This window comes from Prunus avium, chromosome 7 (assembly GCF_965620075.1).
Source record: "Prunus avium chromosome 7, drPruAviu1.hap1.1, whole genome shotgun sequence".
NCBI lineage: Eukaryota > Viridiplantae > Streptophyta > Magnoliopsida > Rosales > Rosaceae > Prunus > Prunus avium.
In genome coordinates, this window is record NC_142290.1 from 5,322,997 (window position 1) to 5,395,085 (window position 72,089).

The following is a 72,089-nucleotide window of genomic DNA, read 5'->3' on the forward strand; positions in this document are numbered from 1 at the left end:
GATTGATAGACAGCAGAGGTCTTTGTAGCTAAAGCCGCGTCTTTGAACACCGATTTCTAAAATTCGCCTCCATAGCTCCTCAGGGAGAGCTGACATTGAGATTAATGGTTTCAAAGACTCCAACTATCAATTGTAAAAGTCTCTGGTTAAGCAGTTAAACAAGCTGTTGCCGACGATTTTGTTTATTTTCTGTCCTCCGCCGACTGTAATGAAGACGATCCCAACTCCGTCGGTGGGATAAAACTTTGCGGGGTACAGTGAAACTTTTGGAGTCGAGGGAGTGGATCCGCTGCCCCCAAATTTTGTGTCTCCTCCCTGTACCTCTTCTAAATTTTCGACATCTGTCACTCAACTTAACAGAGTTAACTTTTTTTAATTATTATTATCTTGAATTTAAAAAATTAAAAAGCCTTCAATACCAGGACTACGAAAGCGCCTTTCCGTATCTGGACATTCTCTTGCCTTTTCGTATCTTTAATTCATTCAGTAACAGAATTTTGGAGGAAGATTTCATAGCCATGTTAGATTGGAAGTTGATTTCATAACCTAATGAGACGATATGATTAGAGTTAAATAAGTCTGGAGGCCAAGAAAATTTTAAAAACAACAAGAAGAAAAAAGGGTTGGGATCTGGGTATTGAAATTGTCTCTTTTTTTCTTTTTCTTTTTATCAAAGGGTGTAAACCGCATATCCTTCTCGTATAAGTAACAAGTACCTAGATTGGGGCCTAAGCTTGTATCTGATCTCGTGGTAGGGTCACCTCCTGGAGATGATCTGCACACTTAGAACAATATCAGAATAAGAGCGAACTGGGGAGATCCCAGTTGAGCCCTCTCTAATGGTTAAGTCAGAAATTGGCTTGAGCTAAGGAGAATGGATGTAGGGTTTTCACAATGAGAGTCTTTATTACCTTTGTCCAGAGATTGGTGAAGGGTATTTATAGGGGGAAGATAGTGATCAGGATATTTAATGAAAGAGATCTTCTACCCCTAGATTGTGTTACATTCAATGTTCTGCTTCTGACCAACCTACTTCCTTGACAGAGAACAAGTGGTGAGGTGACAGGCAAACAGGGATGGGAGATGCATTGAATGTTCTCTCTCCATCACTAGCTTGTCCACCTGGAGATCAAAGGGCAAGGTGACATCTGGCTAAGGATAGGATGTGCATCAACCGACCTTTCTTCCCTGCCAGGCTGTTTCATTAATGCCCAACTGGTTTGGGATAGAGAGCCACAGTGGTTGGGTCGGTGGCTACACTTCTGATTACTGGTCCAGCCCCTGCTCCGCCATAAAATGCAGGTTGGTATATAAGTGACCTAGCATGCCTTCAATCACATGGCGAGTCATAATAGGCTCGGCTTGTAGTGATAGTATGAGCTATCAACAGTAGCCCCCCAAACTCTCAACTTAAAGAGTCGATCTTGGGTGGGGAGTTTGTTCAAATAAGTGAGCCGAGCCTATTTTGAATGATATTTGGTGCAGGTCTGGTCGAGTCATGCAGGTCTGGTCATGCAGCCCCCAAATTCCCAGCCGAGGAGGTCTCTGTTGAGCCCTTTGGCGCCAGATTTTGAAATGGGTGCACTCGAATAGGCGTGATGTGGCAAGAAGCGGTTGGCTGAGTAGGTGGCGCATTAATGGTAGCTGACGTTAGGGTCTGCGAGAGGTTGTGTCGGTTTGCGTCGCGTTGCTTTGACTGATGGTGGCTGGCGTGTCTCCACGTGTGCGCATCCTAGGGGAGGAGCCGAAGCGTCAACGGTGGAGATGGCGCGTCAACGGTTGTGCCGTGACTTCCCAGGTGCGCCGATGTGTTTTTGCATAAAGGAGTCTGAGCTTTTGTACTGAAAGTTGTGGTAAGTTCCTTTTCTTCTTGTTTTTCTTTCCTTCCTCATCGTTCTTTTTACTTTGTGAGAGAGAGTTTTATAAAATTCCGATAGTTTCTCGTGCCTTCTGGGTTTCCAAAGTTCGTCAAACATTCTTAATTTGGTACAATTTGATCCTCAGATTCCCTTCCTTGTATTAGTTGGTTGTGTTTGAAGTGGTGTCGGTAGTAGAACAGATGTCAAGCTGATCAAGAATGTTGGACTCGCAAGAAACGCCGAGCAGCAGGTCGGCTTTTAGGGATGATAGAGAAGATGAGGATTTGGTAGAGCAAATGTATGACGCAGCTGATCAAATGAGTGAAGGTATGCCCCTCGGTCTCGATGGGAGTTTTGAGTACCGAGGAGGTTGGAGAAGGGTCGATCGCGAGAGGGTGGAGCACACTGACCAAAGTGGTGAGGACGATGAGCCTGGAGATGGAGTGACAATGGCCGCAGCTGAGCCAGGTGGTGAATGAGGAGAGGGCATGGCAGATGCTTATCAAAGCGCAAGTGCAGATAGAGTGGAGGCCAGTACTGTTGGCACAAGGGTGGCCACATGCTCGGGTGAGGTTGCTAAGGCGAATACAGGAGCTGAGTTGACAGAAGATGGGTGGTCAGCTGATGAACACCTGAGCAGTATGAGGCAGCAGAGGTTAGATCGGTTGTGAACGCAGTATGCTATACCGAGTAGTGTGAGACTTAGGGCGGCCACGGGGGATGAGAATCCGAGCACGCCTCCCTTGGGATGGGTGACCTTGTATGCAGACATGTTAAAGCAGGGGGTCCGTCTGCCCTTATCTTCGTTTTTGCAAGAGTGGATGAGTCGGCTTGGTGTAGCGCCACACCAGATGAACCTGTGAAACCACATATTTGTATATACATATATTGGTGAATATTTAGTTCATAACATAGATATTTAAATATATATATATATATATATATATATATATATATATATAAATTTATACGAGTTAAATTTTTAGATTTTCATATTAGTTATTAAAAATAGTAGTAATATTATAAATAAGTGTATGTATAGCTTTTGACAGCTTTATCTCTTCATTTCTTGTTGACCAAGTTCAATAGCCTAGATTTTTTTTTACAAACACACTTTAAGACTCCAAGTGCCATTCTACCTAGGTGACTAAGCTTTATTTAGCATGAGGTGTTGGCAATTAGATGATAGCTATTCTAGTCTTGGAGCCCAAGTTCCCACGTAGTCATCACCTCCCCACCAATGACAACATATTGATTCCTCCTTGAGTGTTACTATAAATAGGACATTTCCTTTGTTTTTGAAAGTACTGAACCTTGCATGAAAGTTCCAGCAAGGAGAGAAAAACGTAGAGGGAGAGAGAATAGTGAGGAAATTCTTGGAAGAGACATAAGGGATTAGCTTGTGTTTTCTTAAACTTGGAGCTAGCTTTGGAAACGAGATAGGGGTTTTCTTGGGGCCCTTTTTCAGAAATTGTTTTAATTAAATTTCGTGAGCATTATATTATGTATGGTACAGTTTGGTTGACATTCCTTGTATTGGATGTGTTTACGTACACTTAACTATTTGAACAATGTTGACATAATTATATATGCATTGGTGAAATTTTAAATAGCTACATTGTTGTGGGATATATGGATATGTGAAATGAATAATTATATCTTGTCATGAAAATTAGTTGAAGATGTTGGGTGGAGAAAATAATGATGGAAAAGAAGGTAATGGAAATAGTCTTTTGTGTAGTTGAGTCTAACTCTTGGCAGGTACCAGGTCTTAGGGATCCCACAGTGCACATGGTTTTTATTGGGTGATTCGGGACTGGCGAAAGGGAGTTAGACAAGATGACTAACAAAAGAGGAATTATGGGATGATTGAAATGGGCGTTAGTTCATATAAATGGGCATCCGGGACCAAGTGGTATAAGCATGGTATGGGACGTGCATGTCTGCTTGTCTAGTTATATGAATTAGCGGGATTAGATGAAGAGCATTCATGCATTATTATTAATAATGTGATGATTTTGGCATATCTATAGAGTGTAGTGTGTACATAGCTTGTGGATGAATAATGAGCTACCGTTTTTGTGGATTTTCGAGTAGTTCTAATTTGTAAAATAATGTAAAAATTTTAAAATTTCAGATGTTGTCGTTTTTGCTGAATATTCTATGTGAAATATTTATTTTATTTATTTAAATGTTTCTTCACATTTTAGTTATAGTTTTTATTAAATTCTATAATTAAGATGTGGATCACGTCTTAACCCAAGGTTACTTAAATCCGTGGGTTGGGGTGTGACAAGTTGGTATCAGAGCATAAGTTTACAATTTCATTAAATTGTTTTGTTATTCACTGACCTGTTAAATTAATGTTTAGGATGCAACCCGATCAAAGTAATGATACAGGGGGAGGGTTCCAGATGGGACCTGACGGCCTTATCCCTGTAGATGAAGAAGTATTCCACAGCCGTCTACGCCACTAAGCTTATGTGGACGTAGTTAATGAAGTCATATATACAGGAAATAGAAGGATGTTTTATACACCAAAAATGCAGAGACTGGTTGTTAAACGTCGATTGCAGGCGAACAATATTAGGAGTCAATATCAATTAAATATTGAAGCACACTCTTACAACCAGGTGTTAGAAGATGCTACGATTATAGCTGCTGATATGCGGCCACCACCAGCGATAGACTTACCTTATGTTCCAAAACCATATGAGTTAAACTTTGATGTTCTATCTGCTAAGTCTGTGGCGTCAGCTACTTCAGTGGTTATCACTGAACCACAAAATCCTGATCCAACTATCATCAATCTAACTAATAAGGAAAATGAATATCTCGAGCCCGTTATCCCTTCCGTTGAAATTATAGATTTTAGTTCTGATGATGAATAGAAAGTTTGACTAATAAAATAGATAGTGTGAATCTAACATGCTGATTTTGGTATGCATAGTTTTTGTGAGCAGCCTTATGGAGGTTTTGAAGTGGGGAGTTCTTTGTAACATAGGTTTGTGACTGTTTTGTTAAATTTTGTGAAATAGGTTTGTAACAACTTATAAATGTTTAATATGCATGTTTGATTTTCTATAATGTTTCTTTTTCGTATTATAAATGTTATATATATATGTTTTTCTGATTTTTATTGGCATGATTAATTACGTATAAAAAATAAAATAAAAAATAAAAAAAAATAAAAAAATTGCTATGGATTAATTAATTGTCAGTTTCATTTTTCATAATCTATATTACTTCAGACAATTATTTTTGTGTCATGCCAATATTTATGATCTTGATTATGGTATATTGTGTGCACTAATTTTTGCACCTCATCAGCTTACACACTAGCAATTCTTTTTACTGTATCATATAGGTTTACATTTGACTTACGAAGACTAGTGGCAGTTTTTAGTTTTGTTAGATTCTATTAAAATCTTGTGAGCGTTTCAGCATAGTTTGGAGTTTTCATAATTATAGCATGCAACATTCTCATACTTCATATTGTGAATGTGTTAAGGTGCTTGTTATTATTTTACTTAATACAGTCTAATCATTTTATACTTGACTGCTAACATGTATAACATTCAGTCATTTTATTTACTTTAAAATAATGTAAAATTTTTAAGATTTCAGATGTTGTCGTTTTTGCTGAATATTCTATGTGAAATACTTATTTTATTTATTTAAATGTTTCTTCACATTTTAGTTATAGTTTTTATTAAATTCTATAATTAAGGTGTGGATCACGTCTTAACCCATGGTTACTTAAATCCGTGGGTTGGGGTGTGACAGAACCCCAATGTGTATAGGACAATGGTAAGTGTCCAAGCGTTGTGGCGGCAAGTACATAATTCCTGTTTGTGCCTGATAAATCACGGCCATGAGCTGGCCGAAGGAGCCATTTCTCTCGGCCCTGGCACTTGTTCGCAGAAGCTGAAACGCAGCGTTTCGCCAGGGCATTTCGCCTTCCTAAAAAATAAAAGAAAGAAATGCTAAGGCATGATCATCTCGGCCTCAAGCGTAGGCCGTGGCCGAGGCCGAACAAAATTGCGGCCAAAGCATTAAAGGCAAATCATCACGTGACAGCAGGGTCCCAGGCTTCATTTAATGAAGTAGTGCCTGTTTAATACAGCAAACCCATTGGCCACAAAGAAGCATTTAATGCATGAGGGAAGGTGGGAAGTGACTGAAGTCAGGATTTGGTGATGAGGATCAGAGTGATTAGACGTGGACATTCTCACAAGAATTCTGACAGCCTGAGATATTGGTTCACCAGCTATCCAGGCCATAAATGCGTCTCCACGGCCAGAGGCTCAGAACCCCACGATCAAGAACGGCGGCCGAGATTCATCGGGATTTCTGGGGTCTCACCACCATACTTCACGATCCCAAATGTCGATTGGACTGCCCACTTGCGCTAATCAGACTCCACTATGCGTAAATTCAGCCTCGATTACTCATCCAGGGACTCTTCCTATAAATACAAGACTCGAGCTACATTCAAAGGGTTCAACACCAAAACAAAGCCTCCCACGGAGCAACTTATTTTTTCCTGTAATGCACTTTCAATATCTTTACTTGCTTTCCTAGGAGTAGTGGTAGATTGTAAGGAAAATCCATTCATCAAATATATCATACGACCCTTGATTTTCAAGGCGCCGGAGCACCATCCTTGTTATTCGTTCACTCACCCCATATATCACACGACCGTCGCTCCCTGAGCAGTGCGCCGGAGCACCGCCCAAAACCCACCACCAACACCATCACTCGACGGCCTTGTAGTTCAGGCCGTGAACCTAACAGCCGAGACCAGTTCCTCTCTCGGCTACAATCCTTTGACTAGGAAGACAGATCAAACAGGCGCACCACTTATCCATCCAACACTCATCAACACATCAACGCACGGTAGACCGTGCTGGCACGCCCGCGCACAATCGCACCGCACCCAAAAGTAGGAAACCCCGTGTTAACGCACATCCCCTCGGCCCGGAACTCCAGGCCATGAGATTTGCGCGGCAGACAATTCCGAGCCGACCATTAACCAAAAGCTGCACTGCTTTCTGTTAAAAAGGAGTCCGCATCAGGTCGGGTTCTGCAATCTCCAGAGCGCGGTGGGAAAGATAATTGAGAGCAACCCTTCCTCCCAGAAGATGTGGAAACCACACTGGTTCTATGCCTCGGGGTCATGGGAATTCACAGAATGGGTCTAGCCGAGGTGTCCTAGGATACATAGGAGCTTTAGAATGCCAGGTCGGGCTGATATGAGGGATCCGTCAATTGAGCCTGTTTTGCTTTCCCACATACACACAATGTACATGTGCATAGGCATTTCTGTTCTTCTTTTGGTGTCCTTGCTGATTGACATAAGTTGTACACCTTTGTAGTTGAATTGGAACGAGCCGAGCTGTCCGCAGTCGAGCAGGAGCAGGTGGACCAGATACTTGCGTTGCTTAGTACCGAGAGGGCTGCAGATAAACTTCTTGCAAGCGAAGGCCTAATCAGCACCGCAGGTGAGTTTTTGCAATTTTATGATAAGTGTAGTTAGTGTGGTCGGACTTAGACTCAGTTGTTTCATGTTTTATGTGTTAAATAGTGATGAGGCTGAGCCAAAGTGACCCTGCCATGCAAGCTAAGCTGATGAAGATGGCCAAGGGTTCGTTTGGTGGATTGGCTAGAGGTTCCCAGTCGACCCGGGATGGGGCGTCTCCCCATCTGTCCGTGGCTCAGAGCCAAGCACCCGTTACAATCGCCAGCCCTGCTCGGGGAGGTAAGAAGAGGCGAGCAGATGAGCAATTACCCCGAGATATGGGAAAGATGCGGGCGGAGGAAGAGCCGAGAAGGGACACTGGGAAGAGACCGATGGGATCTGCTACTGCAGAAGGACTGAGAAGGGCGAGTGTGGACCCCATAAGCGGTCCATTAGAGCCATGGATGGACGGGGAGGTCTCGCTCAGTGCGTATCAGGAGGCGGTAAGGCGCATTTTGAAGGTGAACGTGGTCGAGGGGCTGTTCACCGAGGAGATGGATTACAGTGAGATGACCATGTCTGCTTTGGAGGACCAACTGAAGGTAGGGTAATCCGTCACCCCTCCCTTTGTCTTTCTCTCCTTAATGAGCTTTTGTGTTTCTTACCAATTCCTTGGTGTAGGCAAGCATGAAGTTGTTTATCGCTACTCAGAATGTGGCTGCTCATTGCGAATTTGACCAAGGCAAGCGGGACGAGTAGGCCGTGACAGTTGCCAAGCTGAAGCAGATGATAAGGGAGAAGGCAAAGGTGGAAGAGGAACTTGAGCAAGTGCGGAGTCACTTAGAGGAAGAGGAAAAGAGGAATGCCGAGTTGTCCTCTTCGTTGGGAAGACTTCGGGATAAGAAGAGCGGGCTCAGCCGAGAGCTATCAGTGATGAAAAAGAACATGGATGAGGCAAAGCAGAAGATTGATGCCTTTACCTCCGAGCTGTGCACATGTCATGACGATGCCATTAAGGACTTCATGGACTCCACTGAGTATCAGGAGAAGCTAGACGCCCAGAGGGTCGAGGGATATTTTGACCTGATTGACAAGGTTGGGGAGAAGTATCCCTCCTTAGACTTGAGCTTTGTTGGAGATGAAGCTGAGGGAGCTGAGGCAGAGCAAGGTGTAATTGGCCAGAGTACCGAGGTGGCTGTTGAAAGCATCGGCCCCACTTCAGGTCTTGGTGTGGGTACCGACCCAGTTGGGCAAGAAGCCGAGGCAGCTATTGCCGGTGCCGACCCTGCTGTGCACGAGGCCGAGCCGACCCTGTTGTGCACGAGGCCGAGCCGACTGTTGCCGGTGCCGACCTTGTTGGCGAAAGTGGAGATGCAGCTGTTGAAGAAGTTGGAGTTGAGAATGCCTGATCTCTCCCCTTTTGACTTAACTTTTGTAACTTTGGTAATTTTGGACTAGGGGGTGTAACCTATGAACAACTTCTCAAATTGCCCTCTGTTTGTGCCTAATAAATCACGGCCATGAGCTGGCCGAAGGGGCCCCTTTTTCTCGGCCCTGGCACTTGCTCGTGAAACTGAAACGCAGCGTTTCGCCAAGGTACTTTGCCTTCCTGAAGACAAAAGAAAAACGCTAAGGCATGTTCATCTCGGCCTCGGTTGCGGGCCGAGGCTGAGGCCGAGCAAAATCGCGGCCAGAAATATCAAAGTCAAATCATCAAGTGATAGCAGGGACCCATGCTTCATTTAATGAAGTAGTGCCTGTTTAATGCAGCAAACCCACTGGCCACAAATAAGCATTTAATGCACGAGGGAATGTGGGAAGTGACTGAAGTCAGGGTTTGGCGACAGAAGACAGAGTGATTAGACATAGCCATTCTCACAAGAATCCTTGCAGCTTGAGAGAAAAGGTCACCAACTATCAGAGCAATAAATGCGTCTCCACGGCCAGAAACTCAGAACCCACGATCAAGAGCGGCGCCCGAGATTCACCGGGATTTATGGGGTCACACCACCATACTTCACGATCCCAAATGTCAATTGGACTACCCACTTGCTCTAATCAGGCTCCACCATGCAGATTTTCAGCCTCGATTACTCCTCCAGGAACTCTTCCTATAAATACAAGGCTCAAGCTACATTCAAAGGGTTCAAACACCAAACCAAAGCCTCCCACGGAGCAACTTATTTTTTCCTGTAATGCACTTTCAATATCTTTACTTGCTTTCCTAGGAGTAGTGTTAGACTGTAAAGAGAATTCATTCATCAATATATCATACGACCGTCGCTCCCTGAGCAACGCGCCGGAGCACCGCCCAAAACCCACCACCAACACCATCACTCAACGGCCTTGTAGTTCAGGCCGTGAACCTAACAGCCGAGACTAGTTCCTCTCTCGGCTACAATCGTTTGATTAGAAGACAAGTTCAAAAAGGCGCACCACTTATCCATCCTACACTCATCAACATCTCGACGCACGGTAGATCGTGCTGGCACGCCCGCGCACAACCATACCGCACCCAAAAGCAGGAAACCGCGTGTCAACGCATATCCCCTCGGCCCGGAACTCCAGGCCGTGAGATTTGCTCAGCAGACACCCTTTGGTCAGCTTTTCGTGAGTGGATGTGCTCAGTATGTTTTTAAATTTTTACACTTGGATTTTTAATTAGTTTACTTTGGGAACACTTGATCACTTTGTACAATTTTTAACTTCGTTTGAACATGCATGTGCACTTTGGTGTAAGCAGAGCCGACCAGAGGCAAAAAAACAAACTCGTACAAAACACAACCACTAACAAATAAAGTACTGACCCGGAATAAAAGGAGAACACCACGCATAACTTCACTAAGTACAAAAACTGCATTAAATGCAGAAGGTTACAACGATTTTAAGCCGAGCATGTCATTGGCTCAGGTAGGCTTGATACCGTGATCGCGCTTGAATGGAAAATATAATAGGCGATAAGTGGAGACAAAAGTAGTTGGTGTGCCTTGGTGAGGTCACATGTAGCTACCTAAGGGTAATATTTCCTTAGGTGCCCGGCGTTCCATGGATGGGGCAACTTCTTGCCATTTAGTTCGGCGAGCCAATACGTGCTTGGTCGGGCAATGTCAAGGACTTGGTAAGGTCCTTCCCAATTAGCCCTCAGAGTGCCAGCGGTTCTATCCTTGGTTCCGAGTAGTACTTTTCGGAGAACCAAGTCGCTAGGGCGAAAATTGGGCTCTCGAACATGCTGTTCGGGTGTTGATACGTGGCGAGATGAAGGGCTACTAGGAGTCGGTGCTCTTCTAGTAGGTCCATGCTAAGGTTGAGTTGCTCCACATTCTGTTCTGGTGTGTAATGGGTGATCCTGTGGGTGGGTATGTCGACCTCAATGGGAATTACTGCCTCGGCTCTGAACACAAGAGAATACAGGGTTTCTCCTGTGGAGGTGCGCTCGGTGCAGTGTTAAGCCCACAGAACCTCTGGTAGGAGTTCTGACCAAGCTCCCTTCTTAGCCCCCAGCTTTTTCTTGAGGGTTCGCTTGAGGAGTTTGTTGATGGCCTCGACCTGGCCATTCGCCTGTGGGTGAGCTGGAGAATAGAATCGGAGGTTGATTTTTAGGTCAGAGCAGAAGTCTCGAAACTTTTTGTAGTCGAACTGCTTGCCATTATCTGTGATGATGGTGTGAGGGATACCGAAACGACAAACTATATTATTCCATACGAAGCTGTGTACTTTCATAGCCATAATGGTAGCCAATGGTTCTGCCTCTGCCCATTTTGTGAAATAATCCACAGCAATGACCGCATGAGTGGTTTGCCCCTTTCCCTTAGGCATAGGACCAATCAAGTCTAGCCCCCACTGCGCGAATGGCCAAGGGTTGGTCATGGTGGTGAGTCGCTTGGGTGGTTGGTGAGGTGTGTTGGCGAAGTATTGACAAGGACAACGAAGTATTGGCGTCGGCATTCATGGTCGGCCAAAAATATCCCCGACGAACCACCTTGTTCGCCATGGACTGGGCCGCAGCATGGTCGCCACAAATGCCCTCGTGAATTTCCTAGAGAGCTTCGACTCCTTTCTCGGGGCTAACACAGAGTAGGAGGGGCAAGGAGTGACCTCGCTTGTACAATTTTTGTTTTATGACAGTATAGCGCGTGGCTTTGGCCTGGATCTGCCAAGCCTGGACCTTGTCCTGGGGGAGTGTGCCATTAGTGAGGAATGCCCATATAGGGGTCATCCAGGTTGGCACCTCGTCGACAGCCAAGGTGGTGCAGTCTCCTTGGTCTATGCTCTTCTCGGCTAGGTACTCGATGGGAATGTTTCTGGTGAGCTCGGTATCTAGAGCCAAGGCAAGGAATCTGGGTAATGGAGTGTGAGCGGAAGTGGGAGAGGAGTTATTTGACCTTCTGGACATAGGCGGTCATGTGTTGTTCCAGAGCCCAGTATTCATCAGTGACCTAATTAACCACAAACTGGGAATCACTATGGATGCTAATGTGCTCAGCCCCCAACTCCTTCGCTAAACGCAGGCTTGCGATGAGTGCCTCGTATTCCGCCTCGTTGTTTGACGCTCGGAATCAGAACCATAAGGAATATTCCATCGTGACTCCACCAGAAGATATCAACACAAGGCCTGCGCCACATCCCTGTAAGTTGGAAGCACTGTCGACAAATAGGGTCTATTGTGGCCTGGTCAAGTTGGTGAGCTGGGCGTCCCCTGACCCGGTCAACTCCGAAGTCGGGACTAGGTCCAAGGTCTGTGGGATGCGGGGGTGGTGCACTGATGTGGTGAATTCTGAGATGAAGTCGACAATAAGCTGCGCCTTTATGGCTGTGCGCGGCTGATAGGTGATATCAAATTCGCCCAGTTCTACCAACCACTTGATGAGGCGTCCTGAAGTCTCGGGTTTTCGTAGGACCAGGTTCAATGGCTGGTCAGTCAGGACAAGGATGGAGTGGGCTTGGAAGTAAGGATGCAGCTTCCGAGCCGAGGTGATCAGGGTTAGAGCTAGTTTCTTAATTTCCAGGTATTGGGTCTCTGTATCGAGCAAAGTCTTGCTCACATAGTATACTGGGTGCTGTATTTTATCCTAGTCCCGAGTAAGCACAGAGCTAATTGCAGATGAGGAGATAGACAGATATAGCGATAGTATATCCTCGACCTCGGGTTTGGATAAGATTGGGGCTTGTCCCATGTGTACTTTTAAGCTCTCGAACATTGACGCGCATTCGAGTGTCTAATCCACTATCCTTTTACTCCCCTTGAGCGCCTTAAAGAAACGAAGGCATTGGTCAGTGGCTTTAGAGATGAATCGGTTCAGTGCCGCTACACGTCCTATCAGGCTCTGGACTTCTTTCCTTGTATTGGGCTGGGCCATGCTGATAAGAGCCTGGATCTTCTCTAGGTTGGCCTCAATGCCTCTGTGACTTACGAGAAAACCTAAGAACTTGCCTGAGCCGACCCCAAACACACATTTGGCCGGGTTGAGTTTCATGCCATATGCCTTTAGAATGGTGAAGGTGGTTGCCAGGTCGATGACATGGTGGTCGGCTCGGAAGAATTCACCAACATATCATCAATGTAAACTTCCATACTTTTGCCTATCTGATCAGGAACATGCCATTTACCAGGCGCTGGTACGTTGCTCTCGCATTTTTGAGTCCAAACGACATGACCTGATAGTAGTACGTGTTGTGGTCAGTGATGAATGAGGTGCTCTACTGGTCGGCTGGGTGCATACGAATTTGGTTATACCCGGAGTAGGCATCCATGAAACTTAACAATTCGTGCCTTGCTGTGGCATCAACCAGCTGGTCGATCCTTGGCAAGGGAAAACTATCCTTGGGGCATGCTTTGTTGAGGTTGGTAAAGTCGACACACATTTGCCACTTATCTTCCGTCTTCCGGACCATGAAGGCGTTAGACAACCAACTAGGGTTATCCACTAGGCGAATGAAGTTGTTCTTTAGGAGCTTGTCCACCTCCGTCTTCATGGCGGCGTACTGGACGTCATCATAAGCCCGCCGTTTCTGCCGAACAGGGCGATGTTGTGGATCAATGTTAAGGCGGTGGGTGATGATGTCCAGGCTAACCCCTTGCATGTCCTCATGACACCAGGCGAAGACATCCGCATGCTCTGCTAGGGAACTGACAAGTTGCTATCGAACCATAGGTGGGAGCTGGGAACCAATCCATATTAGCCGATCCGAGTGGTTGGGAAAAGGTGCTACGTGCTCCAGGTCTTCGACTGATTGTGGGTTCACAGGACTGATCTCTCCTCATGGGTAAATGATAGTCGAGGAGGTGGCCAATTCATTGGCTACATGAGCTTCTGCACAAAATGCCTCGTAAGTCAGCTTGGTTTTCAACTTCACCGAGGAGGTGTAGCATGTTCGAGCCGGCTCCTGGTCTCCCCTGACGCTGCCGACCCCCTAAGGTGTAGGAAACCTAATTAGCAGTGCCCTCATATTGATCAATAGATTTAGGTCACCTATGGCGGGACGACCAAGAATGACATTGTATGAGGAAGGACACTCGGTTATGATGAAATCTGTAGTAATACTAGCGCGCCTCGAGTAAGCCCCAATAGATAAGGTCAAAGGCATGTGACGAAGGGGTTGCACATGCCCCCCACCAAAGGCAATGAGCGTAGGGCAACGTTGGTCGAGGAGGGTCTCACCGACCCCCAACTACCTAAAGGCACTGAGAAAAATGATGTTGATGGAACTGCCCGCATCCATAAATAGCAGAGCTACCTCGTAATGGGCGATTTCGGCTGTGATAACTCTGGGGTCGTGGTGAGGGAAAGTGACTCCCGCCGCATCATCCCGGGAAAATGCGATTGGTTCCAATTCCAACGTGGGTCGGGTGGGTAGTTTTCCAGCTGTATCCATTGCCATGACCTCGGTAGGTTCGTGTTGGCAAGCCCTTGCATATCTTTTTATGGCTCTGTTTGAGTTGCCAGCCACTATAGGTCCCCCCGATATGGTAGATATGTATACCCGGGACACCCCTGGTTTGTCGTTGACCTCGCTTTGTGTATGCGTATCCATGGGTGTCGCTTCTCCCTTGACATATTCTTTTAATTTCCCCCTGCCTTATCAGTGCTTCTATCTCTTCCTTCAATTGATAGCAGTCGTTCGTGTGATGACCATAATCGTGGTGGTACTTGCAATACTTGCTATCATCCCTTCTTTAGCGGTATGGGAATCTTACCCTTTTTGGGTTAGGGAGCTCGTCGGCTATTACTGCAAATATCTCACCTTTTGATTTGTTCAAGGGGGTATAATTTGTGTACTAGTTGTGTTTCTCTGGCCTGACGTCGTTCTTCCGAGCTGAGGACCCCGACTCTCCCTTTTTCCTCTTTGCTGAATGATCATAGGCGTAGTCATTGGGTCTCTTCTCCTTGGGTTGGTATGGTGTGTGGGCCTCCGAGGTTGACCCTGCTGTAGCCTTTCTTGCTAGGTTCAGCTGCTCGGCTTGGGAGTAGCTTGTGGCTTCGCGAAGTAGGTATTTGTATGTCTCTGGGGGGATTCCTGGTGAGAGAAAAATAGAAGTCTCCCCCTCGGAGTCCACCCATCAGAGCGTTGTGTGTTGTGGCCTCATCGCATCCCTCACAGTGTGCATATTCATTGTTGAACCTAGTGATGTAGTCTCTGAGCTTCTCGTCGGGCCGTTGCCTGACCGTAGACAAGTCATTCGTGGTGTACAATCGATCAGAGATGATCATATATCTTTCTAGGAAGACCTTTCTCAGCTCGGCGAAAAAGCTGATGGATTCTGGGGCGAGCCTTTTAAACCAACTCGTGGCTGGGCCTTTGAGGGTTGTTGGAAATAGGCGACACTTAGTCGCCTCATTCGCGCCGCATCCCTCCATGGCATAGCGGAAATTGTCCAGATGATCGTACGGGTCAATCATCCCGTCATATAAGGGAATTTTTGGAGCCTTCGAATGTCCCACTACTCGAGCATGCAACAAGTCCCGGGTATATAGTAACGGGATCTCCTCTTCCTTGAATTCTGGTCCTTTGGGCATTTCAGATTTCTCGACTTGACCGCGCCGATCCCATATGCTTTTCAATTCGCCCGTGACCAGGTCTCTAAGTTTGGAGGTGATGCCGTTGACTTCTTCTTCAGTCTCCTCCGAGCCGACCCAATTCTTTCCCTTACGGAGGTCCTCCACTAGGCGTTTGTTGCGCTTCCGCCAAGCCTTCTTCTCCACACACCCGCCGCGGTGGCAGTGTGTGACGGTGCGTCAGTGGGGTGTCAAGGTTGGGTTTTAGTCCTAAAATGATCCACACGTCGTCCTGAGCAAGACGGTATACTCGGATTTCATTTTGGTTACCGTTTGACTGTCGATCGGATATCGAATATTAGGCGTTATCCGGGTTCGATATGTTCGGACCATTGGATCAACTTCATTTTCAAATATGTTGATCTAGGCACCTCTAGGATCGTGTAGGAATTCGCTGATCGAGAATCGGAGTCCTGGATACTCTGATTCAATAATTCAAAGTTTAGGTAAATGGTAACTGTCCGATCGTGCGATCGCGAGCTATCCGACTGTTCGATTCATACCAAACTTGCAGGGCATGTTTAGTAAAGTGTGTTGCATATATAAGAACTCTCATATTATTAATCGGAGGTCATGGACCCCACGGGGGACCGGAATGAGCAATATGGAAATTTAATTGCTTATTTAACCTCGGGTCTTTTCAGACCATTCCACCTGTAAGAAATATTGAAAATGGGCCTAGGAACCTTCTTAAGTTACATACATGCACTTTTGAGGCCAGGGGTCCTGGTTTTGATTAAATAATTGTGGTTGAGCTATTTTATTAATTAAATGTTTTAATTGCTTAAATAGGTACTCGGGCTTCGTTGAACCCACAGGAAGGACCCTCGAAGGGTTAGGCTAGCTCGGACGCTCAATGAGTGGACTTTTGTTTTATAAATGAATTTTATGCGGTAAAAGTTTTATTAATTGATCATGAAGGAATTATTTATAGTTTTCGCTTTCCAAGCATTTAGTTTGAATTTAAATTTTGTATTTAAATTTTGTTTACGTTTAAATGTGAATGGCTTGGAAAGTAGAAAATGAAATGGTATCAGATTTAAGGATTTAATGAGGAACAGTGTTATAATTTTTCAGGAAATGTTTGTTTTAAATCACCATAGGTACCCAAAAAGGTTGCCTTCAGATAAAATATTGCCTTTGGATATAATGATGTCCACAGACATCCTAGTTGCCTTCGGTTGAGTCAACGCGCGTTTGACAGTTGCCCCACGAGTCTTAGAGATATCCGGACCGTGAGGAGTGAGGAATGTGGCTCAGGTTGACCAAGTGTCCCCTGAGTCTTGCAAGGAATGCCGCTTGGGTCAACTTTGTGTTACTGAGGCATGCGAGGATGTGTCACATTATGTGATACAAGGAATTGATGGTATAATGTGAGAAATAAATAGAAAATCGTGGAATTGATGGATTTATGATGGGTATACCTAGGTGGAAAGGAGTTACTTTTCAATGCTTTCAATTGGTTTTGATGATTTGACTGCATGCATGATCAATTATATGTATATAGATACGCATGCTTGATTTTTGTACGAATATAGAACATGGTTATAATTGAATTTCTAAATGTTTTGACAGTGGGGTTAGTATGTTGATATTCTATTTTTCAAGACTTTCTTTTGTCCACTCACATTTTTAATGTTTTGCGCCCCCAGGAAATAGTCGTGTACCAGAGCACCACCACAGGGCGGTCTTCACTCGCCACTCATCCCTTCCACTATGTAGGATTTCTACTGTTATTGGACTATTACTGTAAATTAAATTGATTAGTATTGCTTTGAAATTGCCCTAGGATTCTATAAGGCTTGAAGTCATAAAGATTTGTTGTTGTGTGTGTGTATTCTAACATTGTGCATGCTGAACGATTGTGGATATTTGAATTGCACATGTACAGGTGAAAAAGTTTGGGAAACGAGCAACTTATAGGGGAGACTCTGCCGAACTTTTGGCAGAAATCAAACCCTAAAGAAATTTTGGAGTTTTAGTTAGAAGGGCAATTTGGTCAAGTGTGCCCGGCACCTGCCAGGTGTCAGACATGCACAGGGTTCGGCTCAGATTTCAAAGTGGAATTTGTGTCGGGTCCTGTCAACTTGGTATCAGAGCATTAGGTTTAAATTTCTGTAGACTTGACACCTTGTGTGCATTCCTATTTTAATGAATTCATGTTTCTTGTGATAGAATCATAGGCCCCAAGCGTGGTGGTACTCGTAGGGGTACTCGTCAATCGTCCCGACTTCGGGGACAGGATCCCCCTCATGAGCCGAAGGACTACCCTATTCCAAGTCCAGCACCAGAATAGGTTGAACAATCATTTGTATGAGATTTGATAAGGGCAGTACCAGCGATGGCCACCCCACCAGTTGACCACAACTTCTTCGTTGAAACTCCGATTTGAGCCCACTACGTGTCTACGAACTTGTGAGAGCGGGCTCTACGCAATGGTACCACTCAAATCCCCAAAATCCTTATGGATCAAAAATTGACTAAAGAGACCCTACCCCCAAGGGCAAAAATGTAATTTCACAATTACATAAATTGAATAAAACTATTAAATTGGGTCAGGGGTGTTACATGTCCCAAGTTTTTGTTATTCCTTTTCTTTCTTTCTTAACCCAAGCCTAGCCTTTCATTACAATCAAAGTAAGAGACCTAACTGATCTTTTTGGAAATCTTGCTTGGAGGTGAGGTATGTACTCTTGTTCTTAGTTTTCAATTCTTTTCATGAAACTTTATTTTTAGAAATTTTCGTTCTTCATGTAAATCATATGTGTTAGTATTTGATTTCCATTACATGACTTCATACACATATGTGACATTTGAGTGTAAGTCTAGGATTCTGAGAGAAAAATATAGAGTGATATCCAGTGAGGATTAGAGTCAATGTGAAATAATCCCATGGCATTCAAGTGTGGTTGTTTTTAAGCTTTAATGTTATGGGTTTTGGTACCACACATTACACTATGATGCAATTTACTCAAAGTGGCATAGCTTTAGTGTTGCAAGTGTGATTGGCATGCATTGGTCTTTATTAGTTTTATTAAATGTGGTGCCTTTAATGATTTTGTTTTGCAGTAAAACTTTTGTGGGATCGTAATTGGTAAACCCTTAGGGGACACAACTCCTCCTAGGGACACCTAGAGGTTTAATGGCTTATGAAGACATGCTAAGTGCCATCGAGTTTACTTGCGAAGTGGTTTAGTTAGCTTTTTGTTTTATTTTTGTTTTAGTTTCTAGTTTTGCTCGAGGACTAACAAAAGATAGGTTCGAGGTAGTTTAATATATTCATATTTTACATAGAATCTATCTTTATTTGCTTTGTTTTTGTATCAAATTAGTCAGTTTGATGTGTTTGGTGTAGATTTTGTAGGTAATCATCTCTAGCAATGCTTTGGAGCTAAAATTATGATTTTGGGAGCTTAAGAGATCAAAATTGGTGAAAGCATCAACTCAAGGAACTCTCAACAACTGGAAAGTGTCAATTTATCATTCACAACTGGTCTTAGATGACCAGTGCCAAAAGAGATTAAGTTAGAAATGTTTACCATCACGTTGGAGCTGAAATCGTGCAAAAGCCGGTGGAGGTTCTAGTTGATGTGGGTTGTGTCGTCATTTGCTAATGTTGGGGAAGGCAAGTCCTCGACAAAGGATGAAGATATTCTCTGCAAACATCACAGAAGATAAACATATTAAAAGAAGCCAAAAGGAAGTTACTAGTTACATATATGTTTAGAGATTATTCAAAGTGCATTGATCTTTGAAGGAGTCCATTGTGCCCATACAAATGGAGTTCTTGGCGTGACTACTTGTGCAACTGGAAAAGGCGTGGGTTGTGTTGGTGAAGTGAGCTGGTGTAGAGATTTCCTTCTTTGAGTTGACAATATTTACTTCAAAAGAGTCCAGTCGCATATTTTATCCTTTTTAGAATGGGTTTTGGTTTTCCCATTAGTCCCATTTTTCCTATTATTCCTAAATATTCTCCAAAATTGCCTTTCCTTGTCTTTGGAGGATTCCCTTGCCTATAAATATTCAGGTTTAACCTAAAGAGAAAGAACCTTTGCTACACCCACATAAAATATCAGAGAGAGTCGCGAGTATTGCCGCTGTGTCCTTGGGGCTTTCGAATGTGTTGTTGTGGAGATTCCTGAGATCAAGTCTATCGTCCAAATTGGTTTTATGACAATGATTATTTTGTTTATCCGGCGGCGAGTGGCGGGTGGTGGAAGGTGGCTGGCGGCGACAAGTGGTTGGCGGTGGGCATCCAAAGGTGGTTGGCGGCGGCGTCCGGTGGTGGCACCGACGGGTGGCTCGCCGGCGGCGGCGGTTGGCTGGATGTGGACATGTGGCATAGTATGCTTGCCTTAGAAGGAATGGCATTGTGTGTAACTTTGATATTTTTTAATGATATTTTTGTAAAATTAGGTACTACATTTTGGTCTTTGCCCTTATACTAATTAGATGAAATTGTATTCCTATCTTCCAAATTTGTAAACTATATTGTGTTTTAAAACTAAAGCTCCCTTAGGATTAACTGGCTATAAGAATTAAGTGGAATTGGTTTTGGTGAAATCGAATGCTCTAGTGCCTCATCAACTTGATTCTCAACTGTTACTTAAATTGTTATTTTTTATAATTGTTTTAATTTAATAAATTAATCACTCTTAATCAATCGTTCAAACAAATTCTAGGATTAATAATAATCGGTAGTTGATATGATATTACAGTCTTCGTGGGAACGACAATTTATTTATTTATATATTACTTGTGTGAATGGTGTGCTTGCAATTATTTCACAACAGGTGCCATCACAAGGGGAACGGAAGCGTAATAGAAACGTTAGACGGACCCTATGACGATAACTGTCTTGTCATATATAATTGGCAATAATATATTCTAGGTAAATATGTGGGAAATCGGTCAATCAAACTTGGCAAAAGTAACTAGAGGGAGGGAGAGGATAGATTATGACTATGCACTAGACAGACAAAAGGTATCATTTCCAGTTGTGTCATGTAGTTGTTTGTGCCTAATAAATCACGGCCATGAGCTGGCCGAAGGAGCCCCTTTTCTCGGCCCTGGCACTTCCTCGTAAAACTGAAACGCAGCGTTTCAACAGGGTGCTTTGCCTTCCTGAAGACAAAAGAAAAATGCTAAGGCATGATCATCTCGGCCTCGAGTGCAGGCCGAGGCCGAGGCCGAGCAAAATCACGGCCAAAGGCATTAAAGGCGAATCATCACGTGACAACAGGGTCCCAGGCTTCATTTAATGAAGTAGTGCCTCTGTTTATTGCAGCAAACCCACTGACCACGAATAAGCATTTAATGCACGAGGGAAGGTGGGAAGTGATTGAAGTCAGGATTTGGTGATGAGGATCAGAGTGATTAGACGTATACATTCTCACGAGAATTCTGGTAGCTTGAGATATTAGGTCACCAGCTATCAAAGCCATAAATGCGTCTCCACGGCCAGAAGCGCAGAGTCCATGATCGGGGCAGCGGCCGAGATTCACCAGGATTTATGGGGTCACACCACCATACTTCACGATCCCAAATGTCGATTAGACTACCCACTTGCTCTAATCAGGCTCCACCATGTATATTTTCAGCCTCGATTACTCCTCCAGGAACTCTTCCTATAAATACGAGGCTCAAGCTACATTCAACGGGTTCAAACACCAAACCAAAGCCTCGGTTTCTTGGTTAGAAATAAATGTAGGGTCGCAGGCCGAACCACGGCCTCTTTTTGTAAGCCATCTCTTGGATCCTAAGTTAGCGGCCGAGGTTATCGGCTTGCTCCATGAATATAAGGACTGTTTTGCTTAGGATTATCACGAGATGCCTGGGTTGCCGAGAAGTTTGGTCGAACACGAATTGAGAATCAAGGATGGGTTCAAGCCTTTCCAGCAGTCGCCAAGGCGTTTCTCGACCGAGATACAGCTCAGGGTCAAGGAGGAAATTGAACGGCTCCTTAAAGCTGGCTTCATCCGAACAGCCCGGTACGTTGAGTGGCTAGCCAACATTGTACCAGTTTTAAAAAGGACTGGGGTTTTGAGGGTTTGCACCGATTACCGAAATCTGAACCTCGCAACCCCCAAGGACGAATACCCCATGCCGGTGTCAGACCTCCTGGTGGACGGGGCTGCCAAGCACGAACTCTTGTCTTTCATGGACGGCCATGCAGGTTACAACCAGATTTTCGTAGCTGAGGAGGATGTCCACAAAACGGCGTTTAGGTGTCCAGGAGCAATCAGAACCTATGAGTGGGTAGTCATGCCATTCGGCCTAAAGAATGCCGGCGCAACATATCAACGAGCTATGAACCTAATTTTCCAAGACCTCATAGGCCGGACCGTTGAAGTCTTCATCGACGACGTGGTTGTAAAGTCCACATCCAAAGCCGACCACGTAGAACATCTCCGGCAAGCTTTTGACCGAATGCGAGCACATGGCCTAAAGATGAACCCAAAGAAATGTGCTTTCGGCGTCACCGCAGGGAATTTCCTCGGTTTCTTGGTTCACCAACGAGGAATCGAGATAGATAAAAATAAAGCTACGGCCATTATGGCGGCCCCTCCGCCAAGAACCAAGAAGGAGCTCCAGTCCTTTCTCGGCAAGGTCAACTTTTTGAGACGATTCATATCCAATCTGGCAGGGAAAATCCGGCCGTTGTCTCCCTTGCTCAAACTGAAAGACACGGAACGGTTCGTATGGGGGACAGAGCATCAGGCGGACCTCGACGACATCAAGAAATATTTGTCCCAACCGCCGGTCCTTATGCCGCCAAAAAGAGGGAAACCATTGAGGCTTTACATTTCGGCTTCAGAGGGCTCTATCGGCTGTCTGCTGGCTCAGAACAATGAGTCTGGGCGCGAACAAGCGGTGCACTATCTAAGCCGCATCCTCAACACGGCCGAATTAAACTATTCGCCAATCGAGAAATTATGCCTAGCGCTTTATTTCGCGGCCACCAAGTTACGGCATTATATGCTTCCTTCGGTCGTTCAAATCATCTCCAAGATCGATCTCATCAAATATATGCTTACTCGGCCGATCATATGCGGCCGAATTGGGAAGTGGATGATGGCATTATCCGAATTTACCTTTCAATACGTAGCTCAGAAATCGGTCAAGGGTCAGGCATTGGCCGATTTCCTAGCTCATCACCCGGCCCAGGGACAAGAAGAGGAGTTGGAGGTCGAGATCGGTATGGCCCGCATGGAAAAAGAATTATTGGACCATGTACTTCGACGGCTCCAGCACCGAGGCCAGGTCAGGAGCCGGAGTTGTGATCGAATCTCCTCAAGGGCAAAAATGGCAGTTCGCATTCCAACTCGACTTCAAATGCACTAATAATCAGGCTGAGTACGAAGCGCTCATCATCGGTCTCGAGATTTTGAAAGAAATGAAGGCAACCCGTGTTTTGGTCTACGGCGACTCTCAGCTGGTGATTAACCAACTGACTGGGGAATACCAATGCACGAGCGAGAATTTAGCCATGTATTATATGACGGCCCTCAACACGGCCAATGGATTTTCTAGAATTTCCTTTGTTCATATACCGCGGGCCGAGAACGGCGAGGCCAATGAGATGGCCCAGGTAGCATCAGGCGTAAACATCCCGAACACCGACCACGATCGCCTGATAAGGATCGAGAGGCGTACCTTGCCAGCTTTGGCCGAACGTGGAATGGCAGCGCAAGTGTCTTCGGCCGATATCACCGACGAGATCAACACGGCCGAAGCCGACTGGCGCTACCCCATAGTGAAATATTTGTGTAACCTTTCTGGCAACCATGAGAGGACTACACGTTTCTGGGCTCGGTGTTATTTGATTTATTAGAACGAGCTGTATCGAAAGGGATCAGACGGCTTACTGCTCCTATGTCCCAGCGCCGAAGACATCAGGGTCATCATGACCGAATCTCACGAAGGGATTTGCGGTGCTCACTAGTCTGGCGTCAAGATGAGGTGGTTGGTTCGGAGACACGGCTATTACTGACCGACCATTTTGAAAGATTGCATAGAATATGCGAAGGGATGTATCAAGTGTCAAATTCACGGCCCCATACAAAGAGTACCGGCCGAGGCCCTCCACCCGGTTACCAAACCATGGCCGTTCATAGGGTGGGCCGTGGATATCATCGGCAAAATTCACCCAGCTGCGTCCAACCAACATGCATGGATTTTGGTGGCGACCGACTATTTCACTTAATGGGTCGAGGCCGAGTCCTATCGATCAATTTCCAGCGCACAGGTGGTCAAATTCTTTGAAAATCACATCGTCCACAGATTCGGTATCCCAGAAACCATTACGGCCGATAACGGTCCAGTTTTCGCATCGGCCGAGACTCGGGAATACACCGAAAGGATGGGAATCAAATTGGTCCACTCAACACCTTACTACCCTCGGTCTAACGGACAGGCCGAGGCAAGTAACAAGGTAATCAAGGGTATCCTTGAGAAGATGATCAAGGAAAAACCTAGGGCGTGGCACGACTTACTCCCCGAAGCTCTTTGGGCGTACCGAATCTCAAAGCGATCGACCACGGGCACATCTCCTTACGCCTTAACCTACGGTCACGATGCCATCGTTCCAATGGAGTTAAAGGTTCGTTCTCTCCATGTGGCCGAGCAGCCTGAACAAGAAAAGGGGGATTATGCACAAGCCATGGCTCAGGAGTTGGAAGATTTGGAGCAATCTAGACTCGACGCTTATAACCTCATGCAGGCACAGAAGCAGATTGCGGTGAGGGTTTACAACAAAAAGGTTAAGCAAAAAGCTTTCGCCGAAGGCGACCTAGTATGGCGAGCCGTGCTTCCTATCGGGACAAAAGACCCTCGGTTCGGCAAATTTTCGCCCAATTGGGAAGGGCCGTTCATTATTGAACGAATTCTTGACCGATGTGCATTTCAGTTAAAGGATAGGGATGGAGAGTGGCACAACTTACCGATCAACGGCCAGTATTTGAAGAGATACGCCCCGTCATTATGGGAGACGGCCGTGAAAGAGTTATAAATATTTACAAATGATAAAAGTGGAGTATGCAACACGACAAAGGCGAACTAAAGGAAATCATACTTCATTTTATTCATTTAGTTTAAAAAGGGGGGACACGTTTACAAGGGAACGGCCAGGTCATGGCCTAGTACAAACACACATAAGAAAAATCACATCCTAAATCTACGCGCTTCGGCTCCATGGTCTTCTTGCTAGACAATCAGACGCTTTCCCCCGAGGCAGGACCTCCGCCACCCATATCGTCATCAGCCACGGCCAGCCTAGAACCAGGGCTTCACTCCAGGCCATGGAAAGCGCAAGGGCCGTCACTCCGGCCACGGTAAGCGGCTGTCATTCAGAACACGGAAAGCAACTGCCACTCCGGCCATGGTAAGCAGTCGCCATTCCGGCAGTGGCAGCGACCGTCGTTCAGGCCGTGGTAGCGGCCGTCACTCTGGCCATGATAAGCGGTCGTCATTCCGACTTTGGTAAGAACAATCACCCCGGCCATGATAAGGGCCGTCGTTCCGGCCAAGGAGATGACCGGGGCGCTCAGCCAAATAAACATGGCCACGTTGGAGTCATCATACCAGGTCCTCCCATTTTCATCAAACTGCCAAGTCATCTGGACCAGGCCAAATTTCCAAGTCATGAGACTCAGCAGATATGGTTCCCTGGTTTTGGAAGGGCTGTAGTAAGAACCATTAGGGCAGGTTGAATTAAAGAAGGATGAGGCCCAGGGATCAAAGGAAGGCTCCAGGATGTTTGAAGCGAGAAGAAAGGTCACTGAGTAATGGAAAGAAGGCTAAAAAAACTGGGGAAGGTCAGTGTAAACTTTCGAAGAGTATGAACTCAGAGACTTTTAGAGTGGGAAGAAAATACGAAAGAGTTTGGGTTTTTATACTCGTGCCGAAATTCAAAACGAAGAGGTATGATTCTCGTAAAACGAAACGTCCTGACAACGCATTCAGAACACGCGAAGATATGACAGAAACTTGGCGGCCGACGTTTCGATTAGGAAGGCAAAATGATGGCTCGTGCGAATTAAGAGCGCGATGACGTGGCGAAAGTCCAGAGACCGTCATTTCACTTGACGAGGCGAAACGACGCCTCGAGTAAGCCTAGGCAATAATGACCTGCACGACGTGCTTGAGGCATTAAATGCGCCGACTGCCTGCGCATTTAATGCCCCAATTGTTAATCACTTCAGAAGGAATGCAAAGGGTCCATCCCTTGGAATTCATTCGGCCCCTACCCATGCCGAGGCCGAAGAATCCAGGGATGTGGGGGCAATGTTTGTGCCTAATAAATCACAGCCATGAGCTGGCCGAAGGAGCCCCTTTTCTCGGCCCTGGCACTTCCTCGTAAAACTGAAACGCAACATTTCAACAGGGTACTTTGCCTTCCTAAAGACAAAAGAAAAATGCTAAGGCATGATCATCTCGGCCTCGAGTGCAGGCCGAGCAAAATCACGGCCAAAGGCATTAAAGGCGAATCATCACGTGACAACAGGGTCCCAGGCTTCATTTAATGAAGTAGTGCCTCTGTTTATTGCAGCAAACCCACTGACCACGAATAAGCATTTAATGCACGAGGGAAGGTGGGAAGTGATTGAAGTCAGGATTTGGTGATGAGGATCAGAGTGATTAGACGTAGACATTCTCAAGAGAATTCTGGCAGCTTGAGATATTAGGTCACCAGCTATCAAGGCCATAAATGCGTCTACACGGCCAAAAGCGCAGAGTCCATGATTGGGGCGGCGACCGAGATTCACCAGGATTTATGGGGTCACACCACAATACTTCACGATCCCAAATGTCGATTGGACTACCCACTTGCTCTAATCAGGCTCCACCATGCAGATTTTCAGCCTCGATTACTCCTCCAGGAACTCTTCCTATAAATACGAAGCTCAAGCTACATTCAACGGGTTCAAACACCAAACCAAAGCCTCCCACGGAGCAACTTATGTTTTCCTGTAATGCACTTTCAATATCTTTACTTGCTTTCCTAGGAGTAGTGTTAGACTGTAAGGAAAATTCATTCATCAATATATCATATGACCCTTGATTTTCAAGGCGCCGGAGCACCATCCCTGTTGTTCGTTCACTCACCCCATATATCATACGACCGTCGCTCCCTGAGCAACGCACCGGAGCACCGCCCAAAACCCATCACCAACACCATCACTCAACGGCCTTGTAGTTCAGGCCGTGAACCTAATAGCCGAGACTAGTTCCTCTCTCGGCTACAATCGTTTGATTAGAAGACGAGTTCAAACAGGCGCACCACTTATCCATCCTATACTCATCAACATCTCGACGCACGGTAGACCGTGCTGGCACGCCCGCGCACAATCGCACCACACCCAAAAGTAGGAAGCCGCTTGTCAACGCATATCCCCTCGGCCCGGAACTCCAGGCCGTGAGATTTGCGCTGCAGACAGTAGTTTCAAATTTCCCCCTTGTCGTACTGTAATTTGTACTTAACAAGTGTATCTTCCATTTTATGGTTTTGTTGTAGAACTATGGTCAGAAGAAACCAAAGCTTTCGAAGAAGAGTATATTTGCGCAAGTGAGCAAGAGATTTGTGTACAACAATGACATGGTGAATATTTGTTTAGACCTAGATTCTTTCGGCCCTTCGGTGGGGCCCATTTTGGGTAATTGAAAAGGGGTTTTCTTTCTGGAAAATTCTACAGTGCGCCTGGCGCACTAATGCGCCACTTATTATAGACCATTGGATGAGTGGCTGGGGCATGTGGGGTAATCCAAAGCGTTGATTGTTGGTTACCGGTTAAATTGGTTGCTGTAGGTAAAACCAAATAAAAAATACAAAAATACTTGCTCTCTCACTTAGAGACATTTCAAGTTTAGGGTTGGGTTTTTCATTTCTTTCCCTTCGAGTTCGATTCCTTCCACAGCAGCTCCTCTCCTCCTTCTGTGATGACGAGACGATGCCCGCGACCACATCTCCTCTCCTCTCAAGTAGGTTATTGATCGGTTCATAATTGTATATCATTTTGTACCCTTCTAGCTTATGATTTGGTTATGTTTTTGAGTTAAACTTGTGCTTTTAATCCTTTTTGTGTTTATCTTTCAGTTCATTGAGCTTTAGGTAATAATGATGGCTTTAGAGAGCATAATTCATGCAATTCAAGCATGTTAAGGCCTAATTTGGATGAATGGATGAAGAGCTTAAAGACAAACTCATTTTGGCTACAGCCCCCTGCCAGTCCAGTTCCGTAGGTCATATTGCAAGCTTTGTTTCAGCAACCTACATAGCTCGGATGAGGCAACATTCTTCATGAAAGTTGTTCCAAGGAGTGTGTACTATAACATATCCAAAATTCAGCCCCATTGGATAATTGTGGAGTCTGTTACCTAGCAAACACAGAGCCATGCTCAGGATGGATTTTATCAGCGCGCAAAATGAGTTAGCAATTTGTTTTGGCCTTAACTTCCTCCTCCGACCTTGGATTGGCCCAAATGATATATGGCTGGAAAGAAGACATTCTGAACTTCAAGTCTGAGTGCTTAAAGTCTTAATTTGCTTAAGTGAAGCCCAATTTGTAAGCCCTTGAAGTTGCTGGTCATGCTGACCTTAGGATGAGCTATTGTTTCTGGTTGGAAGCTTGGTCATGGTGAGCTAGGCATGAGCTATTGTAGCTGGTTGGAAGCTTGGTCATGGTGACATGAAGATGAGCTAGGGCTGCTGGTGGGATCTATTGGTGAAGTGCATCAACCAATTCAAGATTTTCTAATACAAGTGCATCACCCAATTTAGATTTTCTAATACAAGTGCATCAACCATTTCAGATTTTATAAAACAAGTGTTGTATGCATTAGCCATATTGAATTCAGATTTTCACTTCCCCTAGGCCTATAAATAGGGAAGTTCTCTAAGCTTGTAAACACACCCAAAGGGGGGGAGCTCTCAAACACTTCTCTAGAGCTCCCCTCCCTTCTCTCCCTCAAATTCTCTTAGTTTTGCTTTCTAGTTCTCAATTCTAGCTTTCTTTAATGTTTTCTTAGTTGTAATTTATTTTTCTTGTTATGTAAATTCTTTTCTTAAGTTTTCAAGTTGAATTAGTTTCCAAGTTTCAATTATGGTTTTTGTTCTTATTCATTATGCTTATAAGTTAATATGCTAGTTTGAATGATTGATCACCATTTAGGCTTGCATGTTAGCTATCTTGGTTTGAATTAAGAGTATACACCATGCTTTAATTCGAATTGAACTATGAATAGGAAGAGTATGTATGGACATTCGACAACAGGGATTAGATACATACTTGGTTGTTTAAAATGTTCTTCTATGCTTAATGGGTTCCTAATGCTTAATTTTAGGTTAGACAACAAATGATCAAATTAGGGAATTAGGAACACAAGGTTATGACCACACACCATGGCTTAATCATACTTTAGCTAGAATCAATCCATTAATCTAAATTGAACTTGGGAACTTATTTGCTTGAGTTACTTTCTTATTTTCTTCCTTCTTTCATGTTCTTTGTTTTTGTTTCTGTTTTGTGTAGGAAAACTGAATTGGATCATTCAATCACCAATCCTCGTGGGATCGACCTCGCACTTACATATGCTATACTACCAAACGGCTCGTGCACTTGCGAGTATCACAAGTTGAGGATGCAGCTTAATCCATTTTGGTGCAGCTGAAATCTACACAACAGTTATGCTCCTTCTTCTCCTTCTTCATTTCATTATCCTTTCTAGGGTTTTTGGTCTAGGTATCTTCCTTGTTGCTGCTGCTGCTGCTTCATCGCTGGTTTCTTTGTTTTGTTTTTTTAGGTTTTCATAGTTATGATTTCTCCGTCTCACTCTCATCTGGATCTCTGTGGATGGCTTTCTCTCAACCTCTCTGTGGCAGGTAAGAACTCTAATTTTCTCCCTCTCTTTCTAACTGTGCGATTTAGATGATTCGCATCATAGCAGAAAGTATTTCAACTTTGAATTTTGGTCTAGGCTTTCTAACAAAATTATTTATATGTCCTATTTTAATTTAGGGTGTAATGATTTGGGTATTGAATCGCAAGTCCTTATTTATTTTTCTTGGTAATATTTTGGATTTATATAGGAATTTGGTAATTTGTTGAAATTATAATTCTGTTTTTTTTCTTTCGAATTGTTCTCTCTCCCACCTCTCCCCTTTCTCTCTCTCAGATATACGTTGCTAATTTCTTACTTTTTTTATTATTTGAATTTGAGGGTTGGAAGCTTGAGAGTTGTTCATTCTTGATAATGATATGGGACTTTAAATTGATGGCCTTGAGACTGCATATTGTTCAAACCAAAAGCACTGGGTTCTTGAAGGAAGATGCTAGACGATGGAGCATCCATTTTAGCCTTGAAGAGATATTGCAGGTTTCTGTTTTGTAAACTCTGTGTATTCTGTGTTTGATAACTTGGAATTTTATGTACTCTGTTTACTGGAGATCTTAATGTTAAAATAATGATCTAGAACTTGAGAAAGGATTGAGACATTTATTGTCCTCCACGACAATGGAGCAAATTGGTGTCCATTACAACCCATGAGATCCATGACTTCTTATAATGTATTATTTTTGTGCTTGAGATAATTTAGTCTGAATTGTAGAGTAATATCTTTAGTTTCTTATGCAGTTTTAGAGATGCTCAACAACAGAGCATAGAATGTAGGTGTTGTAAGTTCTTCGTCCAATCTTCATCTTTGACATGAGTTACGCTATAGAATTTCATTCATAAAGTGACTGAAACTGATTAGTGATCATTCATACATCATTTTCATGTTCATGTTCAAAAGATAAACAATTGATCATTGTCTCTTAATGCGTCTAATTCTTCGACTTGTGAGCCGTCCACCATCACAACTGTGCTCCTCTTTTTCCCAACTTTTTCTCTGCATTCACAAAAACCAAAAACAAAAATGCTATCATTGATGTGAATTTATGAATTTGAATTTATCTTCTTTTATGTATGAATTTGAATCTGTGAGATGATTCTCATATTATATATATATATATATATATATATATATATTTGGCAATGTGTGAAATTATTGAACTCTCTGGCCTTCTAGGGGTTGATTTTAGATTCTCATTAGTTCAAATTTGTAATAGCCACTTATCATCCAAGACCATCTTACAGTATTTTGGAATTAGTTAGCTTAGTCTTCAACAAATCTCTTGGTATTGAAAATGTAATCTTCATTAGCATGAACTGAAACTACTCGGTACTGGTTTTTACATTGGGGAGAATTCATAATATTTTATTCAATAAAAAAATACCTTGTGAAATACAATTCAAGCTAACGAAAAGCTAGATAAGTAGACTTAGATTTACAGTCTAAGTATTCTATTAAAAAGGGAGATGTGCACCTCTATATTCAGTTCATCCAGCAATTCTGTTAGAAAAAGGATTTCTTGTAGCATCTCTTGTTTTAAGTCTTTCAAGTGCTGGGAAGAAAAGAGTCAGTGTAAACAAATGCCTATGCATGATAGGGTTAGTTATATATATATATATATTAGAAGAAGGAAATGAGAGCAATGGATATTCAGGTTACAATACAAAGCTACATTTGCTAGCTGATATACTCTTACTTAAGTTATAAGGTGGTATTGCTTAAGTTATAAGGTTGTAGTGCTCTCAAACCTGAAAATGTTGAGGCACTAATTTGTACACGAGACTTGATATTTATTTGCTTCTTTTTATCATCATCTAAAGTCCTATTTGGGTAGTTAGCTATAACTATTGTTTTATTTGGCTTGTATGTTTTCATGTTTACAGGACTTCCTAACCCACTGAACATGAAACTTCACTGCAATCAATGGTACCATGCATATCAAGAGTTCTAATTTACACGACTTCTATATCTTCTACATAGGAAAGGGACTCACTCTTCTTCTTGTGCTTCTTAATTTGAAATTGGTTTTGATTATGTTTTTCAGTTAGGTATTGTTTTGATTTTGATTTTGGATTTGCAAGTATTCCAACTAGCGGGCCATCCACCCTTCCCAGCATCTGATAAGGGTAATTTTTTGTTTCCCTTCAGATTTATCTCTCTGCCTCTGTCTTTCATTTTGGTGAATGGTTGAGGATTTTATTTATTTATTTTAGTAATGCATGAGGAATATATATATTATGAACTGCATGTTAAAAACTATCATGCTACATTGGAAGTGGTATTATTTGCCTAATCTTGGCATAGTGCTAAGAATAGTTAAGTTTGGAATCACAAAATGAGGACATAAAGACAAACACTAGGCCATTGTACATGGCATTGGAGACATGGTTGAAGCTGGTCCCAGCTTTTGGCTGCTTTCATTGCACTTTTTTGTTTGATATTCAAAGCCTATAAGATTGATGATTGTTATACAATCCAAAAAGTAAAAAAAGGAAAAAGAAAAGAACAAATCTCTACCCTAAACTGGCATATTGCTTTCTATTCAAGTTAATTATGTTGTAGGTTTGTTCTTTTTTTGTTTACAATGATGAATTTCTAATTGTTTTCATATTTGCATATTGCTTTATGTTTCCATTCATTTTATTGATAGTTTCGTGATTGTTTTTCAAGTTGGGGTAAACAATTAGGCCAAGTACAAGACTAATATACTATTTTGGAGTCTATTTATTTGGCTACTTGAATTTGTAATATTTTCATTGTATTTGGAGATTGTATTTTTTTTTTTTTAAATATACATAATGACTTAAGATTTTAGATTTATAATTATTGGTTATGTAGAGTGAATGTATTGAACAATACTTTCAATTACTTGAATGAAGTTTATGTTGGCTTTGATGAGGATATAGTACCATTGAGAATAAGATTTTAAAGTAAATTTGACTGTTATATCATAGTTTATGTGCCAATTGAAACAATCTTCCCATTAGCATCATGAATGGGCATTGTACCAAAAGTTGTATTCTAAGATTACGCATATTGTCATGTTATCGGTAGTCTTTTCAATTTTAAGAAAGTAAACACAATATGTGATTTGTCACTGCAATTGACAAACAGGTAGTGCCATTTGGATTCCAGTCGTGCAATTGACAAAGAAAGTAGTACTATTTGCATTCCAGTCGAGCAATTGCCATTATCTATGCACAATTAATTGAAAATGTAAAGATAATATGTGATTTGTCAATGCAATTGACAAACAGGTAGGGTAATTTGCATTCTAGTAGTGCAATTGACAACTAAAGTAGTCCCATTTGCATCTGAGGCAATATTAACAGCTCAACGACATCAAAAATAAGCTTTTTACAAAGCAAAAAAAGCTCCCAACCTTAGCCCCCCTCTCTTCTAGTTCTGCCAGGGGGGGAAGTGGTCACCGACCCTTCTCCCCTCCCCTTCTTGCCTCCTTGTTCCTCCTTTCCTCCCTCCACCCCTTCCCCCCTTCTCCTCTCTCTTTTTGGTTCTTTTTTCTGTTTTTTTGCTTTTTCTCCCTTTTCTCCCCCTTTCTTTCTTCTCTGGTTCCCTCTCCCCCTCTCTCCTTCGTCCCCCCTCCTTTCCTTCCTTTTATGTTCTCTTTTCCAGATCTCTACCTCCACATTTTTTTTTTTTGCTTTTGCTTTCTTTTTCTTTTTCTCTCCTCTCCTTATTTAATGAAACTCGATTTAGACCAAAAAAAGAAAAGGAAAAAAAAAAGGTTGTCCCATTTGCATTTCAGTCTTGCAATTATCATTATCTTTGCACAATTATGAAACGTAGAATCTCTCACTAATGATAAATCCTTCATAATTAATTGTATGTTCAAAAGATTGTAATCCATGTGCAAAAAATTTAGTAGAATGCATAAAAACATTGCTTAATAGAATGCAATTGTATTTTTCTTTGCAATTCGTAATTTCTGTCCTTGCAATTGAATTTTATGCACATTATTGCAAATGTGGTTGCAATCATGTTATACATTTTATTCCTAGAAATGCATGCTTTATAAGTTTATCTTGAAAATACAAAATAAAATTAAACTATATATTTGGATAAGTTTATTTCTGAAAAGGAACATTTGAATTGATTAAGGGTCATTTGTCCCCTGTTTGACAATTGTTTTTGATACCATATGATAGCACAGAGCTTCTTGGTTCTATTGTTGTCTTTCTTTGTGGTAGATGTTAAGTGTTAGCTTATGTAATTTGTTTGATGCTACAGACTTATAATATAATGATGTCAAATATGATCGTGTATTGTTCTATCTCAATGGGTTCAATGAGTTAATTCCAAAGGAAGTGACCATAAGATGGAAAGGGCACTGATAGATTGGCTCACCTAAGATGAAAAGGTAATAATGTAATTGACAAACAGTTAGTTGTAAATTGCAAATGAATAATGCAATTGACAAACAGTTAGTTGGAATTGCAAACAAATAATGCAATTGACAAACAATTCGTTGTAAATTGTAAACGTGCAGTTATCAAGTGTTTCTATGTTCTTCACTTTTGGCTTGGTTTTCCACATGGTTTCACTTCCCATTCCAAATAGTTTTGTAACCCGAAAATGAATATTTTTTTTTTGGGGTCAAAAAACTCAATATTGTATGTTGTAAATGCGATTTTTGTCCTGTGTAAATATGTTGTAAACATGTATTCAAAATAGATTTAAATTCAATTTAATTTTTTATAAAGTTAAGGTGGGACATTAGAGAAGTAAATTAGGTCCTTACATTGTAAACAAAAGGGTTTACAATAGTAAGGACTCGTATTACTCTGTTGGACATTTGTGTTCCATTATATTGTAAAATCAATCCTTATTCGTGTAATATCGTAATTTACAAACATAAGGACATTTAGAACAATATAAAGGTAAAGTGGAACATTTGGAAGGTAAATTGGGTCCTTATACTTGTAAACACGAATGTTTACAATATTAAGGTCTCATTTTACTCTATATTGGACAGTTATATTCCATAAGATTGCAAAACCCATCCTTAATATTGTAATATCGTAATTTACAAAGATAAAGACATGTAGTACAGTATTAAGGTAACTTAGGACATTAGGAAAGTAAATTGGGTCCTTATACTTGTAAACACGGATGTTTACAATATTAAGGTCTCGTATTACTCTATGTTGGATAGCTGTGTTTTATAAGATTGTAAAATCCATCCTTAATATTGTAATATCGTAATTTACAAAGATAAAGACATCTAGTACAATATTAAGGTTATTTGGGACATTTGGAAAGTAAATTGGGTCCTTATACTTGTAAGCACAAATGTTTACAATATTAAGGTCTCGTATTACTCTATGTTGGATAGATGTGTTCCATAGGATTGTAAAACTCATCCTTAATATTGTAATATCGTAATTTACAAGGATAAAGACATTTAGTACAATATTAAGGTAACTAGGGACCTTAGGAAAGTAAATTAGGTCATTATATTTGTAAACACAAATATTTACAATATTAAGGTCTCGTATTACTCTATTTTGGACATTTATGTTCCATAAGATTGTAAAATCCATCCTTAACCATTGTTTACTAGAATAAGGACCCAATTTACATCCCTAATGTCCACTATTACCAATCCTTTGTAATATGGATCCATATTTTTGTAAATATATGATTTACAACATTATGGATTTGGTGAACCCCAACGTTGTAATCCATGAGAAAAACCTTGTAAATTGTTACCAAAAACTTATAAGTTACATGTTTAGGGATTCTTTTTACAATGTTTTGGTATCCTCGTATCCCAAAATTGTAAAATCAGCTCTTAATCTTGTAAACCCTCATTTTACTAGAATAAGGACCCCAATTTACATCCTCATGGTCCGGACTTACCTATTTTTTGTAATTTGGATCCATATCCTTGTAAAATAAGGATTTACAATGTTAAGGATTATGAGAACCCTAACATTGTAATCGTGGTACAAAAACTTGTAAATTACTACCTAAATCGTGTAACTTACATGTTTATGGATCTATTTTACAACGTTTTGGTATCCTCGTATCCCAAAATTGTAAGATCGGCTCTTAATCTTGTAAACTCTTATTTTACTAGAATAAGGACCCAATTTACTTCCTCATGGTCCGAACTTACCTATTCTTTATAATTTGGATCCATATCTTTGTAAAATAAGGATTTATAACATTAAGGATTATGAGAACCCTAATGTTGTAATCATGGTGCAAAAACCTGTAAATCAGTACCCAAATTGTGTAACCTACATGTTTATGGATCCTCTTTACAACGTTATGGTACCTTTGTATCCCAAAATTGTAAAATTGGCCCTTAATCTTGTAAACCCTTATTTTACTAGAATAAGGACCTAATTTACATCCTCATGGTCCGCACTTACCAATTTCTAGTAATGTGGATCTATATCCTTGTAAAATAAGGATTTACAACATTAAGGATTATGAGAACCCTAATGTTGTAATCATGGTGCAAAACCTTGTAAATCAGTACCCAAATTGTGTAACCTACATGTTTATGGATCCTCTTTACAACGTTATGGTACCTTTGTATCCCAAAATTGTAAAATCGGGCCTTAATCTTGTAAACCCTCATTTTACTAGAATAAGGAGCTAATTTACATCCTCATGGTCCGCACTTACCAATTTATTGTAATGTGGATCTATATCCTTATAAAATAAGGATTTACAACATTAAGGATTATGAGAACCCTAACGTTTGTAGTTGCTGCGCTTAATTTCAGGACTCGTGACAGCTGCTGCATCATTTGTAGTTGCTGCCTCAGCTGCCTTCTTGCCTGATAGCTTTTTCTTGACTAGAATTGTGAAGCACAATCTTGATTTTGTCTATGCAATTGGAGCTGGTGGGTTGGGTTGTCTTTGTTTCTGATTCACATCTATGTGACTGAAATTAAGCGCACTCTGCAAGCATTTTGGGGGCTTGGTGTTGTTGGGTCTGTGGCTGCATATGCTATCTGGTTGTTGGATCGTGAACTGCTGCTGAGGCAATCCCACAAACGGCACTCTCTCTTTCATCTCTCCCTCTCTTCCCCTACATGTGAATCGCTTGATTTGCTGAAAAGAAAACCATTGTAATTTGAGTTATTTCACAGACAAGAAACACAATATGATCAATGTCAATATTTTTCTCTTCTTTAATGTTGGGCATATTGTTGATGTTGAAAAGTTTGTGACTCATTCGAAAAACATTAGATAGAATTTATTAATTGTAATGCAAATGGCATGATATTTGTAGCCTTGCATTTTGGTAATGGAAATGTAAGAGGTACTTCAATATGTCATTTTGAATCCAATTACCAATTGGTTAGTCCTATTTTGCAATGATTGTATCCATATTGCCATGTTATTGGTAGCCTCTTACATTTTGAGAACATATGTGATTTGTGAATGCAATTGACAAACAGTTACGTCTAATTGCATTATAGTCTTACAACTGACAAACAGAATAGTCTCTTTGCATTCTTGTCGCGCAATTGCCATTATATGTGCACAATTATGAAATGTAGAATCTCTCAGTAAGGACTAATCCTTCATAATTTAAATGTATGTTTATATTTCTACTAAATACAATTGATGTGTATCCATTTATTTTCATATTAATTATGTCATGGAAGACATGTTGTCTATTTTCAGGAAAAGGAAATAACTCAATTGACAAATAGTGAGTTGGAAATTGAACAAGCATAATGCAATTGACAAACAGAGTGTAGGAAATTGAACAAATATAATGCAATTGACAAACCATCTGTTTGAAATTAGGTCTTTATACTTGTAAACACAAATGTTTACAATATTAAGGTCTCGTATTACTCTATTTTGGACATTTATGTTCCATAAGATTGTAAAATCCATCCTTAACCATTGTTTTCTAGAATAAGGACCCAATTTACATCCCTAATGTCCACTATTACCACCCACTTTATGAGAACCCTAATGTTGTAAACATGGTACAAAAACTTGTAAATCACTACCTAAATTGTGTAACTTACAAGTTTATGGATCCTTTTTACAACGTTAAGGTACCCTTGTATCCCAACCATTGTAAAATCAGCCATTAATCTTGTAAACCCTCATTTTACTACAATAAGGACCCCAATTTACATCTTCATGGTCCGGACTTGCCTATTCTTGGTAATTTGGATTCATATCCTGGTAAAATAAGGATTTACAACGTTAAGGATTATGAGAACTCTAATGTTGTAAACGTGGTGCAAAAACCTGTAAATCACTACCTAAATTGTGTAACTTACAAGTTTATGGATCCTTTTTACAACATTATGGTACCCTCGTATCCCAACCATTGTAAAATCGGCCCTTAATATTGTAAACCCTCATTTTACTACAATAAGGACCCCAATTTACATCCTCATGGTCCGGACTTGCCTATTCTTTGTAATTTGGATCCATATCCTTGTAAAATAAGGATTTACAACATTAAGGATTATGAGAACCCTAATGTTGTAAACGTGGTGCACAAACCTGTAAATCACTACCTAAATTGTGTAACTTACAAGTTTAGGGATCCTTTTTACAACGTTATGGTACCCTCGTATCCCAACCTTTGTAAAATCGGCCCTTAATATTGTAAACCCTCATTTTACTACAATAAGGACCCCAATTTACATCCTCATGGTCCGGACTTGCCTATTCTTTGTAATTTGGATCCATATCCTTGTAAAATAAGGATTTACAACATTAAGGATTATGAGAACCCTAATGTTGTAAACGTTATGCAAAAACCTGTAAATCACTACCTAAATTGTGTAACTTACAAGTTTATGGATCCTTTTTACAACGTTATGGTACCCTCGTATCCCAACCATTGTAAAATCAGCCCTTAATATTGTAAACCCTCATTTTACTACAATAAGGACCCCAATTTACATCTTCATGGTCCGGACTTGCCTATTCTTGGTAATTTGGATTCATATCCTTGTAAAATAAGGATTTACAACATTAAGGATTATGAGAACCCTAATGTTGTAAACGTGGTGCACAAACCTGTAAATCACTACCTAAATTGTGTAACTTACAAGTTTATAGATCCTTTTTACAACGTTATGGTACTCTCGTATACCAACCATTGTAAAATCAGCCCTTAATATTGTAAACCCTCATTTTACTACAATAAGGACCCCAATTTACATCCTCATGGTCCGGACTTGCCTATTCTTTGTAATTTGGATCCATATCCTTGTAAAATAAGGATTTACAACATTAAGAATTATGAGAACCCTAACGTTGTAATCGTGGTACAAAAACTTGTAAATCACTACCCAAATCGTGTAACTTGCATGTTTTTGGATCCTCTTTACAAGGTTATGGTACCCTCGTATCCTAAAATTGTAAAATCGGCCCTTAGTGTTGTAAACCCTCATTGTACTAGAATATGGACCCAATTTACATCCTCATGGTCCGGAGTTACTAGTTCCTTGTAATGTGGATCAATATCCTTGTAAATGGGTATTTACAACGTTATGGATTAGGTGAACCCTAATGTTGTAATCCTGATTCAAAAACTTGTAAATCGCTACCCAAATCTTGTAACTTATAAGTTTTAGAATCCTTTTACAATGTTATGATACTCACATATCCAAACTATTGTAAATCACTATCCAATCATATGCCAATTGCCAAACAGGAAGGGCATAATTGCTACCCAAATCTTGTAACTTATAAGTTTTAGGATCCTCTTACAATGTTATGGTACTCTCATATCCAAACTACTGTAAATCACTATCCAATCATATGTCAATTGCCAAACAGGAAGGGCATAATTGCATGACCCTAATGTTGTAATCCTGGTTCAAAAACTTGTAAATCGCTACCCAAATCTTGTAACTTATAAGTTTTAGGATCCTCTTACAATGTTATGGTACTCTCATATCAAAACTACTGTAAATTACTATCCAATCATTTGCCAATTACCAAACAGGAAGGGCATAATTGCATGACCCTTATATAATTGCATTTTCAAAAAGTGAAAACTTGATAACTTGTATAACCGGTAACCCATCAAAAAGGACAAATGGTGCATGGGTGCACCTGGTGCACTATAGAAGGTGCCTTTCTTTCTTACTTGAGATTATAAGAAAATCTTGGTGATATGATTACATGAGAAAATCTTCGATGGGCTCCGTTCTTGAGCACCATCCATTGTAATTGCTCCTCCAATATATCAACAAGATTTTCTTTTGTTACGATTTAAAGTCTTTCTTAGCACCATTTGATCCATATCTCAACAAAAATTCTGAGTCTGTTAAGTTTGTTTGTCTGAGTATTGTAGTTGCCTAACTCGGCGACGCTAAGCTTTTAATAAGAAAAAGCCTTGTCGCCAAGGTTAAAAAACCAATGGCCGTGAGGTGTTCTTTCCTCGGCCACGATCGTGTGATTATTAAAGAGATCTGACGCACTACGCACCACAAATCTCAACCACACACTCGGCCACCAAGACTACCATGCTGGCTCGCCCCGCATTCACACATCCCAAGAAAAGACACCAAGTTGCTCAGATTTCTCAGCCGGTTTAAATTTGATTTCCTTTTTGTTATCATAATTGATATATTTGAAAAAAAAGGCCGAGAGGAAATACTAGTACAGCTTGGTGACTCTGAAACCTTGGACAAATATAGTATCTCCCTAGTTGTTACAGCAAATGGGTCAGATTTCTTAACCACCAGCAATCATGCTGCATCCATCCATCCAATCCAAGTAAATTCTGAAATGAGACTTGTTCAGAGGTTTCCTTAATAAAAAGGGTAAAGAGAACCGTGAACAACTTGCCAATGCCAGAGCCATGACGGTATAACTCAAGTCCTATCCTAGTAGCTTCTCTGTGTCTGATCCTAGTCAATCCAATTCAACGAAATCATATGCAAGGTGCATATGAGTAAAAGGAAGAAACCAAAACATAAGGTAAACAAACAAAAGAGGACAGCCCACCAATAATCTGGATGGATAGCAGCACCTGATAAAGTTACTAAATGGTTATCTCTTAACGTACCGATTGCAATCATTCAACTTGGGATCACAACAATTCATTGGAGTATTCACAGAGCAACCATGTAAGGTACCAAAATTGTTTTTGTTGTGCAATCGTACAAAAATGAACAGAACACCCCTTCCTACACACCTCTCCCCCTATTTACACAATAGAGTACATATGATCTGAGTCACATTGTCCGCAAGAATCCTCGAACATCAATCAGGAAGCTGTTCAGATTTTTCCTGAATACTTGAAAGTTCTTCCGATCAAGAGTAGATGAAAGCTGATTCGCACTTGTAAGACACTGCAATGCATTTGTCAGCCTCGCTTTCAAGGTTGCATTTGCCTGCCTCTCTATCAATTCACTGCCTAATCTCTGCACAAAACCAAGAACAATTTATGAAGAAAGAACGAAGAATAATTTAAGAAATGAGGAGTGATAATTTATGATTGGAACCTACTTAATATAATCGGACTACACACATGCAACTCATCTAGCAGTATTGGAGAAACCAATTGACTCAAAGAATGGTGAGGTAAAACGACACAGCTTTGACTACTGCCATATGTCAGTACAACCTCAGAAAATGTGATACGTGTGTTATAGGGAGGCTAATTTGGACAGAAACCCAAAAAAATCTCGAACCAATATAGCCTAGGATACAACCGGAAGTAATAGACACTTCATTACCATACAAGCACTTGAAAACATAAACACACAAAAGTCAGTCATCCAATTGAAAGACCCTGTCCTGTTAACATTATAGAAAAAGCTTCGAGAGAACTACCTGGTATAGGCTTTGTTCACAAAGTATCAAAGGGAGGAGAGCATCTGCTGCACTGCTGACCAGGTCAGGACTGAAATCATGAAAATGAAAGCTTTAAATTAAGATGGCAACAAAAGCAACAGGATGAACTCCTTGAACCACCATGTGTGTCTCAGCCTTTACCTATAATCCTCAAAAAGGAGTAACTGCAGTACTGAGCGAAGGAACCGGCTCAAAATGCCTTCCTTAAAATTTCCACCAGGATCCTTAAGACCTGCAGCATGTGAGCCCAAGCCTACTTTACCAGCACTTGTTTCCACGTAGTGGTAGGAAGCAAGAGCTCTCAAGGCTCTCAAACACATATCAACAATTTCCATGTCCTAACAAAACATTCAACCATGCAGGTTCAGCAAGCAAATTTCTTGTATAAAGAAACAATGCCAACGCATGCACATATAAAAGCATAAAATCCACAAAAGCCCAAAACTAACATACATATAATGCATTTTTTTTAATGATGTACTTCGTCTCTTCTTGGTTGTTCAGCTTGCAGGTGTGTCAATTCTTCGCATTATAAACCAATTTATAGTGATCACCACATGAGCATAATATAGAGCAATACTTGCATATATCTGTTACCTAAATTAGTATCCACCATTATTATTTAAAGTTTAAACACTTAAACTACCTGATGGTGAAGACCAAAATCAAGAGTTCCTAGTACATGAGAAAAGGCTTCGCTGTTTAGTTGTGCAACTGTTTCAGGATAGACCTCCAATAGATGTGACAGCAATGAGAAGTACTGCACAAGAGTTATACCATATATTAGCTTCAGAAAATAAAGAAACAGGGGTTTTTCCCTCAAGAAGGATAGAAGGTCTCACATCATAGCAAAACTTGGGGTACTTCAGCAGGTCCAACGATAGTAGAGGAGTAACTATATGAAGACCAAAATAAACGACCTGCAAGAGCAACGTGTCAGATATTATCTACAACTTTGTCACAGGAATGAGATTCAAAGTTACCTGAGATATGTTTGTGCCCTGTGTCGCTGTAGAATCGGATGAAAAATCAACCTGCAGTTATGTATTCATCAATAGATTCATAAAAAGCTTAATAGCAATGAACAGATGAACAACCTCAGTGCAAAGACAAAATAAAAAACCGTACCAGATCTTTGGAACAAAGGCTTGAAAGGAGCTGGAGAAGAGCACGTAGATCCTTGTATTTCTCAGTCTTTGCTTCAGTAAGTAAGCTGGTTGACAGACTTATTGATATCTGCAAGAGCAATGAAGACGTAAAGCATGTCAGATAGGAAGCTAACAGGTTATTATAATCTTAGTGGGATACGGCTGCAACAATCATGATTTCACAATAAACAATTCATACCATCCAAAATCACTAATTACACACAAAAACAGAGTGCAATTCCCAGAAGAAGAAAATACCTTGCCAATATTGTTTGATGAGTAAAGCTGAAGCAAACTCATGCAGAAATTAACAACAACAGCAGTTTCCTGAGGCTCTAGATAGCTTATTTGTCCATCCACCCAAGCAACTACAAACTTAAGTATCAGATATACAACTGCAGACTAAACAATAATTGAAGATCAGTATAAATGAATGTACTATCGAAATTCCATTAAAAAGATTCACCACAGGTCAAAGCATAAGGGAAAAGAAATCCTTAAGAGTTAGAGGGATTCGAATACCAATGCTTCAAAGTGAATTGCAAATACTACTGAGTGATTTATGAATGAGAAAAAAACTTAATCAAGGAAATGGGCAAGGTATCTGTACAATTTTTGAAAAACATGCACAAATAGGAAGAACAAATTTTATTATAATTACTCTAGAAAGGGCGGTCTGAGAAAAATGGAGCTTTGAAAGTTGACATATTGTGAAAGAAAAATACACAATTGTAAATGAATACAAATAATACCTCATGTTTGTAGACCTCAAGAAGAACTAGAACAGGATTCATTACAGAAAATCCCAACTCATAAATTGCTTTTTGTGTACGAGGTTCTGAAGCACTGGCAGCCCCCCGAAGCCTCTCCAGCAAGCAACTGACCTACAAGATGTTGTGATGTTATATTGTTCTTGTAAGAAAATTAATAGAACTTCTTTCAGAATTTCTGTCCTTACCGGCAGGATAATATCTGGTTGTTGAGCAATGCTTTTAAAGTCAGACTTGCTTGACATTTCCACAAGATATGTTGCCATATGACCCATGAGATCCCTCACATACCTTAATTGAAATGTTACACAAAAATTAATGGGAGATTCACTATTATACCCAATAGAGGGGACCAAATTATAAAAAAAACCCTATATGAAATGGACTTTAGAAACACACCCAAAGCCCATTTACAACCTAACAAAGAGGCTTCGAACTTCCTATAAATTACAAAACTACCATTGATTTCTTAAAACAAGCCCAACCCCAAAACCTCATAAAAAAAAAACCCAAAACACTCAATAGAGCATCAAAGTAATTTATTAATAAAACTTAAATTCAATAGGCCCAACTTTCATTTTTTGGGTTTGTTTATAGAAATTAAATGGTGTGGGGTTTATTTATATCACTAGTACTAAAAATGGGTATACAACTAAATATCTCAAAATTAATCTGTACAACATCACAAGTTCTACAAGATAAATGGTAGGCAGCGAAGGAAACTTAAAATGGAAGACCTACAGGTTTGATGCCTCTGAATTTCTCATGCCAGAAGCTGAATGAACAAGTGTCTGAGCAAGCGAACGCTGGAGCAGAAGGAACAAATAGATGACACAAATGAAAAATGATCAATAGCTCCAAGTCAAAGCATATTAAATTCTCACCTGGTGAGCTGTATTTAACAAGAACAAAGTTTTTTCATTAGCAAAAGCATTTGCCAGGTCACGCCATGAATCCTGAGAACAAAGTTAGAAAATCAAGATAGACTCACGAGTATCATTGCTTGCCTATAAATTATAATGAGATAACAAATAATTCATGTCAAACTTAGTTTACATATAGCTCCAGTTCTGGAGAGTTGATAATCCACAAGAATATAAAGGAATAATCACTTGTAAAAGGAGCATCTGAGCTTTTACCAGTACCCAAAATTGACAATTATAGAAAAGAATTTCTTCATAATTAATGGGATAATAATGTATTTTATGCATTTCCAAGCACAAAAATGCATGCACTTATCTAACTCACCAATGCAACAAGGTGAACACAAATATGTTTTTGCTGCACAAGCGCATTAAGTAGCTGGAAACATGTGAGCGCCTGTCAAACAAAACCGAAAAATCAACACCAGCCTTATCTTAATCTGGACAAGAGAATAGCACTAATGTTTGAAAAGAGTACCCTCTTAACGCTCTCAGTATATTATGTACCATAGTTGTAATCAAGAAACATGATAGTGGAAGTAATATTTGAAAAGAAAAAGTACAACATCAAAGACAACCACCATGAAAAAGGTTTTGTAGCACACACCTGCAGATCCTTCTCTCCAGGATATGACACCAGTGCTGTCAAGGATATGCGCACAATAATGTCAAGCACAAATTTTCCCTGATTGTGTTCTCCAAAAAATTTGAGCAAGATGTTTCTGGAGTTTCTTTCTCTATTTTCTTCACGAGACATTAGGTATGTACAAGACCATCTTGCAATGAACCATATAACAGCCTGCATAAAACATCAGCTATAATAACTGAACTGGTAGAATGGCTTGAAGACAGCAAGAAGGAATCCCAAAGCAGCATTTGAAAAGGATAATAGGGATGGAATACAGGAGGCTTAATAGTTTTTCAAGAAATTACAAAACCACAATTCCTTCATAGAGCCCAAATGAATTGTTAATCCTTAAATAAATGATAACCTACTCATCCCCTCCCCCATGAATGTACACTATGTTCAACATTCAAAACGTGAACTTATTCCAATTCTCAATCTTGAACCTGAACACATATAATGGAGCACAATCGTAGCTTACTATTGGTTAGCAAAATTAGCATCCTATACAACAAAACAAGATAGAACTAAGAAAATACATTTTCTCAAAGAATCTCAAGTTCTTTAGACACCAGATCCCCAAAGGCCTATTGGCGCTGAGGACATTTGGTTCATATATATATGCTTCCTGCAAGGTATAGTTGCACACCAGATATGCATTTGACACCCATAATAATGAAATGCATGGCACATAAGGTATGTAATATGGGACCACATAAATGAATTTAGCGTTACCTCCATGAGTCGAGGACTGAAAACTGATGCTCTCATTTCCGGTTCTAAACTTTTCTCAGCAAACCTTATGATTGAGCTGCATCAAATAATTAAAGCAAGAGAAAAGCCAACACATAAACAAGATGTCTAAATAAAGGTACTTGGTTTGATTTAAGATCATGAGTTTGTGCTTTTATGTATGATGTATATATATATATGAAGTCTAATTTTTCCATTGATCTCATTCAGTATCTTGAATAACAAAGTTCAAAGTCTAATTTCATCTTCAGAAAGGCTGACGGGAAGTGAGAACTTTACCTGCAAAGAATGACGACAGGATGATTTTCTGCTTCCAAATTTTGTGGAAAATGAATTTGTATAGCATTTGGAATCTGAACAACACAACATAAACAATAATCAGAATTCAGAGTCATGGACATTCAAAATAGACTTTCAATTAAAGATGAAAATTTATGGTCACCCTCTTTGTCTATAGAGTGTCAACAAACGAGAAGACAGTTCAGCACACTCAAAAACATAAAAAAAGTGACTACTAAAATCAAGTAGATTATCCTATATACGAAAAATTTGTGTAATAAAATATCCCTCTTCCAGAAGGTCTTATCTTATTATTAATTATTCTTTAGCTTTCTTCCAACAATCAAAATTGGATGTATTTAATATGAACAATCAGAGTCAGGAACCACAAAACACTTTCATACTTAAACCATATGATTTATGAACTCTGGGGAATGAACAACACAAGCAGTAGTTAATGCACATCAAAGCTCTCAAATAAGCAGAAATAATTGACCCATTACCAGGGGTGTTTCTCCCTCCCCTTCGTCAGCGATTACATGCCCAGTAATGAGTAACAATGAGTAAAGTTCCTCCAAAGTTTCAGTTGGATCAATAATGCCCCTGCCCTAAAAACAAGTGAATAACTTATAAGTAACTGGATGAGAAGAAAAAGAAAAGAGACTTTAGCTATTTGTTACACTTCATTTGAGATAAGAAAGATTATTTTCTCCTGCTTTATTAATAGAGAAAATGAGTTGACATTAGAATGAAGAAAACTAAAGTAGTAACTTTGATTTTTCCCTTCTTTTAATCAGAAATTTGGTAATTTCCATTAATTCATATGCCTTTCCATGTGATGCTCTGTTTCCTATAAAAAAAAATAATATATTACAGCAATCAAGCCAAGAAGCTTAATAGAAGAGAATTTATGGAAAGTCAATACACGTTAAATGACTAATATATTGTAGAATATCCCCCACCATTGAGTTTCAAGAGCAACATTACATTACAAAAAGTACTTGAGCACCAATATATGGTTTCAATAGAGATATCCTTCTGAAATAAAATGGTAAACACACCTGACTAAGCCGTTCAAAACGCTCAGTAAACAGCCTTGTGAGCAAAGGAATTGTGACATCAATTGCTGCTCTAGCGATAAGAGCATAGGAGCTTAACCTCTCATCCAAGGCTGCATTAACCATACAGTAGAAATGTGAATAATATTAAACCAAAAGATTAAGTTAAGTTAAGGTAATGATAATGATAATGATGATTGCTATTGTTATGTAAATACCATGCTACTGTTCTTCGTTTGAACAAGTCAACCAATATACATAATGACAGGAAGAGTCTTATATATAAGTCTCCCATACCTACAATGGAAGCTTGAAGGTAGTCAGAGTCATCATCTTTAAATGCTGATGCAGAAGCAGCTGTATCACAAAGGATTCACCATCATGTACTGATTGATAATTGAAAAGAAAAGCAGGAAAAATGGTTTTGGAATCAAAACATGTTAGGATTTTGGCTCGTCAAATATGTCCTAGTTAGTTTAGGATTGTTTTAGGAAAATTAGAGGTATTCTTGTCCTAGAGGGATTAGGAAAGAATTTCAGTTTTCTTTATTCAATTCAGTTTTGGATTTCTAGAAGCCTATTTGGTTTGGGATAAGTGTAATTTCCTAATCCACTTAGGAATAGGAATTCAATCAGCCTTAGGACATGTAAGCCAACTCTATATCTATAAATAGGGTGTGGCAAGGCTTATTTTGAGAGAGAGGAAAAATAGCCAGAGACAGCCAAGAGTTTTGAGATTAGTTCTAGGGTTTGCAAAAGTTCTGTAATCTCTATTATTAATCAAAGGAGCGGTGATTTCTCTACCTAGAGAAATCACAACTGGACGTAGGCAAAAGTTCTGCCGAACCAGTATAATTCTTGTGTGTCTAAGTTTCCTAATATTTGCTAGTTTAGTCTATTGACGTTGGTTACATTAAAGAACAAGATCCAGCAGCAAGTTATTTAACAAAACAACGAGAACAAAATAATATGTCAGAATTACCTTTTAGTTCAGCCTGTACAATCAAGGCAAATAAACTAGCTGTGGCATTTTTCCCTTCAGCTGGAAGCAACGCATTCCCGCCACTCCTATTAATTGGCTGGAGAGAATTTCCAAAAAAGAAGAGAAAGAGAAGAAAAACTCAATGACTGCCTTAAACTTTAACGTAATGTGAGAAAATTACATTCTTTATGAAGAAACAACCCCACCACACTGATCAAACTCCATTAAATAACATTTTTGTTCAAAATAATAAAAGAGCTCGCCACCTACAAGGCTGATCCTTTCTAGTACGCTTCTCTCCCCCCTATCCTTTAAGGCCTTTTTTTAATCCGCCCAGTAGAGCAGCTTTATAGATAGGGGTAGTAAGGCACGAGAAGCGGTGAGGGGGAAGTTGCTCTATTTAAAGGACGGGAATTGCACATTAAAGGGAAGCGTGTATTATAGTAACATGGAATGACAATTAAACAAAACTAGAACAAACTAGAACTATAATATTTAAAATTGGTATCAATAAATGATCGATGAAAAGTAGTTTACATTGTCTGAAAAATATGGGGAAAAATAAAATCTCCACAAACTAATGCATACCATTGTGCATTAAAAATAAAAATAAAAACATTTACCACAAGGAGGGCAGTCCAGGTATCTAGTAAGATATCGCGTGCCTCCCAGCTCCACGTCTCTTCCTCAGAGTTATTAGTCATGAGGATCTTAACGACTTCGGACATCAGTACGCATAACAAGGTAAGAGTGCCATAGGGCCTGAATTCCAAAGCAAAGGTTGACCCCATTCAAACTAAATAACATGGGACAGGAAATGCCATCATAACAATTACCTTAATATAAATGATAACTAAACAACCAATAATCAGAAACTCCACCACTGACCTTGTTGATTTCAAGAGTTGGTCAAACACAGAGGGAGTTGTAACCGTTGCAATGGACAACAACGCACGACAACCGTCGAGCATCTCACTGAAGAAAACCAAAATGAACTTGAGAAAATCGTGAAAACAAAAAGAAATACTATATGTTAGGAGGAAACAATAATTGACAAGGATATAACCTTTCACTCTTTCCACATTCAATCGCTTTAGAAACAGCATCAGGAGGATCAATCCACTGTATTATTCCAGAAAGCAGCTCGAGAAGATGGTGCTCATGCATTTGTACATTATCTAGATCATTGAACAAGTTACTAAAGTGACTAATGAAAGATAGATACAGAAGAAACAATATAACTATTATCACATAAGTAGTCAATTTCTACTTGAGAAAACATTCAAAATCAATCTCCATTTTTAGTTTGACCAGTGTTGTTAACCATCAATTAGCCATAAATTAAACGCCCAAAACCAAAAAAATCCATTTAAGATACTAAAACTTTCAAAGGTTAATGCTAGGTTCACAGGAAACCAGATCATAACCCATCAACTTCTGGCCCATATAGACATTGAGTGTAAGACTCCTAGCAAAATTTATCACACAGGCAGGTCATAGTTTCAACCAAACTAAACAGGCATCTGACACATTCCATCAGATGATTATATCGTAATCTGACTCATACAGAGGAAAGTAAATGACATTAACAAAATAAAAATGTTACAATTATAGAACAGGAGGAAACAATTTTACCAGAAAGAAATATGGTTCCTGTCAAGGAGCAGAACTGTACAATTAACTTTCGTGCAGCGACAGCTATGGGGCAATCAAGCCAATAACCTTCACAAGAAAACTTCTGTCTCAGTGCTCCATATAATCTCAAGAGCCACCCTATATGGCCACCGGTAACCAAAACATCACGCCAAGCAGGACCAGGCTACAAGTAACATAGAGAGACCAGAAAACTCATCAATCACTAAAACACACTCAATACTATACCATATTGCAGGATGGCTGAACACTACATAGTTGAAATATTTTTGGAAGGTGCAAGTGTATTTCCGCCAGAAAATGTAGTAATATGAACACGATTATTATTCGTATGATTTTAATAAGAAAAACAACTTTATTAAAAGGATTTGCTAATATTTGGTCTGTTATTTCAGAAACCACGAACAAACATAAAAACAAAGGTAAGATGACTCATCCACACACTTAGATCTATTCTCATGAGTGCTTTCAGTCATTATGTTATATCAATAATGTTTCTATAATATGAAGCCTTCATGCTATGAACTTTAAAGAAGCAATTACCTGCACTAAGTTACACTCGGACCTCTTAGGTGAATCACTTCCTTGCTTGACTCCATCAGCAAATGCAGTTGTACTGAACTCCCAGTTCAGAATTTGAAGCATGAGGCGGAATGCAGCAGTGCAGACTTTAACCTCAGGTATAGCCGAGTCAGACTCAATTATTCTATTTGTGACACTTAAAGCAGCATCTCGTGCCCAGCAGTAGAATGTCTATTGTTGAAATAAACAAAACAACAATGTGCAAGCAGAGAGGCAAAATCAAAAGACCGCCACATTAATCATCTCAAAGGAAAACTCTGGTCGTATAAAATAAATCAAATGCTTTAAAAACATGATGCAAACACCAGTGGTGAAACCTTCAAATGGTCTAGCTCTAATGACTTCCGGCAATGCTCATGAAACTCTCTAGGAAGTCCCATCGCACTTGAAGTAGATGGAGAAAATTCAGAAACCTAAAACAAAAGAAATACTTAGTCGTAAATTTGGTAACATCCTAAACGCTGAAGCAAAAACAAGTCAGAAACTAAAATAACTAGTTAGATGAAGTAAGCTGAAAAAGAGTTATACCAGAGATTCGAGGAAATTAATTCCAGTGAACTGCACATCTACACCATGAATGCCATAAACAGCCTGGTTTACCTGCAATCATAATTGGCTGCTCTGGATACCTCAGATGCAAAAAAAGTGGCTGGAGAGATACACAGATACATAATGATAAGATGCAAAAATAGAATATATATAGATATAATCTCATACCTGATAGAAAAAGGTCTCCTTATCAGTAGCTGAAAATTCAAGCCTACACACAATACTTGGCAAGATAAATTTATTGAAATGCTAATTTATAAAGTTCCATTTAAATCATAGCCAAACCAAGAATTCTCTCCTATCATGAGTTCATAGGCTAATTTACATAGAAAATCATGCACCACTTACCAGCCCCTTTTCAACAATTGAGCAGCCACAGAAGAAACCTTTGCTTGAACGTAGCCCTCAGGTGAATTAGCATGTTGCATAACAAAACAAAGACAAAAACTGCAAACAAAATATACATATTCAAGGAATCATCAACAAACATATAAATAAACTAATGATTAATCATTATTAATGATAAGAACTATACCAAATTACAAGCTATAACAAGTATATTGGTTATTGAAGAACAATTGAGGTATTTTAAGAAAGATCTCCAGTTGTGAACTAAATATTATTATTTCTCTTTTTATAAAGTAAACAAACTACAATAGTTGCGGAATAGTTTATTCATATTGCTTATGAGGAAAAAACAAAGAGCAATACGTTTCAAGAGTGACATAACCTAATCATGCTTCTCTTGTTATCAGAGCTAAGAAAACCCCATTCTCTAATAGCCGCATTTTGAATTGCAGCTGCAGCCTGAAACCTTGCATTGGCCACCTGAGAGTTCTCTGAAATTATAAAATCACTATCAGCATAATAATTCGATAGGACATTTATAGTTCCCCAAACCCTTACTCTTAATCTTGCACCATCAATTACAGCAATCCTATTTTCATGATCATCAGCTCATGTACAGTTATTTAACTCTATATTCGAGACAGGATATAGCAAAAGCATAGCTAATTACAGAAGACAAAAAGAAAACTACATTTATGTCTAACATGAATAAAGTATTTTTAACTTACCAAGAATGAATTTACACGCCTGGTATGGCTGGGGAGTCTGGGACAGTGACAAAATAGTTGCCTCAGCTGCAGCTGAATTCATATGCATCTGCTCAAGGGCAACCCATATGTAAGAGGGTGCTCTTACGCAAACTTGCATGCCTATAGAATTCATTTATATTTTGGGTACCAAGTGACATGACAAATGACATGGTCATATCTTATTTGCTAATAAGAAATGGCATTCATGTGGGGAAAAAAAAATGAAACACGCCATTCGGAATCCAAAATTTCTAATTAGTTTGCAGTCTCAAGTATTTTTCAAATTCCTAAATTCATGAATCCCTGCTACACAAGCCAATTCTCACCAATTGCGGTTGTGGGTTTTTAGTGTTTTCCTTCTTTCTCACCAAGTCGATTTTTCTTTTTCTTTTTCTTTTTATTATCAAACCAAAAACCTCAAGAAGTTAACTCTCACAGCTTTCGTTCAACTCTCTAAGCAACAGGGAATGCAATATATTTTCATGTCCTCCATCTCGAAGCACCAAACAGAGCCAAGAGAGTGAGAGAAAAAGATTAGACCTGAATAGATGTGCAAGCGAGCTCGATGGAATGCATGGTGGACTGAAGCTGGCCCAAATCCGCCGCTTTACCTCTCTCTGGAAATCCTTCCATGTTTTCCTCACCCGAAATCCCTCTGTTCAAAATAAATATTAAAAAAAAAAAAGCAACAACAACAGAAAGTCACTGCATATCCATATGCATGCTTCTTAGATTCAATTCAAAACTTTCAAAATTGTTTTTGAGTGACTACAAGAACATTACAAGCACAGACAGATAACCTTGCTATTAAGGAAATGAGATCATGGCTTAATCATGGCAATTATGGCTTAATCACCAGGAGACGAGAGAGAGAGAGAGAGAGAGAGAGAGAGAGAGAGAGAGAATGAGTTTCGTTTACAAGAGGAGTTGTTTCAGAGAGTAAACGTGAGAAGCGAGAGAGAGGACAGAGAGAGGTCTAAATAATGTGACTGCATTTTTCATAGGGCTTTCCCATTTTTTTAAGTTAAAGGTGGCTGTTTTCAAATTGTTCAATTTGTTTGTGCCTGATGAGGTGTTTCTATGGGAGGAATGTCTAAGTTTATTAACTTCAGTGGAGGCTAACGTAATTCATTGGACGTATTATTGAGTTCTGATTGCAATTTGACCACAGTTGTGGGCATTCAAATTGGAAATCCGAGTTGAACCGAGTTGAAAAAAACCAGAAAAAAATCGCATTGACCAAACAGTTAATATCGAAGACAAATCAAACCAGACCGGTTCAAACCAATTTTAATTCCAATTTTTTGTCAATAAAAATCGGATTGAACTGAACCAAACCGACTTATAATTTTTATATTTATTTTAAATATAAATCCCAACTTTTAGGCCCTATCCAACTATTTTTGTGACCCAACTATAAAACCCACATGACTTTTTCCTTGTTTGGGCCCATAAGCGGCCCACTTTCCTAATCCTCAAATCCTACTTTATTTATTTATTTAGGTTTTTAGGTTGAATAGTGCTTGAATTTTGACCCGTTTCGAATTTTGGTCTCTTAGAGCATGTCCAGCCTTGAGCCAATACTAGGCAAAAGGCCCCCCAAGGCAGCCCAAGAGAGCTCCAGCGGAAGAAAAATGGACTGGGCAAATGGTGGGTCCCATGAAACTGGGCAAGCCCACGGGCAGATCTTGCCTGGGCAGCAGCCCAAAGGCGCTGACGTCAGCGAGCAATAAGTTCAAATTTTTTTACTGTTGATGCGTGAAATTCACGCGCCAACGGTAAAAAAATTTGACTTTCGCGCACTGACGTCAGCGCCTGACAGGGCCCAATGGAAAAATGCCACGTGGCGCTTCCTGGGCGCTGCGATGGCTTTTTTCACAGAAATCTGACGGCCCTCGTTTTTTTGGCCAAAAAAATTCTAAAAGAAGTCAAAATTTTTTTAAAAAAATACCAAAAAATACTGTCTTTTTTCCCTATAAATACCTATCAATTTTACTCACTTTCCACACCAAATATTCATACCAACTCTTCTCCTTCCAATATTTTTTACATTTCACTCACATTTTTCTACTAGTTTCCATTTGTATCAAAAAAACAAATGGCCTCTTCTGTCGAAGCCGGAGGCACTTGGACTACTGTGGAAGATATTGTGTTGTGTGAGTCTTGGGTGAAAGTTAGTCATTGTCCTATAACAGGCAATGAGATGAAGTTTTCTCATATGTGGAGAAAAATTCATGAAGAATTTGCAGCTAGATCCGGTTCGACTCGGACGGAAATGGCCTTGCATTCCAGGTGGAAAATTTTGAATAAAGAGTTAGGGAAATGGAGGGATGTCTTGACAAAAGCGAGGGACAACATGAGAAGCGGTCAAAATCTTACCGATGAGGTAAAATATTTATAATTCTCGTTTTATTCAATTGAACGTAACTTTTTTTTTTCTTCCATATTAAATTTATATTTTCTTGCATTTCTAATTTATTTATATTTTGTTGCATAATAATTTTTTTGCATGCATTTGTAAATTGTTTATATTGTCTTCCATATTTATTTTTTTGTTGCATAATCATTTTAGTTCTTGCATTTCTAAATTGTTTATATTTTGTTGCATAATCAATTTTTTTCTTGCAATTCCAAATTATTTATATTTTCTTCCATATTCATTTTTTGGTTGCATTTCCAATTATTTATTTTGAATAGATCATACAAGCACAAATGTGGTTCGGTGCTACGGGGCAAGGCAAAAAAAGTTTCCAAAGTCACCAATGTTGGGAAATTGTGAAGAATTGTTCGAGATTCAAAATCATTTGCATTGTTCCGGAGGTTGTGTTGAATGAGACGCCGCTCCACGATTCGTCGACAACCGATTCGCCATTGGACTCCCCAATGGATCGAGACTCACCACTCCCATGTGCGCCAAGACCTATTGGGAGAAAGGCGGCAAAGGCAAAGAAAGGGAACACTTCGAACAATGAATGTGCACAATTTTTGGAGCAAATGGCTAAGAATAATGCACTGAGACTTGAGAGAGAGTTGAAAAGAGAAGAAGTGGACAAGGCACGAGAGGAAGCATTTTCAATTCAAAGGGCGAAGGCACAAGAACAAGACATGGAGGATAGAGAGATGAAAATCATGGCCATGGATACCACCCATATGTCTCCTGACACAAAGTCATACTGGAAAATGAAACGAAGGGATGTGATGAGAAGAAAACTTTTTCATGATGACGGACCTAGCAATACGGATTGGTTAAATGATGGAAACCATTAGGTTGGATTAAAAAATTTGTCATGTATTAAGAATTGTTGTATTATTTCCCTTTTATTCAATAAAGAAAGCATTAAATAATATGAATATGTATTAAAAATATTTGCAAATGAAAACAAAGTTTAATTAAAAACAAACCTTATTTTATTGCAAACAACACACAAATAAAGCATAATTAAGAACAAAACATAATTAAAAACAAAACATAATTCCAAACACACCACACACAAAATAAAGCAATCTTAAAAACAAAGCATTAATATTGTCTTCATCCATTGTGATTGCCTTTCATCTCCCACAAGTGCTCGATCAAGTCAATTTGATGCCTCTCATGAACATACGAAGATTGCATTTCCTGGTAACGATCAATCATGGGGTTGTTGAATCGACCATCTCGAACTAATGGTTCATGCTCCAATGGATGTCCATTTGGTCCCATCGGCCTTTCATAAATTCTTGTCAATGACGTGTTCATGGGATCCGGTTCAAACTCCTCTGTAGCTTCATAATCATACTCATCCTCCACAATCATGTTATGGAGGATGATGCAAGTCATCATAATGCTCCGCAGCACCTCCTCATCTAACATCCGAGCAGCGCCCCTAATAATAGCCCAACGAGCTTGCAAGATACCGAAACATCTTTCCATGTCTTTCCTGTAACCTTCTTCAAAGGCAGCAAAGCTTTTTTCCTTCTAGGATTGAGGATTTGGAATTGTTTTCACGAATGTCATCCACCTAGGATAAATTCCGTCGGCAAGGTAGTACGCACCAGAGTATACAGTGTTGTTGATTTCGTATGTGATATAAGGGCAATGACCTCGCAATACATCGTTGAATACCGGGGATTGACCAAGCACATTGAGGTCATTCTGAGATCCGGCAACTCCGAAGAATGCATGCCAAACCCAAGTGTCGAATGAAGCTACGACCTCCAGAATTATACTTTTTTGGCCCTTTCGATTCCCATAGTCTCCTTGCCAAGAAGTTGGGCAATTCTTCCACTGCCAGTGCATGCAATCGATACTTCCAATCATTCCTGGGAAACCTCGAGTATCAGCTTTTTTTAGGAGCCTTTGTAGGTCCGCAGGAGAAGGTCTGCGAAGGTACTCCCTCGTGTAGAGATTTTCTACTGCATCACAAAATCTCACCAAGCATTCTAGGATAGTTGATTTTCCCATCCTTGCAATCTCATCCACCTGCTCTGCAGATGCCCCATAAGCAAGCATCCGCAAAGCAGCTGTAAGTTTTTGCTCTGGGAGAAGACCCAAAACTCCACAAGCATCATACTTTTGAATGAAGTATGTGTCGTAATTACAAATATCATGCATGATTTTTTGGAATAAATGTGGCTGCATTCTATATCTCTCTCAAAACTTAGAAACAGGATATAAGGAATTTGGGATAAAGTAATCTTCCATGAGATTCTTACCACGAGACTGCCTACGTCTATCCACATTCTGGGCACGACGACGGTGGTGTTGCCTTGATTCATTAAGCATAGGAAAGGCTACAAGCATTTCCTCCTCTTCTTCATCGGCCTCCCGATCTTCCTCAGCACGTCTCCTCTGGATTTCCTCCTCTTCTCTCTCTTGCCTCTCCAACACCCTCCTCAAGTTTGACATTGAGAGTAAAATATGTTTTGTAAAATCTGAGAATTGAAGGAATAGATAAGATGTGGTGTGAGATGTATGAGTTGATGGTGTAGTTTTATAGAGGGATTGAGAAGATAGAGATGACACATGGCGCAATTTTAGAGGGTGAAAATCTTATCTGAAATCTGAGATTATAATTTTTTTTTAAAATCTGAAAATCTTATCTGACATGGGACACGTGGCATAATTTTATAGGTTGAAAATCTCATCTGAAATAAGAGATTATAAATTTAAAAAAAAATATCTTAAAATCTTATTTGACATGGACACGTGGCAACTAAATATCTTATCCGAAAGTTTTATCCGAAAATGTTATCTGAAATTTGAGGTGATAATTTTATAATAGATAGTGACACGTGGCAACCGAAAATATTATCTGAAAAGCTTATCAAAATTAATGATAAGTATAAAAAAAAATAGAAAATAAAGTACAATGAATAGTATTTGCCCTTGCCCTAGCCTTCCAAGGGTGGAACCAACTAAGGCAAGGCTGGCACTATTCATGTGAATAGTAGCAGCCCTTGCCTTGCCTTAGCCTTGCCTTAGCCTACATGGGTGGAGATGCTCTTAATTTCCAAAATCATTCTCGTGGTCCTTTAACTTTAGTTTCATTAAAACAAATGGTTCCACCGTCAGTTCTGTCAATTTTTTCATTAAATTTACAGGTAAATGAGTCTTTACAGGTTAGTTTTATTTCCCCCCATTGTGAAACTCGCCTTCCCTCTAAAGCTCAAGGGCTAGAGGAGATTTTTTATGATGGGGCAAGTTCTGATGCTTTCTATTAGAGCAAGTCCAGCAGCTTGTTTTGGACTCAGGTTGGGGGGGTTTTTGGGAGAAAAACGAACTCCAGCAGCTGAGGCGAGCCCGAGTTGCATGTGGGGGCCATGAAGACGGGCTGGCCCAAGGGCAGGTCCAGCCCCAGATCCAAAATGCGAGCGGGCTGACATCAGTGCGCAGAGTTCAAAATTTTTTACCGTTGGCTTGTGCATTGCACGCGCTAGCGGTAAAAATATTTGAACGACGTCATCAGTGACGTCAGCCCTGCACTACGCCAACGGCTCTAGGCCACGTGTCGTCGTCTGGGCGCTCTGATCGTGAATTTCTCTCCAATCCAATGACAGCCAATATTTTTGCAATAAAAATATGAAAAAAATTTCGAAAAAAATTCTACAAAATACCAAAAAATACTGGAATTTTTTTTTCTATAAATACTTACCAATACTCTTCACTTTCAACACCAAATCCTCATACATTTTCTTCTACTTCTACTATTATTCACTTTTTACTCAACATTTTGTTCACTTTCAAGTTTTATTTTTCTTTATCATCTTTATGGCTTCTTCTATCGACGGTGTTAGGGCATGGAGCATCATGGAAGATGTTTTGTTATGTGAGTGTTGGGTCCAAATTTCTCATTGTCCCGTCACGGGCAATGAGATTAAATTTCTCATTGTCCCTTAATTCTTTCAAATGTAGTCGATGCTACCAACCATTTCTGGAAATCCTCGAGCTTCGGCTTTTGTAGAAGCCATTGGAGGTCCCTGGGCGTAGTTATGCGCGAGTAGTCCTTAGTGTACAAAGTTTTCGACTGCATCACAAAATCTCACCAAGCTCTCCAAAGTAGTGGACTTCCCCATCCGGGCAATCTCATCCACCTGATCAGCAGATGACCCATACGCCAACATTCGTATAACAACTGTGAACTTTTGCTCGGGAAGCAGTCCCAAATTTCCAGCAGCATTTCTCTTTTGAACAAAATATTCATCATAATTGCAAATATCATGCATGACTTTATTGAACACATGGGGTTGCATTATATATCTCCTTCGAAAATCAACATCAGAGTATAGAGAAGTTGGGATAAAATAATCTTCCAGAAGATTCTTACCCTGAGAATGTCTATGTCTGTCCACATTCGGGCCACGACCTTCTCGTGAACCATGGCGGCTCTGGTTTTCTTCATCAAGCATACCCACTGCTGTGACAATTTGCATATCCAGTTCTGTCTGCGCCCTTTTGCCTGCAGCTCATCTACACCTTCTTTCTCTAAATTCTCGCATTTGCCTCTCCAAGACCTCGTTCATGTCTACCATTGAGAATGGAGTATGAATTCTAAAATTTGAGAAATGAAAATAAAGAGAAGATATGGTGTGAGAAGTATGAGCTGAGGCTTTGGTTTTAGAGAAAAATTTTGGCCGATAAAGATGACACGTGGCGCAATTTTAGACGGTGAAAATCTTATCTGAAATTTGAAATTTATATGAAATTTGAAATTCAGATGAAATTTCATTGAAATTTGAAATTGACCTAAAATTTGAATTTTGAAATTTATCTGAAATTTGAAACCAAAAATCTTATCCGAAAATTTTATCCGATTATGAGATATGAATAGTATTGACATGTAAGAACCCAAAAATCTTATCCGAAAATATTGTCCAAATTAATTATTTAGGTAAACAAATTTGTGAAAAAAAAACAAAAAAATGAATAGTGTTTACCCTTTGCCATGGCAACTGCTGGAAACCAACATTGTTTTTTGCAAGGGCAGCCACTATTCACGTGAATAGTGGCTGCCCTAGTCCCTCCCCCTTGCCATGGCAAGGGGCAACTGCTGGAACTGCTCTTATGATAGGAACACCTCAGATGATGAGAATAATAGTCACCATGTGACAAAAAAGCTAAGGATTCGCCTACCAAAGTTCAAGTAATATAGGAGAGCTACTGACCTTAAAAGTACAAAGTTTCATTTGGGGATAGAGTTTGCAAATTAGGATCACTCGAGGTCAATGAATCAAGAAAAAAAATAAACAAAGTTTTCAAATTCCATTAGCCACTTGCATAACTAATAACATTACAAGATTGTATAACTAATTTGTAGAATTACATTAGCTCCAAAGTTTTCACTGCCCTTACTCCCATACATTTTCTAGACATGTTCGACACCATCATCATCATCAACATCACAATGACCATAAATAAGCACAAACGCACACACTCATCCCTACATTCTCTTTGTCGATGCATCATCATATTGTCTTCCAACAGAAGTCTTGGCTGGAGGCTGCAACTGATTTCATAGAAAAGGCGAGTTTCACAATGGGGGAAAATAAAACCAACCTGAAAAAACCCATTTAGCCCTAAATTTGACGAAAAAATTGACAGAACTGATAGTGGGACCATTTGTCCTAACAAAACTAAAGTTAAAGGACCACGGGAATGATTTTGGAAATTGAAGGATCAAAATGTGAACCTGATCAAAATTCAGGGACCATTCAACCTAAAAACCTTTTTTTCTTCTCTCTCTCTCTCTCTCTCTCTCTCTCTCTCTCTCTTTTCTTTCTCTTCTTCTTGGCTAAATTGTAGCAATAGTCCCTCAAATAAGACCTGACTTTACTTTTCGTCCCTCATGTCGCAAAATTGTTATGGCCATCCTTCAATCAGATCTCGTGTTACATTATTAGTCTTTTCGTCAATTGAGTTAAATTTTCTATCAAAATTAAGGGCAAATTGAGAAATCCCATATTAAATATTTATTAGATAAATAAACTCACTAAAAAAATAAACCCAATCTCCCCATTTGAGCATGTGGGGAAGGAAGAGGGTTTGGTGATTGGGGAAGTTGATTTTTGGAGAGGATAAGGAGCTCTTGAGCCACCCAAAGTTGAGCTACACCTCATTGGTTGGAGGCAAAGAAAACCCTGTTGATGCATTTTACAATGTTAAGATAAAATCCATCATGGTTTGGAGGGGAAGTGGTTGACATACCAAAGGAGACTTGAAATTTGTCACCAAAAGGTGACTTTGAGCCATCTGGGATGGTTTGGGTTGCTGGGTTGGTGAGGTAAATGGATGGGCAAATTTGGGGTTAGGGGGGGGGAGGGGGGGGAAAGGATGGCGTGCGGTTGGGTTTAGGTAGAAGAATGTGGTGGCTAAGTAAAAGTCTTAGTTACCCCTAAAATATCTATCATGTGCTTGACATGTGATCAATTTTGATGAAAAAAATAAACATAATTGACGGAAAGGACTAGTGGAGCAACGCGAGATCTAATTGAAGGACGACCATAACAATTTTGCAACATGAGGGACGAAAAGTAAAGTAAAGTAAAGTCTTAGTCGAGGGACCATTGCTACAATTTTGCCTTTCTTCTTTTTTTCTTCTTCTTTCTCTCATTTATGTTCCTTCTCTCTTCTTCTTCTTTCTCTTTCTCTCACTAGTGCTTTCTTAATCTTCTACTTTTCTACTTTTCTATATTTTTTAAGTTTTTCTATTTCTCTATTTTTTTTGTTTTTTTGTTTCTCTTTGTTTCTTCATCTTTAGTTTTGCTCTCTATATTTCTCTTTTTTTCCTAATCACTTGCACAGTCAGTTTCACTCCATTGCAGTTGCACCACCTCCATCGCACTACGATTTCACTCTCTCTATTTCAGTCACACTATTTTTTGTAGATATGTGATAGGATCCGACCCAAATTCCACTTTGGAATTCGTGTCGAACCTCATGCGTGTCCAACACTCGGCAGGTGTCGGGCACGAATGACCAAAATACCTTTCTTGCCTTAATCCAAAAACTGTTTTAGGGTTTGACTTCTACCGGAAAACCGGCAAAGTCTCCCCTTAAAAAGGCTCAAAACCTAGAGATCTACCTGCACAGCAAACTCAAATAATTTCCTAAGCATTAAGCAAATTCAACTTTACAAAACTGATCATAACATAACAATCCAAACAAAAACTTGCGGCCGCACCTATGTTAGCCTAGGTTGCCTACGTACCCTTACTGAGGGATCAAGCCACACGTAGTTCTTTCTACCCTGAATCATAATTAAGATAGTACAGAAATATTCAAAATGAAACCAATGAAGAAATTCTGGAATCATTCTTTATCTTGGTCTCCACAAACTATATAATTGAATATCATGCCATTAAATTATGTACCTAACTGTTCATTTAGTTTATCATTGTACATCCAAATACTTGCATAACCAAACCTTTTACCTGAAAGTCATACATGCAATCATCTGCATAGTACATATATCATATAATCACCCACTAAGGAGTATATGGGAACACCATCAAATCCGAAGGCAACAAGGGAAACGGAAACTAGCTAACCACCTATGTAGACAAGTCGGGCAGGTGGCTAGGGATTCTGGCCAACTCTGTGCAGATAATATGAGTAGGGTGGTAAATAATATCCTGTTAATTGTACCACACGTTGATACTGCACTAATCTCCTCATAGATGTACCTCAAACATAATCCATCAATTCCAATAAAATACTGTCAATTCCAAGTACCACACATGTGGCCACATGTGTGATACATCCTCGCAGAACTCGAGAGACACGAGGTTAGCCCAAGATGCATTCCTCACAGAACTTAGGGGACTAATGGTCAACCTGAGACACATTCCTCGCAGAACCCAGGGAAATACACTCAACCTGAGAACGCAAATCCTCACACCACATTGTTCGGGCGTCCCAGAAACTTGTGGGACAATGTCATAAGCGCGTAGACAAATCCATCAATTCCCCTCGCAGGACTCAGGGAGATATACTCAACCTGAAAATGCAAAATAATTCGAAGGCAACCATATGTCCGAAGACATTCTAAAGGCAACTGTATGTCCAAATACATCAATATCTTTGAAGGCAACGAGGATGTCCGTCGACATCAATATTTCTGAAGGCAACAATATTTTCGAAGGCAACCAGGATGTCCGTAGACATCAATATTTCCAAAGGCAACACAATCCAATTATTAATCCATTTAACACATATATGAAAATAAACACACACACACACACACACACACACACACACACACACACACACACACACATATATATATATATATATATATATATCATTCTTGGAAGGTAAAAGCGATAGAACAATAACTCACAAATAATTAATAAAACTCTCAGAGCAAAATACCAACTTAAAATCAAACAACCAAGCCGTAAGCACCGCCCAACCATTTGGTCCCGGTCGGACCTGCGAGGCCCACCATCTTGGTCAATTAGGCTCGTGGGGCCCACGACCTTTGATTCTCGATCTGAAAGTTCCTATAGGTCCAAGAAAGTTTACTAAACAAGTCCCGAAAGTTTGATCTCGATCGAGCGGCCGGATCTAAGCCAATCGCACGATTAGACGACGATCGTTTCGCCTAAACTTAGAATCTTTGACTCGGAGTATCCGAGACTTCGATTCTCGATCAACAAGTTCCTATACAATCCTAAAGGTACACAGAACAACATGTTTGAAATTGGGACTGATCAAAAGGTCCGAACCTATCAAACTCGGATATCGCATAATAGGTGCAATATCCGTTAGTGAATCGCCACATAGTGGCCCACGAGCAGCCAACCACCGCAGGCAATGGTGGGTGTCTTGAGAGATTTTCCGGCAACAGAAAATCTCCAAACCATCGCCCAATACCTATGCCAACAGATTCAGACTAACAAGAGGATCAACTTTTGTTTTTGGATCACGGCCTAAAACTGACTGGAACTAGCCATATCAAAGTTGAAACCATTGGCTAAAAATGGGTATTTCAATCTCCAAAACTCAAAAAATTAACCTAAACTAACCACATAAACAGGTAGAGCATGATGAGGGGATGAATTTCCATACCTCACTCGACAAAAATAGCTGCCGAAATTGCCAGAAATCACACGAACACCGCTCGGTTCCAATCCAAAATCACGACCAAACTTGGAGTTTCGAAGGTGAAAATGGGTATGGACGTGTAGAGGAGGAAGAGACGAACGTTTTATGGGTCGTGGATGTCGCCGGACGGAGCAGAAAACTCGCCGGCCAAAGTTGCCGATCTGTTGTCGCGAAGGAGAGAGAGACAGAGTCGGGGAGAGAGAGAGAGTGAGAGAGAAGCTGTCCGGCTTTTTAAAATTTTGACTTTCCAAAAATTATGGTTGTGCCACTATACTTTCGTAGATCGTAACTCCTCTGTTTCAACTCCGATTTGGGCCCACCACGTGTCTACGAACTCATGACACTACAACAAAAATGTCTTTTTATGAAGCAGATTTAATGACACATTGAAAATACACGTCATTAAATGCCATTATCTATGACGTGTTTTTAAAATGCGTCATCGAAGTGAGTTTATGACACCGTTATCATGCCACTCGCTGAATGTGTCATTAAAATTGTTTTCAATGCCGTGGGATGTTGTTGCGTAGATACAGCTGCACCAAAATGGATTCAGTTGCATCCTCAACTTGTGATACTCGCAAGTGCACGAGCCGTTCGGTAGTATAGCGTATGTAAGTGCGAGGTCGATTCCACAGGGATTGGTGATTGAATGATCCAATTTAGTTTCCCTACACAAAACAGAAATGAAAAAGAAAGGAAATAAATAAAACAAGGAAGAAAGAAATAACTAACTCAAGCAGATAAGTTCCCAAGTTCAATTAGATGAACGGATTGATTCTAGCTAAAGTATGATTAAGCCATGGTGTGTGGTCATAACCTTGTGTTCCTAATTCCCTAATTTGATCATTTGTTGTCTAACCTAAAATTAAGCATTAGGAACCCATTAAGCATAGAAGAACAATTTAAACAACCAAGTATGTATCTAATCCCTGTTGTCGAATGTCCATACATACTCTTCCTATTCATAGTTCAATTCGAATTAAAGCATGGTGTATACTCTTAATTCAAACCAAGATAGCTAACATGCAAGCCTAAATGGTGATCAATCATTCAAACTAGCATATTAACTTATAAGCATAATGAATAAGAACATGAACCATAATTGAAACTTGGAAACTAATCAAACTTGAAACTAAAGAAAAGAATTTACATAACAATGAAAATTAAAGTAGAACTTGGAAAGACTTAAAGAGAATTTCAGCACAAATATTTCATTACAACAATTGAAAACTAGAAAATGTAACTAAGAGAATTTGAGGGAGAGAAGGGAAGGGAGCTCTAGAGAAGTGTTTGAGAGCTCCCCCCCTTGGGGTGTGTTTACAAGCTTGGGAAACCTCACTATATATAGGCCTAAGGAAGCTGAAAATCTGAATTAAGTATGGCTAATGCATACAACACTTGTTTTATAAAATCTGAAATGGTTGATGCACTTCACTAATGCATACAACACTTCCATTATAAAATCTGAAATGGTTGATGCACTTCACTAATAAATCCCACCAGCAGCCCTAGCTCATCTTCATGTCACCATGACCAAGCTTCCAACCAGAAATAATAGCTCATCCTGAGGTCAGCATGACCAGCAACTTCAAGGGCTTACGAATTGGGCTTCCCTTAAGCAAATTAAGACTTTAAGCACTCAAACTTGAAGTTCAGAATGTCTTCTTTCCAGCCATATATCATTTGGGCCAATCCAAGGTCGGAGGAGGAAGTTAAGGCCAAAACAAATTGCTAACTCATTTTGCGCGCTGATAAAATCCATCCTGAGCATGGTTCTGTGTTTGCTAGGTAACAGACTCCATATTTATCCAATGGGGCTGAATTTTGGATATGTTATAGTATACACCCATTGGAACAACTTTCATGAAGAATGTGGCCTCATCCGAGCTATGTAGGTTGCTGAAACAAAGCTTGCAATATGACCTACGAAACTGGGCTGGCAGGGGACTGTAGCCAAAATTGAGTTTGTCTTTAAGCTCTTCATCCATTCATCCAAATTAGGCCCTAACATGCATGGATTCCATCATTTACTATCCAAAGCCCTCATTATTACCTAAAGCTCAATGAACTGAAAGATAAACACAAAAAGGATTAAAAGCACAAGTTTAACTCAAAAACATAACCAAATCATAAGCTAGAAGGGTACAAAATGATATACAATTATGAACCGATCAGATGTGTGTCATTGTTTCTTGTACATTTAGACGACGCCTATCATACGCTGTTAAGATTTTCTTTTCTGTATTGCTTGTTGTGAATTTAAGAACGTCGTCTACACGTCATGAAACTCCTATACGACGACGCATGACCTGCGTCATAGATGTACCCGAAATTTTTTCTTAATTTAACGACGTCCTCTACACGTCCTGAAACAGTTATACGACGACGCATGATTTGCGTCATAAATGTACCCCAAAAATTTTCTTAATTTAACGTCAAACTATTAGTGACGTGCGATCCGCGTCATCGAAAGAGGTTTCCATGATGCGTATCAAGTGTCATTGTTATTTTTTTTTTTTCAATGATGCTTGTTGTCTGTCATGGATTCTAGTGCTATTAGATGACGTTTGGTTCACATCATTAGGCACCTTCTACAGTGCACCAGGTGCACCCATGCACCATTTGTCCTTTATGATGCTCCCAGATTTAAAAAAAAATTGGTTACCGGTTATACAAGTTATCAAGTTTCCACTTTTTGAAAATGCAATTGCATAAGGGTCATGCAATTATGTCCTTCCTGTTTGGCAATTGACATATGATTGGATAGTGATTTACAGTAGTTTGGATATGAGAATACCATAACATTGTAAGAGGATCCTAAAACTTATAAGTTATAAGATTTGGGTAGCGGTTTACAAATTTTTGAACCATGATTACAACATTAGGGTTCACTTAATCCATAATGTTGTAAATACTCATTTACAAGGATATGGATCCACATTGCAAGGAATTGGTAACTCCGGACCATGAGGATGTAAATTGGGTCCTTATTCTAGTAAAATAAGGGTTTACAAGATTAAGGGCTGATTTTACAATTTTGGGATACGAGGGTACCAAAACATTGTAAAAAGAATCCCTAAACTTGTAACTTATAAGTTTTTGGTAACAATTTACAAGGTTTTGCTCATGGATTACAACGTTAGGGTTCACCAAATTCATAATGTTGTAAATCATATATTTACAAAAATATAGATCCATATTACAAATGATTGGTAATAGTGGACATTAGGGATGTAAATTGGGTCCTTATTCTAGTAAACAATGGTTAAGGATGGATTTTACAACCTTATGGAACATAAATGTCCAAAATAGAGTAATACGAGACCTTAATATTGTAAATATTTGTGTTTACAAGTATAATGACCTAATTTACTTTCCTAAGGTCCCTAGTTACCTTAATATTGTACTAGACGTCTTTATCCTTGTAAATTACGATATTACAAGATTACGGATGAGTTTACAATCTTCAGGAACATAACTATCCATAAAAGAGTAATACAAGACCTTAGTATTGTAAACATCCGAGTTTACAAGTATAATGACCCAATTTACCTTCCGAATGTTCCCATTTACCCTAATATTGTACTACATGTCTTTATCTTTGTAAATTACGATATTACAATATTAAGGATGCATTTTACAATCATATGGAACATAACTGTCCAAAACCGAGTAAAACAAGACCTTAATATAGTAAACGTTTGTGTTTACACATATAAGGACTCAATTTACTTTCCTAATGTCCATAGTTACCTTAATATTGTATTAGACGTCCTTCTCTTTGTAAATTACGATATTACAAGATTAAAGATGGGTTTTACAATCTCCTGGAACATAACTATCCAAAATAGAGTAATACGAGACCTTAATATTGTAAACATCCATGTTTACAATACTAAGGACCCAATTTACCTTCCGAATGTTCCCCTTGACCCTAATATTGTATTACATGTCTTTATCTTTGTAAATTACGATATTACAAGATTAAGGATGCATTTTACAATCATATGGAACATAACTGTCCAAAACCAAGTAAAACAAGACCTTAATATAGTAAACGTTTGTGTTTACACAGATAAGGACTCAATTTACTTTCCTAATGTCCATAGTAACCTTAATATTGTACTAGACGTCCTTCTCTTTGTAAATTACGATATTACAAGATTAAGGATGAGTTTTACAATCTCATGGAACATAACTATCCAAAATAGAGTAATACGAGACCTTAGTATTGTAAACATCCATGTTTACAATACTAAGGACCCAATTTACCTTCCGAATGTTCCCCTTGACCCTAATATTGTACTACATGTCTTTATCTTTGTAAATTACGATATTACAATATTAAGGATGCATTTTACAATCATATGGAACATAACTGTCCAAAACCAAGTAAAACAAGACCTTAATATAGTAAACGTTTGTGTTTACACGTATAAGGACTCAATTTACTTTCCTAATGTCCCTAGTTACCTTAATATTGTACTAGACGTCCTTCTCTTTGTAAATTACGATATTACAAGATTAAAGATGAGTTTTACAATCTCCTGGAACATAACTATCCAAAATAGAGTAATACGAGACCTTAATATTGTAAACATTCATGTTTACAATACTAAGGACCCAATTTACCTTTCGAATGTTCCCATTTACCCTAATATTGTACTACATGTCTTTATCTTTGTAAATTACGATATTACAAGATTAAGGATGCATTTTACAATCATATGGAACATAACTGTCCAAAACCAAGTAAAACAAGACCTTAATATAGTAAACGTTTGTGTTTACACGTATAAGGACTCAATTTACTTTCCTAATGTCCCTAGTTACCTTAATATTGTACTAGACGTCCTTCTCTTTGTAAATTACGATATTATAAGATTAAGGATGAGTTGTACTAGACATCCTTCTCTTTATACGTTTATTGTGTTATTTAATTATAAATTAAATAGATGTTTACAAACTATTAACACAGGACAAAAATTGCATGTTTTTCACCAAAAAAAAATTATTAAATTTGGGGTTACAAAACTATTTCGAATGGGAAGTGAAATCCTATGGAAAATGAAGCCAAACATTAAGAAAATAGGCATGCATGCATGTTTGCAATTTCAAACATACGGTTGGTCAATTGTATTATACTTGTCCAATTTCCTACACATTGTTTGTCAAATGCATTATGCTTGTTCAATTTCCAACTCACTGTTTGTCAATTGAGTTATTTCCTTTTCCTCCTAGGTGAGCCAATCTATCAGTGTCATTTCCATCTTATGGTCACTTCCTTTCAAATTAACTCATTCAATCCATTCACATACAACAATAGACGATCATATTTGACATCATTATAGAATAAGTTTGTAGCATCAAACAAGTTACATAAGTTCAAATCTACCACAAAATATATAATCTCACTTATGAACGTATACCACAAAGACAAAATACTCATAATACAATTTATGTTTTCTTCCTTAGCCTTAGCCTCTTACTAATAGGGCGTGGTTCTGGTTCCAGCAAAGAGGTCTTGCGTTTTTGTGATGATGCTTTGCCTTTCCCTTTAATTGCAGCTGCTTTTTCTTTGGAATGCACCGCCCCTCCTTTAAATTTTGTTTTCACCACAGCTCGTTTTCCCTTTGTGTTAGGGGGTGGTGACTTGGTTGTGGTCTCCTCCACTAATACCTCATCTTCCTCGTCCTCTTGGTCATTTTCTGGGTCATTTTCGTCCTCGTCCCCGTTTTCCTCAACCTCCTCATCCTCCTCACCATCCTCGCAAGTGCACATTGTAAACAATAGCGCACATATTGAAAAATAGTAAAGGGTGCAAGTAAAGGATCTTGCCCACAAAGATTGGTTGTTAACGTTGTAAAATGGATCCATAAACATGTAAGTTACACGATTTAGGTAGTGATTTACAAGTTTTTGTACCACGATTACAATGTTAGGGTTCTCATAATCCTTAGCGTTGTAAATCCTTATTTTACAAGGATATAGATCCAAATTACAAAGAATAAGTAAGTCCGGACCATGAGGATGTAAATTGGGGTCCTTATTCTAGTAAAATTGGGGTCCTTCTCCAAAGTCTACCTTTACCTTATCATTGTAAGAGGGATCATTTCAATTGTAAATCAGGATATTATAACGCTATGGATAAGGAAGAACCTCAAACCTATAATCATGGTGCAAAAAATCATAAATGAGAACCCAAATCTTGTAATGTATGAGATTAAGGATCTCTGTTACGAGTTTTTGGAAAGCTTACGTCCAAAGCACTGTAATACGAGTCCTTAATGTTATAAACCATTGTATTTACAAGAATAAGTACCAATTTTACATCTCCAAGGTCCACAATTACCTTAACCATGTAATAGAAATCCATTCTATTGTAATTTATGACATTACAAGTTTATGGATACACTTTACAAGTTTATGGAACATGGAGGTCCAAAACATTTACTTCTCTAAGGTCCCCCCTTACATTAACATTATAAGAGAGATCATTTCTAATGTAAATTATAGTATTCCAAGATTATGGATTATAAAGAACCTCAAAGTTGTAATTTATTTTTTTATTCAGTATGCACTTACCATTACTTTTTTGACAACTGCTTTATGGTATGCAATTACCTTAGCCTGTTTGGCAATTGCATTACGGTATGCAATTATCTTCGCCTGTTTGGCAATTGCATTACGGTATGCAATTACCATTGCCTGTTTGACAATTGCATATATAGTATGTGAAATATGTTCAAATTTCTCCAAGGCCTTTGTACTTGGTTGTATAAAATGGGTCATTCAGGGTTGTAATCTTGGTGCAAAAACGCGTAAATTGGAACCCAAATATTGTAATCGACGAGATTAAGGATCCATTTTACATGTTTATGGAACGCTTATATCCAAAAAAATTGTAGTTTATGAATGCACTTTATAAGTTTATGGAACTTTGACGTCCAAGTAATTGTAAAAAGGGTCTTTAATATATAAACCGTTGTGTTTACTTCTCCAATGTCCATCCTTACCTTAACATTGTAAGATTATGGATTATAAATCTTTTCTAATGTAAATTATAGTATTATAAGATTATGGATTATAAGGAACCTTAACTTTGTATTATAAGACAGATCTTTTTAATTTATTCATTATGATTTACATGAGGTTTTACAAGATTAAAGACCGATATTACAATATTTTGGATATGAAGGTGCCACAATGTTGTAAAGAGAATTCAAAAACACGTAAATTACAAGATTTTGGTATCGGTTTATGAGTTTTTACACTTGGATTACAACATTTGGGTTCACCGAATCTATAATGTTGTAAATTCCATTTTTACAAGAATATGGATGCACTTTACGCGATTTTGCATCGTGATTAAAACGTTAAATAAAAACTGCTCCTTATTCTTATAAAAACAATGGTTTACAACATTACGGACCCATCTTATAGCGTTTAGGACATGAACATTCCCAAACCTTGTAAAACCATGGGCTTTGCAATTGCCAATCAAGCAGTCGGTTTTTGCAAATTAGGAGACAAATTTCCCATAATTATTTAAAAGTGAGACCTAATTTAACCACAAAAAAAAAATCTTAACAATGAAAATTAATATGTGAAAATCTAATACTTTGTTAGTTTATTTATGTCAATCAGTATGATCTAATACTTTCCATTTGTTATAACTTATATTTATTTTACCCTTAATCAATTGAAATGTTTCTTTTCGGAAATAAACTTATACAAATATATAATTTCTTCTGTATTTTCATGCTAAACATATAAAGCATGGATTCCTAGGAATAAAATGTATAAAATCTGCTGCAGTAGCATATGGACCACGTTTGCAATAATGCACATAAAATGCAATTGGAAGGACAGAAATTACGAATTGTAAGGAAAAATGCAATTGCATTCTATTAAGCAATGGTTCTATGCATTCTACTAAGTTTTTTTGCACATGGATTACAATCTTTTGAACATACCATTAATTATGAAGGATTTATCATTAGTGAGAAATTCTACGTTTCATAATTGTGCACAGATAATGACAACTGCGCATAGATAATGACAACTGCAACGCAATTGCCAAATGGGACCACTTTGATTGTCAATTGCACGATTAGAATGCAAATTACACTACATGTTTGTCAATTGCATTGAAAAATCACATATTGTATTTCCATTTTCAATTAATTGTGCACAGATAATGGCAATTGCTCAACTATAATGCAAATGGGACTGCTTTCTTTGTCAATTGCACTACCGGAATGCAAATGGGACTACTTTGTTTATTAATTGCATTGAAAAATCACATATTGTACTTACGTTCTCAAAATTGAAAGGGCTGCCAATAACATGGCAATATGCATACACTGATCGCAAAAACTGCTTAACCAATTGGTAATTGGATTAAACAATGACATATATGATTAACCAAGTTTGTATAAATATGTCTACGATTAACCAAGCTATATAACTTGTATGAATATTTGACAAAAGAATAAATGGCAGGGAATTAATCATAAAGAGAACATATCAATAGTTTTTATGGTACAATTGCAAACTATAAATGCAATTTACGTGCTTATCTTGATGTCTAACTTTTTTGTCCCAAGTGTCACAACCGACATAAAGAAGACCATGTTTATGGTTTTTGCTGCATCCCTTAATGTGCTTAATTGACTTACATCTCGTATTTGTCAAATATCCATCACTATCTTTTGGTACATTGATCAATGAATTGCAAAATTTGAGATGATTTTAATCCTCCTACATATTCCCAAACAAAAGAAATTAAGAAATACATGAAGTTACATATACATATAAGATTAAAAGTGACACTAAATTATAAAACTGTTTTGCAGCTTCTATTTGTTTTAGGAAACGATGTGACCAACCATATGATCAAGCTAAGAGAGGATGCTAGTGACAAACTAGAGGAGTAATGAAGAAGAGCTGAGAAGATTTATAAAAAAAATAAAAATAAATAAATAAAT

General features: G+C 39.4%; 2 protein-coding genes across 12 annotated transcripts in view; both read right to left on the reverse strand.

The window, feature by feature from the left end:
* LOC110772703 (F-box family protein) overlaps positions 1-278 on the reverse strand; it is an 8,611-nt gene extending 8,333 nt beyond the window's left edge. For 6 of the 8 annotated variants that reach the window (XM_021977160.2, XM_088244255.1, XM_021977158.2 and 3 more), the window contains exon 1: positions 1-278. This exon is cut by the window's left edge and continues 146 nt beyond it. In XM_021977160.2, coding sequence (XP_021832852.1) covers positions 1-96 — 96 coding nt within the window. In that variant the 5' untranslated portion in view covers positions 97-278. The other 2 variants (XM_021977159.2, XM_088244253.1) reach the window with 1 other exon arrangement.
* A 39,998-nt stretch (positions 279-40,276) lies between these two features.
* LOC110756381 (exportin-4 protein) lies at positions 40,277-52,515 on the reverse strand. 4 transcript variants are annotated; one of them, XM_021957801.2, is made up of 33 exons: positions 52,313-52,515; positions 52,053-52,167; positions 51,492-51,579; positions 51,146-51,254; positions 50,764-50,862; positions 50,584-50,626; positions 50,395-50,466; positions 50,184-50,279; positions 49,828-50,037; positions 49,267-49,450; positions 48,698-48,809; positions 48,520-48,606; positions 48,255-48,393; positions 47,632-47,728; positions 46,948-47,007; positions 46,654-46,763; positions 46,096-46,200; positions 45,593-45,666; positions 45,296-45,371; positions 44,543-44,734; positions 44,261-44,332; positions 43,897-43,968; positions 43,754-43,818; positions 43,201-43,303; positions 42,995-43,126; positions 42,501-42,644; positions 42,223-42,330; positions 42,078-42,128; positions 41,937-42,014; positions 41,741-41,854; positions 41,236-41,432; positions 41,074-41,143; positions 40,277-40,661 (listed from the first exon to the last, which is right to left on the reverse strand). In XM_021957801.2, the coding sequence occupies exons 2-33, from the start codon at positions 52,143-52,145 to the stop codon at positions 40,473-40,475; spliced, it is 3,441 nt and encodes a 1,146-aa protein (XP_021813493.1). In that variant the 5' UTR covers positions 52,146-52,167; positions 52,313-52,515; the 3' UTR covers positions 40,277-40,472. The 4 variants fall into 4 exon arrangements, with proteins under 4 accessions (XP_021813493.1, XP_021813494.1, XP_088100335.1 ...); XM_021957802.2 differs by having other exon boundaries at positions 52,296-52,515; XM_088244209.1 differs by lacking the exons at positions 51,146-51,254; positions 51,492-51,579; positions 52,313-52,515.
* Between the last annotated feature and the right edge of the window lie 19,574 nt (positions 52,516-72,089).

Excerpts from the sequence above, each read along its gene's own strand:
- LOC110756381 (XM_021957801.2), bottom strand. The coding sequence starts at position 52,145 with ATGGAAGGATTTCCAGAGAGAGGTAAAGCGGCGGATTTGGGCCAGCTT. Across the intron at positions 43,127-43,200 it reads AACCAGATATTATCCTGCCG|GTCAGTTGCTTGCTGGAGAG; the intron begins GTAAGGACAGAA and ends AACATCTTGTAG. Across the intron at positions 42,645-42,994 it reads TTGAGGTCTACAAACATGAG|TCTGCAGTTGTATATCTGAT; the intron begins GTATTATTTGTA and ends ATTATTGTTTAG.